The sequence below is a fragment of the Eumetopias jubatus genome, unplaced genomic scaffold (genome assembly GCF_037043125.1).
Source record: "Eumetopias jubatus isolate StellerSeaLion01/CBP00866 unplaced genomic scaffold, mEumJub1_p1.0 scaffold_7, whole genome shotgun sequence".
NCBI classification, from domain to species: domain Eukaryota; kingdom Metazoa; phylum Chordata; class Mammalia; order Carnivora; family Otariidae; genus Eumetopias; species Eumetopias jubatus.
Window position 1 is genome coordinate 26,555,719 of NW_028274813.1, and position 71,120 is coordinate 26,626,838.

A 71,120-nucleotide genomic window follows, 5' to 3' on the forward strand; every position below is an offset into this window, starting at 1 on the left:
AAACTCTGCAGCCACCTTTAGAGACTAGAAGACATTAAATCATTTGCACTATGTGGTAAATAGCAACTATCCACACTGGCAGAGAACAAGATAATTATCATTTTATGGTGACTACTCGGCCCCTTGTAGTTTGCCTGGCACACAAAGGGCAGGCACTCGGTATACTCGTGGAGGGAAGAGACAAAGGAAGTACTGCAGATTTCTTAAACTTCTCTGAGCCTCAACTTCCCCATCTGTAAAATGGGCGCATATAGACACTTACCTGGGAGGGCTGTTGTGAAAACCAACACACCGGGAGGCCCACCGAGCATGCCTTGCACCCCATTCCCTAGGCAGACACCACAAGAGGCAGCCGAGTAAGTAAGAGTAACTTTTACTGAGCAATACAGGACTGAGTACTATGAAGGGTTTACCAGGATGGAAATGCACCCCATGCCCGCCCCGGCCACCCCCAACACCCAGAGACTACTACAGTACTTAGGAGTTACACACAATGGCCATAACTGCTAGATATCTGTTCGTAACAAACAAACCATAGCATATTTATACTATATCACATCGAGTGATTATAGAAATCCATATATATATTGCTTGTATAAAATCTTTTTTTTTGTAAAAAATATTAAAAAAAAAAAAGAAAGTATAAAAAAACATGTGCAGTTGAAAGCCCTGCCAGGACAGCCAGTCTGTAAACATTCGGTGAGTATGTGCTTTGGAAGGGCGCCCGCGCCTCGTGCCCGCAGCAAACTCCAGCGGGGCCGGCGGGGGTGTGCCCCGGCTGCCGCTCCGGCAGGGCCCCCCGCGCTGGACCCCGGGGGTGGGGCAGGGATGGCAGGGCCCCCCTCCCCCCCCACTCCCGACGGCACCCCCTCCGGCCTCGCAGCAGGGTCAGGAGGCAGGGCTGGGGGCAGGCGGGCTGCAGTCTGGCTCTGAGTTCCATCCCCAGCCGAATTTCGTTTGCAACCCCATGGCTTCTCCTGGCTGCTCCGAGGTCCCTCCGTGGGTGCCCTGGCGCAGAGGCCGGAGCGGTGCCCCAGGCCATTCGGTGCGGGTGTCTCTCTGGCCAGAGGTCTCTGTCCTGCCTCCTTCAAGCTGGGCCCCAGGCAGGGCAGCCCCACCCGAGCGTCTACTTTGGTCTCAGCGCTTGGTCCTTCTGGTTTTGTCAGCCGGTTCTTCCCCTTGTGTGGCTGATCGGAGTTTCACAAAAAAAGCCCGGCCAGAGCTGGCTGGGCTGAGCCTCGTTGTAAAGTTTGTCACGCAGCAAGGAAGGGCCCTCTGGGAGCCCTCGTTCTCTCCCCTCTTCCCAAATGCTCCTCCTCGTCCTCCTCATCCTGCTCCCAGCCCATGGTCACTTCTTCTCTAGCTGCTCCAACAGCGGGTTGCCTTCCGACTCGGGGGTCTTGACGCTGTCCGTCCGGACAATGCAGGTGGGGCGATGCCGGTTCAGCATCAGGATGAGCTGCTGTCGCTCCTGCTTCAGCTCCTCGATCTGAGTCTTCAGCTCCGCGTTCATGAGTTCCAGCCGCTCAGATTCCTGGAGCACAGAAACAGAGACGGGGCTGTAAGTTTTCGCTGGGGACGAGCTCTGCCTCTGGAGAGGTACAAGGCATCCCCAGCTGGCCCTTGCCTGTTTTCTGCCTGCCATGTTCCCACTGGAGTAAGTGACTTCCTGCAGCAGTGCCCGTCACACCGGTGACCCGGGCCAGGGTCAAAGTGGGATGAACCCAGGTTATATTCTGGGGGCGGCCCCTCTCGGGTCCCACCTCCCTCCCGTCACTCAAGTCACTCCAGCCACAGTGACTTCTTTGTAATCATGCAAATATGCCAACGCTCTCCTGCCTCCTGGCCCTTGCCCCAGAAACAAAGGGTGGGAGAAGAATCGTGGCTCAGGGGCACCAGAGCAGGTGCATGAAGGGTCCAGAGGGGATGTGGCCCACAGTTGGCAGTGGGTGGCAAAGCGCTTGGATGTGTGATGTGTAAATGTATGTTGGGGATATTTTGGCCTATGGGATCCCCGAGCCCAGTGTGGTCATGTCATTCCTCCTAAAATGTGGGCTTCCTGATTATGAGCCCCCAATTATTTAAACAGCCTCTTCTTTATCCCCTGTTATCTAGAAGCTTTGCTCATTGGGAGGCAATCAACTGTCATCCCTCTGGATCCAAAATAAAGTTTTACATCTCAAGTGAGATTCCCAGTGAACTTCCAGCTCAGTTGGAGAGACTCCAAGGAAAAGAAGCAACAATGGCGATTGGATTTTGCGGGGAGTTCACCTGTTCAGAGGGTGGATAGGTGATGAGCATACCATTTCAAGGCTTGGGGCGGTCAAAACAGTTAAGACAGGAAAGCTCCTGAATGATGTTTATTGGACTGTGTCTGAAAATGGGCAACTAATTCGAGAGTTGGAATTGACTCAAGGGCCAGCAAAGTTTTAGCCCAGTGGTTCTCAACTAGGAGCAATTCTGCCTACTGGGAGACGTTTTTGGTTGTCACAACTGGGGAGGGGGTTGCTGCTGGCATTTAGTGAGTAGGAGGCTGGGGATGCTCCTAAACATCCTGCACAGGATGGCCCCACAACAAGAACTATCTAGACAAAATGTCAACAGCTGAGGTTGTGCAACCTGTATCAGGCAAAGAACAAGCTGTGGTTGCCACTGCGTGTGTGACAACTGAGCGGGGTGATGCTGGCTGGGGTCTAGGGGCCAGCCCCTCTGGCAGGCAGGGCCGGGCTGAGCTCAGCCCCCTTCGGGGGGTCTTTGGGGCCCTTGGTGGGGCCCACACTCATCCCAGGGCTGCTGTCTCCCACCCGCTGGTCTGCCTGAACTGTCCTTGTGCTGGTCTCTGAGGTCACAGCACGAGAGCCCGGGCAGCTCAGACTGCTGAGACTTGTAGTCCTCGTGACCAGATACTGAGGGAGAACAGCCTCAAAAAAAGGAAAAAAAATGCTCAGGGGGGAAAATATTAAAAATCAGCTATGGTGGTTTTGGGTTCAACAGGATGAAGCATGATGGGGAGGCTGGCCCTGTCCCCTGTTCTCAGAATTCCAAGAGACTGCCATCTCTGGAAGCCAGGAGAGAGACGCCACGTGAAACCATGAGTCTATGACCCATCAGTTGGGGGCAGTTAGGTGCTAATCTTAGCTGCCTGCTCACTGGATCTGATGAGCTCATGACGTTGGGGACTTCTCGCAAACCCTCTGACCATCTGGTTCCCCTGAGCCAAGGTGTTAGCTCCAACTTTGAATCCTCTGAGCCTCTGTCTCTAGGAGTCTCTGTTCAATCCACCCACCCGCATTTGCTGAGGACTTGCAGGTACAATGAACGTCTGGGGGAATCAGGGTCCATACAGCAGGGAAGAGTTTACTGTGTGCCCATCAGCAGTGCAGGGGCTAGAAGACCTTCCAAGAGGGCTAAATGGCTAGGTCTAGCCTCGGGTTTAAAAAAATGGTTGGGTTGAGAAGGTCAGCTGGTGTGGAGGAGGTGGGACATCAGGAAGGGAACCCTGAGTGGACACAGACACAGACATGGGAAATAAGCTTAAGATGTGTTTAGGAGATGAAATCTTCCACTGTGACCATAGGTCACTTTAGGACAGAAGGGTAGAGAGCCTTCTGGAAGGCAGACTTAGAGCCACATCAGGCAAAGCTGTAGGGTCTGGAATCAGAGTCTAGAGAAAGTTTCCTAACTACCCTGAGTCTCAGTTATCTAAAGATGATGCTCATGGGGATTAAATGAACTCACACAGGAAAAGCCCCTTGTCCCCTGAAAGGTTAGGGAGGTTTAGGAATTTTTATTTTAGCGTTGAGCAAGGACCTACGAAGAAGGAGAAGGAGAAGCAGCAGAGGAGGAAGATGGTTCAAAGCAGCCTGGCCCGTCCAGGTGACTGGCTGTATCTGGAGAATGAGAGAGGCTGGGGCGCCTGGGTGGCTCAGTCGTTAAGCGTCTGCCTTCGGCTCAGGTCATAATCCCAGGGTCCTGGGATCGAGCCCCGCGCATCGGGCTCCCTGCTCGGCGGGAAGCTTGCTTCTCCCTCTCCCACTCCCCCTGCTCGTGTTCCCTCTCTCGCTGTGTCTCTCTCTGTCAAATAAATACATAAAATCTTAAAAAAAAAAAAAAAGAATGAGAGAGGCTGCCTGTGGACCTTGTTGGGGGGGGCGGGGTCCAAGGCCTGCATTGGGGGAAGGGGCTGCTGTTTGGGGGATGGCAAGGAAGCAGTCGGGTTGCAGGTGAGTAGACGTTAAAAGTGGACGTGCAAGGGCCAGGGTCAGACCCGCAGCATTCAGTACTAGGCGCCAATTTACCTCCTTGAAACGATGCATGTCGAACCAACTTCATGGGTGAACATCTGTGTCACACAAAAACCCAAATAGGCGTGTGGCTTCACACACACATTCATCATTGAAATGGCACTGTGTTCTGTTGTTTTTTTTTTTTTAAATGTTAGAGTATATCATGGAATATCCTAAACTCTGACCGGCCGGCTGTCGGAATGTAACTGACTGCTTTGTAGTTTCATTTCCCTTCTGTTTTATTGGGTGGTGCGATGTCTTTATTTATTGTGTAAGTAGAAGATGAGTTCAGAAGAATCTTTTTTTTAACCATGATTGTAGAAGTCGTCTGTGGTTTTATAACAGCAATTACCTGATCTGTTTTCCTAATTAATTAAGAAACGTGGGCTAGGATCTTCACATGTTAATTACGAAGCAAATAACTCTGCTTGCATTTTTGTTTATCGTTTTGGCTTCTGGTAGATATTTATTGCCCTAGAGAAAATGAAACCATTTGTTGTTTTAGAATAGAGTTAGTGCAAGTGAAAGTACATTGTCTCTACTACTGTGCTCTGCAAAGGCAGGAGAAAAAATACAGGTAAGGGGCTGGGTGTTTTGGCTTTTCATCCTGGCTATGGGACCTTGGCCAAGTCAATTCCCTTCTCAGGGCTTCAGTCTCCTCCCAGAAAATATAATGATTGGCCCAGGGGACTTTAAGCATTAAGATTCTCTGATTTAATCTTTTAAAACATAGTTACCCTAATGCACTTAAAAGAGTTCTACTTCCCAACTTTTTGGGTAAGTATTGGGAAGAAGGCTGGTGTGGCCCCTTCTGAGCCCCAAAGACCGGTCTGAATTAAAATCCCGACTCTGCCACTTGAGCTATGTCACTGTGAACCAGATCCCCAATTTCCCTGAGCCCAGGCAACCCGAACAGCGTGCTGGGCAGGAGAGGAAGCCCTGGGCTCTAGTCCCGCCTCAGCTGCTACGGGGCCTTGAGCAAACTTCCATCCCTCTGAGTCTCAGAATCCTCGTCAGGGGAGTGGGGGCTGCCTTGCCTCCTCCCAGGGTCACCGTCTTCCTGTGACGATCAAGGCTTGGAGAATGGCCATGAAGAGCGCAGAGCACCATGGGAGTGTGAGCTGGGGTTCCTGCTACCGAAGCCCAGGGAATGAAGGTGCAACAGGCGCAGCAGTTCCCGGAGTGCGAAGCGGAGGGGTTGTTGCCCCTCACTGCAGACGGAGGAGGTACCGAGGTCACCCTGGCTGCCTCAAGGACTCGGCTGGTCCAGGCGGGCGAACTTGGAGAGGCTCTAAGAGTCTCCCAGGGCAGCTCTAGGTGTCTGGGGGTCAAGGATGGGAAAGTGACTTTTTACGTTATACATATGTGTGTGGGGCGGGGGGAGGTACGCACACATATCCATATGTACCTCTGAGCCTTATAAATATTTTACCTGTTAAAAAATAGATTACAAGGGGTCCCTGGATGGCTCAGTCAGTTAAGCATTCGACTCTTGATTTTGGCTCAGGTCATGATCTCGGGGTCGTGAGTTGGAGCCCCATGTGGGGCTCTATGCTCAGTGGGGAGTCGGCTTGGGATTCGCTCCCTCTGCTCCTTCTCTCTCTCTCTCTCTCTCAAATAATAAATAAATCTTTAAAAAATAATAAATAAATAAATTACAAGAGAATTCCTCAGGTCTGTGGGCACTGGCTATCAACACAGCCATCGGCATCCATGTCCTAAACCTCACACCCAACTCTGTTTCCAAGGCCAGAGGGAAAGAGGAGCCTGGGAGGAGAGGCGGACTGGGATGGGCCCAGACAGGCCTGCCCAAACCCCCCTCCCAAACCCCAAGGCCACCAGGGACACCACCACAGCCACAGGACTGGTCTTCCCACTGCCCCAATCCTTGCCCCACGCTGCAGCCAGAGGGATCTTTCCAAGGTGCGTCTCTCTCCAACTGAAACCTTCCATTGCTCGCCATGACTACATCATCCATCATCATAATGGGGATACTTGTGAGAGTAAAAGCAGGTGCTATTAATAAATAGGCCAGGACCAGAGGCATAAAGGGGGATTGCCCCAGAGAGCGAAGCACAGAGGATCACCCTACGTAGCAAGGACGGGGCGGGGGGGGCACTGGCTATCAGTGCCCCCCCCCCATTCTCCTCCTTGTACTCTAAATTCCAGCTATACTGACATTCTTTTCAATTCCTTAATCACATCCTTAAGCACCTCTGGCCTCTGGCCTTTGCTTGCACTGTCCCTGCGCACCCCTCCATCCCTGTCCTTCATCTTGTTAGCTCCTACGTCTCGCCTATGTCTCAATAGCAGTCTTTCCTCTGCCGAGGCTAGGATAGGGCCTCACGGTGTGTCCTCACGGCCCACCGGGCTCGCCCAACACGAGGCGCAGCACACATTAACCATTCCCCACTTCTATCTGCTGTCCGATGCAGACATCGCCTGCTTGTCTGCTCTGCAGCAGGTACTCACTACACGCTGACTGGACGGACGGATGGATGGATGGATGGATGGATGGATGGATAACAAAGGGATAAATGAATTCTAGCTCTAACATTTGCTGGCAGTGTGACTCTGGGCAAGTAATCTGACCTCTTCTGAGCTATAGGTCAATCTCTACAATGGGGATAACCAATGTTTATCTCATTGGAATGTTATAAGATTAAATGAGGCATGTGAAATATCTGCATACATACAGGAGGTGCTCAGCAAATGTTCCTGGAATGTGGAGAACACCTAGCACCATTCATTTGGCACCATTCACCGCACCAGTGTGTGTTCACTTGGCATATCTTGCCTGCGAACTGGCTGACAAGCCCTGGAAGGCAGGGATCTGGTGTGAGACTTCTCCGCTCCCTGCTGTGCCTCACCCAGCTCCGCGGGCACTCAGGGCTGGACATGAGGTGCGGGACTCTCCATCCATCTACAAGGCCCATGTGAGACATGTGCCTTGGAAACTTCTTGAAAGCTTCCAGCCCAGAGCTGGTCTGCCTTCTCTTCCAAGAAGGCTCCCAGCTCTCAGAGTCTAACTCCCACCTGTAATGGCCATTCACCTACCCCAGATACTTAGAGCCCAGTGGTGTACACATGGCCCCATGCTGTCTACCCCTGGGACCTTGGATTTTCTCTCTGCTGGTTGCAAGCATGGGAAGAGACCCATATATTCCCCACCATCAGAGAAAACCCGGGCCACGTCAGCCTTGTGTCTCCAGGTCCCACGGGAGAGACTATGTCTGCTCCTTCCTGTGTGTCCCCAGTGCACCTGACACAGTGCTGGGCACTGAGTACATGGATAAAAATGCTTGTCAGCGAATCAACGACTGAGTGAAAGAATGAACACACAGACGAACGAACGAATGAATTAGAGCTAGCAGAGCAGAGTGTTAAGAACAAATGCTTTGAAGTAGCCTCAGGTCTGAATCTCAGTTCTACCACTCAGTTGCTGAGGGGCCTGGGCAAGTAACTTAACCCCACCATGCCTTAGTTTCCCCATCTGTAGAAAGACAATAATGAAGCGCCGACCTCATACAGTTAATATGCCAACGAAGAGATAATATACTTACAGGACTTGGCACTCTGCCCAACTTTACAAATGTGAGCCACCACTGTTACTTGTTGCATCCTATAGAATAGAGCCGGACCCATGGATTATTATTGCAACTATCATTACTTAGTAATGAACAAGTGATCCAGAGTGGGGAGGCTGGAAACTACCAGCCTGGACTGATTAGCTTTCCTGGTCATGTCCCTTCACTGCCATGCATCATTTTTGAGATGCGGCAAAGGCCTAAGAGCTAGAACTCCAGAGGGAAAAAGAACAAACACCCTGCTTGGCACAGTCCAGGTGTAAGGGCAGGGACCCGCTCTGAGGGCTGGGGAGGGAGGTGACCCCCTCTGCTGGCCTTCGAGTGCAGAGCTGACCTCTGGTCCCTGGCAGCAGAGGCTTGGGGGTCACCCTCAGGGAGGCTGAGGGCAGCCAGACGGGATGCAGGGCTGGAAGAGCCTCCTGCAGCTAAGGGAGGAGCTTCTCTCTCTCCTGGTGCTGCATCCACCGCTCACAAGTTGGGAGGTTGTCACCTACACGTCATTAGCATCCACCCTAATAGACAACTTTGGCAGCCACCAGGGTTTCGAAATGAGTAGTAGCAGTCCTAGGCCCTGTGGGTCAATCGGCACCAGGGTCTGACCTCATAGAGGGGACTTGGCTCCTCCCACCTTCTCTGGCCTTCTGGGGATCTGGCTGGGTGGGACCTGAGGCCAGAGACCCTGGGTTGTCTTGGGTCAGGGAAAGGGCACTGGATGGGAGGCAGGGAAGAACAGAGGGGTGGCGGCCCTGTGGGCAGATGCGGGCCCGTCCACCTCGATTCCACAGGCTTTGGTGCCGAGCCCGCTCTGAAGAATGAGACAGGCGTCCCGCCCCGGCCCCTGGCCTGCTCACCCGCTGCAGAAACTCCGTCCGCTCCTTCTTCTTGTTCCGGCATCGGGCCGCCGCGACTTTGTTCTTCTCCCGGCGCCTTTTCCTTCGCTCCTCTTCTTCATCTAGCTGTGAGGGGCACAGAGCCGCCGATGAAACACGGAGGCAGGCCTGGAGGGCAGCTTCCCTCCCGACACACACAGACAGATGGGCAATCCCCCTCCTAACCCCCATCTCGGCGGTGAGCAAGCTGGCCCTGCCTGCCAGCCGGCCTGCTTCCTGGCCGGTGGGATGGCAGCGTCTCCCAGCCGGCCCACGGGTCCTCCTGGAGCAGGTGGGCAAACCTGGGAGGGCTCAGTGGCCCGGGAGGGCAGGGCTGCCTGGGTTCTGCCGAGTCCAGCAGGCTCCGAGCCTAGCAAGTCTCCTCACACAGAGGTGACACTGACACCCAGCGGGCAGTGGCAGTCTGTTCTCTTGCCCAGCCCGAACCTTCTGGGCACTATTTTCCAGGCCAGCAGTCCCCAGGCACTTCCTTTAAAAAATGCCTTGGGCATGAACACAGATTTCACGTTCTACCCCCACATACTTCCACCTCCCCAGGTACCCTCCCTCCTGGTCCTTCCAGAGGCTCCGATCCACCTCCTGGCGCTCCTAACCAGTCTCCCCAGTCTCCTCACCTGGCTTTGATCCTTCTCCCGGCTTCTGCATGCTCTTTCCCCATGACACCCACCTGTATCCCAGGATCCCAGGGTGCCCCAGAGTGCCCTGCGCGGGACACAAGCAGACAGGCTTCCTGAGTCTCCAGCTTTGCTTGCTTCTTCCCCAGGACACTTTAGAAAGTTCACCGTGCATAAGACAGGGCCCATTAAATGGGAAGGAAGAAATTCACTGCCCACCAACCCTGACTTTCAGTGAAAGTTGCAGGTTCTCTTGTTTCCTTAATAATAACAACAATAACTGCTCTTCGATGCCTATTTGTTAAATGCTTTCCACAGAGATCATGTTATCCTCACGGTCAATGAGGAAGGTCCTATTACTGTCCCATTTTACGGTTGGTGGGACCGAAGCTGCAGGGTTCCATTTGCCCAAGGCCATCCGACTAAGAAATGGCAGGGTCGGGATTCTAACTCGGATTTCTCTGACTTCAACCTTCCTGCTCTTGACTGACCACGGGCCCACACAGCCCTAGCCCTGACCCATCAGGGTCACTTCGATGCAGTGCCTCTCGCTGTCCGTTAGCGACCAGGGGGGTCTGGAGGACACACGGGACCAGCTGGGCTGAGGACAGCTTAGAGGCCACGAGAGAAGTCGTTGGACTGCTCTGGGCCTGCCAACTCTCTCACTTCTCGAGCCAGTGGGGGTGAATCTGGCAGCCTGAGGCCTGGAACAAGGTCTCAGCAGAAAGGGCCCCAGGCCAGGAAAATAAACAGCCTCTCTCCATGCTCTCCCAGCATGCTCTAGGAGCTTAGGACCGACAGCCTGGCCGGAGACCAGCACGCATGGCCATCGGCGCAGGCCCTGGTGAGGCGGTCCTTTCTCCTTCCCCGCCACCTCTGAGCTTCTCCCTGACCCACTCCCACCCGTCCTGGGAGGCTGGCTGGAAAGGCACCTTGTCAACAGCGCCACACCCAAGCACCTCCCAGCCCCTTGGCCTCCCTTGAAACAGAACCAGAAGTGACAGCTCCTCTGGCTGACCTGCATCTGGGAAAATAGAAACCGGGACAAAACTGATTCCGCCCAACCTCAACCTCACCCCCAACACAGCCGAGGTAACCGTGACGACAGGCAGAGGGAAGGAACGGGAGGAAGTGGCTGGCGGTGCAATCTCCCCTCGGCCAAGAGGGTTTGCCCACAAACTGCCGAGCTGATGTGTGCAACCCGGGCAGTGCGGGGCTCATGGGGCCGGAGTGAGCCCGGGCTCTGACAGAACAGCCGCTTCCTGGGGGACACAAGCTCCATCCTCCAAGACCCCGCTCCCCACCCCAGCCCTGCACAAAGCCAGGGGCAAACGGAAGCTGCTCCAGCTGCAGATTCAAAAAGGCTCAACGCTGGGCGTTTAAGAGCTCAACTGGGCCAGGCTGATGCCCCCATCGGGGCTGCTCCAGCCTCATCCATCCCCTCCAGCCATCACCCTCCCTCCAGATGTCTCCCCCTTCTCCAAGCCCGCCTGAGACGACCTTCCTTTCCCCATTGGTAAACTCTTACTCAACCTTCAAAAGCAAATGTCACCTCTTCCAGGAAGGCTCTTTTGACTCCCCAGATAGAATTAACTGCTTTGTGCTGCCACAGCCCTGTGAGTACCAGGCTGTAAGAGTCTCTCTCACATCTCATCAGAGTTCTCTGTTAATGTGGGTATCTGTCTTCCCTGCTAGGCTGAAGGATGGGGGACCTGAGCATCCCCAATGCCTGGATAGAACATGGCACTTCATGCGGGCTCAGTAAGTGTTAGTGGAATGAACGAAATAAAAGATTCCAGGGAAAGATGGCATAGGCTTGGATTCTATAATTATAAAAACGATTTACTGCCTATGTTTGCCTCTGATAAGCTTTCCCCCGGTGCTAGTAAGGAGACTTTTCCACCAGGGTTGGCCTCTTCTGTCTGTGCAGGAGGCCAGCAAAGCTTGGGGGTTCGGTCCTGTCTTCCCCAGAAGCACACTGACCACAGACAGAGCCTCGACCCGGAGCAGGCCCCTGATGGCTATGGTAGGTCTGCACAAATCCTGAATAGGCCCGGACACAGTCTGGGCTGGGCAACCCTCTGCTAAAGTTCCACGGGCCCCCAGTAGCCTCCAAACCCATCCCCAGGCCTCTCGTGCACCCATGCTCCACCTCAGCTGACATCTCCCAATAAGGCAAGAAATGGCCCCAAAGCCCCATTACCACACCTTCCCCATTGACACTGTGCGGCATCTTCCCCAAATCCTCCTGCTGCTATGTAAGAGCCGCTGAGGAAATTTGGAAAACAGCAGCTGAAGTCCTGCCAGAAACAAGAGGGGAGCTGGGCAGTGCCCTCAGCCTTCTCATCCCCACGGGCTGACTGTGGCCCAAGCCCCACGGGAGCTCTGTGCCCACCCCCGTACTGCCGCCGCCACCAGCCTCCTCCGGGCCTTCCCTCACCACAGTGAGGCCACTGCCCCTGCTCCCTGATGTTCCCCAGAGTTTCTAAAGCATTTGGCCGCGTGGGGGTGAGACAGGAGAGAGTGTTTTTGCCACACACAGTTCAGCCATCTAAAACTGGAACCCCAAAATGGGGCATGACGATTTTTTTCTGCAGATACAGCTGGAAGAACGAGAATATTTAAGAGGGAGGCAGCCTGACACTCAATACATTGAAAGCCCCACGAGATGGGGGCCTGTTCCCAAACTTAGCTCTGGCTCTGTTTTTCCCAAATTCCCGGGAAGGCCCGGTGCAAAGCTGTCTGTGTTCTGGGGTGAGAAGCGAAGGGGTACCCTTGTGCCACACTTCACACTGGAGGGACAGGCTAGGGGACCCACGGCCGAGAGGGTCCTCATGTTGAGCAGTCCCTCCTCAGACAGCCTGTTTTCAGGTCTCTGCTGGTGGGCTGGGGGACCCCTAACGACAGCTGACGGGACGAGGTGTGAACAGTTGACCAAGCTGGGCTGGAGTCACCTCCTGAAATCTGAAATCAGACCGCTGGACCAGGGGGCAGCCAGCTTCAGCCCTGTGCCCAGAGAAGCAGAAAGATCAGGCTGCTGATGTTCGGAGACGAGCAGAAACCAAACACCATGTGTCAGGAGAGAAACCAACACTCAGCCACAGAGGGGCATCGGGGAGACAAAAAGAGGGAGTGGGTGACAGAGAGGAAAGGAGGGCCTGCCCCAGGATGAGGTGTCCACACTTACTCTCGAGCTCACGCAAGGGCAGGGCCGGCACCCAGGACTGATTGCCTCCCTAAATGCCATCTTGCAGCGCATCCTGTTTGCCTCACACTGTCCAGGCCCTGAGAGAGAGAGGGAGCTCCAGACAGAGAAGGTGAAGACAGAGACTGAGAGGAAAGAGAGGAACACAGAGAGACAAAGGCACAGAGCCATTAGAAAGAGAAAACAGAGGCATGAACAGAGGTTAGTGGTTCAGACGGGCTGAGAGAACATAGAGAAAGCACACACGGAGAATCCTCTGGATTCCACCCCTGGAGGGGCCTGCATTTCCTGCCCCTTAGGTCCATGGTGCATACCCCTGGATCTATCCTGAAACATTCCTCCTCTGGCCTGGAGGGAGTCTGAGAAGGTTTCTGCCTCTGGGACACCAGGGTCCCATCCTTGTAAAGTCAGGGGATGCCAGGTGATAATGAAGGAGCAGAAGGTGTCCTCCAGGGATGCAGGAGGGGAATCACTACCACCCAGGAGCCATGCTTCTAGAACAGCTGGGGAAACGGCAGAGCCTGGATGCAGAAGGGCTTGAGCAACCAGAGGTGGGTCACCTCAGCAAGCATCAAATCCTCGGGCCTTGAAGTCCCAGCAGGCTAAACGGTCTCAGTAACCCATCTAGGACAGCCCTGTTACCCTCCCCACTTTTACAGATGAGAAAACGAAAGCTATCAAGGCTGCCTGGAGGGTCAGGGACGGCTTCCAGTCCAGGCCTTTTGGCCCCAGGGCCCAAGTGCCTCCTGCTCTTTGAAGGGTTGGTGGTCTATGTCACAGGCCCCCTGTCCTTTCCGCTCCATCCTGCTGCCAGGACCGTAAAGCTTCTGGCTCTGAGGGCAATGACTATGTTGTTCTTTTTCTGATTTGGGTCTTTTAAAATAAAAGCAATTCATTGCACAAGGAACACTGGATGTGTCACGTTCAACCTGACCGGTTTTCAGGAGGGCCCCCCCCCACTCCCCTCTCATAGGCCATGTGGCTTTCACATGGTGGCAGCCTTCGCCCAGACTTGATTTTGCGTTCTGATATTTCATAAGCATTTCCAAAAATACATCTGGCAGGGCCCACAAAGAGATAGGATGAGAAAGAGCGATGACGCTTTGTAACCCGAGGCACTGAGCATATGGCTGCTCTCACATGGACGGAGCCATAAAGGTAAGAGCAATCAAGCTGGCGACAAGCAGGAACCAAGGGGGGAGAAGAACCTCGCCAGAATGCCAAAGGCCTGAAAGGCCATATCGTGCGCTAGAACCGCAGCATGGACAGAGAGAAGCAGGCTGAGTGGAGACTCATGGCATCAGGGTTTGTCAGCCTGGCCTTTAGGGTCTCCGAGGCCTGTGTGCTCCTGGGCAAGTCAGTGGCCTCTCCAAGCCTCTGTGTCTCACCTGTACAAGGAAAGCACTGAGCACCGCTGCCCAAGCTCGTAACAAGGACTGAGTTCCAGTCCAGGACCTGGGACACAGGAAACGTTCGCTAAGGGCCCGACTGCAGGCCTGCCTCCCCAGGTGAGGTGAGAAAGCAGCGCTAGTGCGGCTCGGGGCACCCAATCCCCATGCAGCGGAATCTGGCATAGGAGACCTGGTGGGGGGGGGGAGGCAGGATGGGGGGCTGCTTCAAGGCACACAAGCTGTCCATGAGTAGCCCCGGAGTAACAGCCCGGCAGCCTCCACATCTAGCCCCGGCTGGGCCCACTAGGGTGCCCCCCACAAGGAGGAGCCACATTTCAACACCAGGGACCCATGAGCACCCTGGGAAGTAAACACCCAAATACCAAACATACCAGACATTCCCCCACATAAACACGGCTGCACTGAGCCAGGGGCTTCGGTTCCTCGCCACTCCCCTGTCCAGCCACGCATCCTTACACAAAGTAGGGCAGTTCAGGGGCAAGACCTCTGCAAGCCAGCACAGCCAGGCCCACAACCCGCCCCCTGTGCAGGGAGGAATGAGGAAAGCCGGGGGTGGGGGGCCCTCTGTCCGACACCCTGGCTGACCCCCCGCCCCCGACCCCACAGGGGCCAGGCCCTCCCTGTCAGCATCTCCCCCGGGGCCAAGCTGCTGGAACCTTCTGCTCTCCTCTCCTGTCTTCTCCAGCAAGCCTCCCCCTCTCTCAACAGCCAGGGTCTGGACCTCAGCTGTGAAATACCGCGCAGTTTCAGCGAACACTGGGCAGGGCTGTAAGAGAAAATTCAAGCCAAATGGTCAGTCTAAGGCTTGAGCTGCAAACTCAGATCACCTCCAGGGCCCAAGCAAGTAACTGTTAGTGAGGGCGGAGGGCTGGATGGGGCTGTGGTCTGCAGACAGGACACCCCAACTGGCCCCACCACAGCAGCACGGGCTCAGGGTTGACAAATCTTCCAAGTTTTCAGGCCTTGCTGAAAATACAAGTTTTTAAGTAAAACCTTCCACTTTTCAATGTTGGCAACAAATTCCATCTTGAAAAGAATGCTTCGTGGGCCGAACATCCATGGGCGGCTGATTTAGGACCCCCAACAGGTGACAGACCCTGGAGGGGTTGGTCATCAGACACTTGGTTCTAGTCACTGGGATGTCCCCCTCTGTGACCGTGGGCCAATCAACTCATCCCTCCTGTCCTGTGGCTCATCTTTGCTAAACACAATAGCTCCTACTTCTCGCTAACCTTCAAACACCTTTCTTTGCAAGGTGGGTTTTAGGGGCCTCATCTCAGAGGTGAAGAAACAAGGTGAAGTGTCTGCCCGAGGTCGCCAAGCTGGGAGCAGACAGGGGTTGGAATCCATTACGTCGTGCTGCCTTCCCACAGTGGGCTGGAGTAAAAGCTCCCCCAAGTCCCGGCCAGCTCTGATGTCCCTGGGCTTTTACTCACCCAACCTTCAAGGGCAGCATTGGCTTAACTGAGGGGAGACAGAGGAGGGTGTGGGAAGGACACCTTTTACCTTTTAAGAAGTTTCAGAAATAGTCACTTTACAGACTCTTAGAGCCTGAAAGGAGAAGCCCCTAAGCCAGCCCCTGCATTTTATAGACGAGGAAACTGAGTCCCAGGGAAGGAAGTGGACTGCTCCAAGACTCACACTCAACGGTAGGGCCTGGGTCCTCATGGACGAGTCCAAAGGATGCTGCTTGGTCAGCCCCCCGGGGCCTTCTGGCTCCACCTGACTCCCTCTTTATAGAATTCTCTATGCTCTGGATGCACAACACTGACTTCGTCTGTCCCCCTCCTACTTCTCTGGCCTCTCCTTTTCTGTCCCTTGCCCAGGACCCTCTTCCCGTCCCTTTCAGGCTGTCTCCTGGGGCCCCACCCCTGGCCTCACTCCACGTGCACCACCTATGGATCATCGTTTTCATCCCCTCGTGTGGTTTCGACCACCATCTATATACGAACGCCAACCAGATCTTTACGATCAGGCCAAAACATACAACTGCCAATCTGGATGCTCGATCTGGATGTCCTTCGGCGCCTCAAAGTCTTTATCTTCAATTGGCTACTTCCTGTCTACTCTCTACCCCAGGCTAGCACCACGGCCTACCCACTCACTGGACCTAGACATTCAGCCCTCCCCACTCACTCACCTGTCCTTCCCTTTATGTCCAACTTTGGCTACCCAGGCCATCCCATTCCACATCCTGAACCCTCACCCTCCTCTTCCCCACTGCCACTTTCCAGCCTTCCTTCTCCCTCTCTCTCCTGGACCACCTCCTAGGAGGCCTCCTGACCCTGCATGGCCATCCTCCATCCCAGCCACTGGAGGGTATCTTTCTAAAATGCAAATCTGATCCAGTTATTTGTTTTTGGTCCTCATGAACCTCAGGATAGAGCTCCAGCTCCTTAATGTGTCAAGTAAGGGTGCCTGTGACTTGGCCTCACGAGCTCTGGTCTCAGCTCCCATCTATCCTCGCCTCCCCTCCATGTTGCTGCAACCCTGGGCCCGTCTATGCCCCACACTCTCCCGGCCACATGCCTTTGCCGCTGCTGTCTCCCTGGCTTCCTCTCACCCTGTACATTCAGCTCAAGCATCACCACCTACAGGAAGCCCTCCTTAGTTCTCATCCCTTCCAGGCTGGGGAGGTGTCCCTTTGTTCTGGGCTCCCACAGAACTCTGAGCTTATGCTGGCCCCCACCGTGCTGTATTCTGACTTTAGTTTCTGCCCCCTCCATGAACCTGGGAGTGCTTTGAAAGTAGAACCTGTGTCTTGTTGACTTTTTGTGTGCCCTGCACCTTGCTGAGGTTGTGGCCACGTGGAGTGCTCAATAAATGTTTGCTAAAAGGAAGCCTGATCCACAGAGCTGGTGACCTGGGCGGGACTCCTGACTCCCAGTCTGTGCCCTTTCCACTTCACCCTGGATGCCCCCCAGCCAGGCTATAATCAAACACATCCACCTATGAAAAAACCCACATGGTGGACGCCATGCTCACTCAAAGCATCAAACCAGCCTAGCCAACCACCAGGTGAAGGCTGTGAACAAGGGCTGCTAGAGGCAATGGCTCCACCTGCCAAGATGATTCACTCGGCTCCACGGGCCGGGAGCGCAGGTGGGTAGGCAATTGCTCAGCGCCCTCGGCGTCTACAGGAAATGGCGGGGAGTGGTGGGGCTATAAAGTAAGCCCAGTCCTGAGGTTCTGGAACTGAGAAGACCTAGAGATCCTAGCTAGCAGCACCCTGCGGCACCCACAGGCCAGGAAGCTCAAGTTCAAAGAAGGGGGGGGAAGTCTGCCTCCATCCCAGGTCGGACGGTGGCACAACCAACCTGAACACCGCCGCTTCCTAGAACACCTTCTAGAAGCAGGAAACACTTTCTGTACTGAAAGCCTGACGCTGCTGCCATCGTGGGGCATCAGAGCCCCAGGGGGGATGGGGGGAATCTATCCAAACTGAACTGACTTCTCTGTCTCCTCACATCTCAGCAAGACAAAGTGTCCCCCTGACCTTGGCCCTCCCAGCCCCTTGTCCTCAGTAAGAACCTTCTCCTGCGTTAAGAGAACCTGTAAAACAATAGGCTGCTGAGGCTTGGGGCTGGTTTATATGAGCAGAATAGGGAAGGGCCATTCTCTCAGAAAGCAGTGGAGAACAGCCCATTTCCACTGCTAAGAAAAGACAGCATTGTGTTTGGAACAAAGCCTGAACAAGCCAGCTGGGCAGGGTGACACCCATTTGTGGTCCTGCAGAGAGAACAGCAAACGCTGTTCTTGCAAAAGGGAGCTAGAGGCCAGGAGACACAGGAAAAATCATCTTGGCCGGGACAGAAAGCCTAGCATTGAACAGAAAGGAGCTGATGATTGCCGGGAAATCCTTTTGCTGGAGAAGAGCTATTTGAAGAATGATGGCTTTTGTTGAAATATGTCTATCTATTTCAGGCCTGTTTCATATTTATGGTTTGGTGAGGTTTGGTTTCCCACTAGGCAATCAGTCAATTTTCTTGCCCAATTGACATTCAATTCAAAAGATAAGAAAGGGAGAGAAATAGGGGCCCCCACAAGACTTCCCCCCCAACCAAAAGACTGGTAAAAAGCAGAATATATCTGGCAGGGAAAATCAATTTTCTCAAAAAGTTAATAATACAGTTGAAACCAATTTTTAACAACAGCAGTGTAACATGCCTTGATTATACTGGGGCAAAAAAAAAAAAAAAACACAGACAAGAGCTCCTGCAAAATGACTACCTACAATTAAATGAAAATGCAGTTGTTGCAAAGAATATTCATGAACAGGGCTGTTCTGAAAGTCCCGAGTTGGCCATAGTAGAACATTTCAAGTGCCATCATCCTATTTAAGCCTTGGAAGTCATTTGCCTTTCATCATGAAGGTGAAAAACAAGGTCCTTGGCTTAATTATTCTCTACCAATGCAGTTCTGTTTAATCTGTATGCAGGGTGTGCAGCTAAAACACGGATTCCAGCCAATTTCTTTCAGGCATAAGGCACAGATTACAGACAAATCACTAAGCAGAACAGGTGACCTCTATTTTGTGAGTACTGAACTCTGGCTAATAAAAATCCCACCCAGGTGACGCAGCCAGATGAATTCACAACCAGGGATACCTAGCCTGGAGGATGGAAGGGTTTCACCATGAGTGATACATGTAATGAAATGGATGCAATGAAAGTTGAGAGATGGGGAAGGAAGGGCTTTGCAGCACCCAGGCAGGTGGAGGGGAGGTGGGGGAGGAGTGGGGTGGAGGCGGAGAGCTCCTGCAGCCCCAAGTTCTCAGACCAGAGCAGCTGAGAACTCCCGCCAGCTACAGCAATGGATGAACAGCTTATCTGATCCTCCCTTCTAAAACTATAAGAGAGCCGGCCTATTGACAAGCTTGGCAGCTTCATTAATTGCAAAATCCCTTAGGGTGCAAATGCTGGTGCGGTAAGGTTCTCAATACCTGGAAATAACTGGTTGGGAAATGTCTGCAGACTCAAATGGCAACCTTGCCTTACACAGATTCAGGTACCACACACATTAATGGACAGCTGATGGCGTGCAGATCCCTCTAGAAAGTCTGAGATCGCTTTGGAGAAAAACGTGGTCTTAGACAACCTCGTAGGCATTCTCAGAAACATTGCCGGTCAGAGCTGGAAGGGACGTTAGGGTCATCTAAACCTTCAGAGAGGGCTCCTGGGTGGCTCAGTCGGTTAAGCGTCTGCCTTTGGCTCAGGTCATGGTCCTGGGATCAAGCCCCGCATCCGGCTCCCTGCTCTGCGGGGAGTCTGCTTCTCCCTCTGCCCCTTCTCCCACTCGTTCTCTCAATCTCTCTCTCTCAAATAAATAAATAAAATCTTTAAAAAAAAAAAAAAACCCGGCAGAAAGCATCAGAATGACCCGGAGGGCTCGTTTCATCCCAGATTTCTGGACTCCACCCTCTAAAGCAGCTGCTTCAGTAGTCTCGGGGTGAGACCCAAGAACTTTTAACGTGCTCCGCAATTCTGGTCCACTGCTCTGCAGACCCCACTTCGAGTAGCGCCAATGTAAGCCAGTAGATTTCAGACTGGTTTCGGCAGAAGACGCTCGCTCAGATGATACCATTCTTTGCTAAAAAGATACAGGTGGTATTTTATTAGGAGGCTCACATTGTATCATAGTCATTCAGTGAGAACAATAAGGTGTGTTGTGATTGATGTAAAGCCTCTCGCTCAGGTTATGGGGAACAGCTGTGGGTTTCTGACAGCCTCAGGATCCAAATTATTTCCATCTCATGTTTCCCTTGCTCACACAGATCAGTAATTACAAGTGACGTGTGTGTAAATATGGACATAGGTAAATAACATTTTATCAGCTTGCCCTGCACTCTCATCAGTTAAAGAGGAGCAGAAAAAGCTCTGTTCTGAAGTCTACACACAATAGATTAACCTGGCACCAGGCATCGACCTGGCGGTGCTCCCCAAGGTGTTAGATTTGATAACTAATAAGTATGAGCATGTGTGGGGATCTTGCTTTAAAAAATAAAATTATGCTTTAAAAATGACTTAACCTCTCGAAATCTCAGTTCTCTCACAACAAATGGCACTAATAACACCTACTTGCTGTACGGTTGTTAAACAGATCAAAAGAGATAATGGTTACAAAAGCAGTCTACAAACTATAAAGTACATTGCTCACGTGAGCCTTCTATCCTGAACCCAGATGTCCTCACTCCTTCAAAGACCTGGGCCAGTTTATATTGTACCAGAGGTTTCAACCAATGGCCACAGGCTAAAACCACCTGCCAGCCCCACCCAGACCAATTGAATCAGAATCTCTGGGCTCCACGTCAATATTTTTTTTTAAAACACTCTCCAGGGCACTCTAATGAGTAGCCAGGATTACTCCATATTTCCTCCCAAGTTCCATACAAAATGCAGCCAGATTGCTCTCATTGCTTCTGGAGGGCCACTAGCAATAAAAAGGGAAGAGGAGAAAATGCCCCTAAACAGATCCTGGCTTTTTCACTGCTGTTGGCTTAAGAGGGGGTTTTAATCACTATAGCTACTAATTCTGGAGCCCTGATACATGCCAGGTGATTTACCTGATTATGTCTTTGAATACTCCCCACACCTATGTGACATCGATATTATTCTTCCTCATTTTAAAAACAGCTTTACTGCGATAAAATTCACCAATTTGCACTCTTAAAGTACACAACTCAATGGCTTTTAGTATACTCACAAAGCTGTGCAACTCTCACCACAATAAATTTTAGAGCATTTTCATTAACTCCAAAAGAAACCCCATGCCCCTTAGCTGTCACCCCCCACCCCCCCACCTCCCCCAGCCCCAGGCACCAGGGAAGTGGTTCTCCTTCCTGTCTTTATGGATTTGCCTACTCTGGACATGTCCTATCAATGGAATCCTGCAGTATGTGGTTCTTTGTGACTGGCTTCTTTCACTAAACATAATTGTTTTCAAGGCTCATCCATTTTGTAGCAAATATCAGTACTTTATTCCTTTTTATGAACAAGTAATCTACTGTATGGATATATCATATTTTCTTTATCTGTTCATCAATTTATGGACATTTGGGTTGTTCCCAGTTTTGATATTATGAATAATACTGCTATGAACACTCATGTACAAGTTTTTGTGTGGACATGTGTTTTTTTTTTTTTCTGTTGGGTATCTAGGAGTGGAATTAGTCTTCTGAGGACGGTTTTCTGGAGTGGCTGCACCATTTTACATTCCCACCAGCAGTGTATGAGGATTACAACTTCTCCACATCGTCACTAACATTTGTTACAATTTTTTCTTTTTTATTATAGTCATCCCAGCGGATGTGAAGTGGTATTTCAGTGGTTTTGATCTGTATTTCTTTGATGGCCAATGATGTTGAGCATCTTTCCATGTGCTTATTAGCCATTCATATATCTTCCCTGGAGAAATGTCCATTGCCCATTTTTATTATTGAGTTGGAATAGCTCTTTACATATTCCATATACGAGTCCCTCATCAGATCTACAATGTGCAAAAATTTGCTCTCATTCTGTGGGCTTTTTACTTTGCGTCCCTTGAAGCACAAAAGTTTTTAATTTTGATGATGTCAAATGTATCTATTTTTTATTTTGTTGCTTGTGGTTTGGTGTCCTATCTAAGAAATCATTGCCTAATCCAAGCTCACAAAGATTAACGGCTGTTTCCTTCTAAGAGTTTTATAGTTTTAGCTCTTGTATTAAGTCTTGGGGTCCATTTTGAGTCAATTTTTGTATATGGTGTGACAAAGAGGTCTGTCTCCCCCATTTTTACAAGGGCGGAAACTGAAGATGCCTAGTAACCTCTCCAGAGCCAAACTGTTCCAATGTGGCAGTCCTGCTTTGCTACAATGCCTCCAAAGAGCCAAGTTTTTGTATTGGTGGTGGCTGGGGGGAGGGGCAGGAAGAGGAGCTACGGAGGCAAACTGTGCAGGGGCTTGCCATCCCGAACACGCGCAGACACGGTGCTTAGTAAAGGGGAACCCTGCAGTCACAGCCACAGAGCAGAGCACAATGAGCCCCAGCACAGGGCAGGGTATGCACAACCTCAAGGGGACGCTAAACCCAGAGGAAGCCAGCATCTCCGCAGCCTGCCCAAATCTGCCCGTAAGTCCCAAGTCTCAGAGCTCCAACCTCAGGCCGAATGGTCTTGTGCCTTGGGGCACAGTAGAAGGGAAAGCGGCTTGGCTGGCTCCAGAGTTGTTCGGCCAGTGGAGCTCACCAGTGAGATGACCCAGTTTCCCAGCTCTGAGTCCATGCTGCCAGTGGACCCAGGAACACCAAAGAAGGATGGCCAGCATTGACAGAAGAGGCCACTTTGTACGGCTGCTAAAAAACTGATGGTTCACGGGAATTCAGTAGTGACCTTAACACCATAGGAAACAAGCTAAGGAGTCACACAAAGCAGTGTAGGGGAAAACAGAAGGCTGAAGGGCCTTCTCATTTACAGTTTGCGATGGTAACTAAAATCGGTTGCATCAAACCTGCACGAGCAACCAGAAAACAGGAAGGTCTGCTTGCTTCCCTGAAATCCAGGTCAAAGGTGCAACACATTGGTAAGGCCAATGCTGTCACAATGTGTGGTGTGATTCACTGCACATGGGCCACAGCCCTTAAAGAGGCAATTTACAATCAAATTGTGCTGGAGTCAAGGTCATCTTTTTACACAGTGCCTCAATTAATCTTCGTGATGCAACTCGGTAAGTATGAGTTTCCTCCTTTTATAGATGAAGAAACAGTAAGACGGCTGACCTGTCCAAGGTCGTACCAGGAGTGAGTGAAGGAGCCAGACTTCAAACCCAGAAGCTTGAGCCAGAGTCCAGAGCTCTTCCCAGGCCCCAGAAGCAGCCCCTCTGGTTAGGAAGCCAGGAGGGTGCCCTGCACCCATGACACGTGTGACCTCCACACATTCAGGCCACTCACCACGTCCAAGGGCAAAATACCCTCCAGGAAATGAAAGGAACAGTGTTTGAATCAGTAATAAAAACTAACTTGGGGCGCCTGGGTGGCTCAGTCGTTAAGTGTCCGCCTTCGGCTCAGGTCATGATCCCAGGGTCCTGGGATCGAGCCCCGCATCCGGCTCCCTGCTCAGCGGGAAGCCTGCTTCTCCCTCTCCCACTCCTCCTGCTTGTGTTCCCTCTCTCACGGTGTCTCTCTCTGTCAAATCAATAAATAAAATCTTTTTAAAAAATAAAATAAAAACTAACTTGCATAATTAACACATTGGAAAAGTGAAGCACATTCCTATCTTACATTTGTTGTGTATCTTACTGACTGCCAGGCATTAGGTGAGACCTTTGACCTGCATTCATTCATTTGATCATCAGAGCAGCACTAAGGGGTGGGTACTAATATTATCCCCATCTTAAGGTAGAGAATCTAAGAAGGCAGCACAGGACTCCCTGAACTTTGCAGAGTAAGTCTGATTTCTAAGGACACACATATCCAGCCATGTCCCCACCACCATCTTTCCAAGGGATCCTGTCCTCAAACGATAGCACGTGTGACCAACCTATGAGGTGAACAAAGCGTCAGAACCCTTGTGAAGGCTTGGGGTCCTGCATCAAATAGGACTCAGTAACGCAGGGGCCAACTTTAAATATATCCAGAGTGGCCTTTAGCGATCACTCTCTCTCCCCCAAATGAAATTATTAAAGGAAATAAAAAAGCTAACGGCTTTTGACAACGCGCTAACAAAGTGACGGAACTAAAGTGGAAACTCAGGATTTCAACGACGAGCTGGGAGATTCCTGTTCCAAGAAGGGACAGATTGGATCTCTCTGCCAAAGAAGTATGAGACAGAAAAAGTGTGTGAGTCAGGGGGGAAGAAGGCCAATGCTATTTCAAAGAGCCACAAATTAAAAACCAATTATGCAAAGCTTGCTAAAAAATGTCAGTGGGCTTTATGTTTTAAATCACTAAAAACACAAGCGTGCTTACGCCAACATTTACCCAGCACATCAGATGATTTGGGGCAACTCTGTGTGCTCAGGCTAAACATGGGCAAACATTTTGGTGAACAAACTCTGGGATGACCACCTGTGGCTGAGGATGAGCACACCTTTCAAGACCGCCCTGTAATCCATGGACTCAAATTCACACTTCATCGAAGGTGAAAACCCCCTAAGTGGTGTTTGGTGCCCCAGCAGAAGTTGGGAAATGACCATTGTGAAATTCACAAACGGTGAAGTCTCTCCTGCTCTGAAGATGACAAGGACGTGGAGCCAGTCACCACGTGGAATGTGTGCTGGAAAGGCAGCCCATGTTGAAGTGTGCACACTGATGCCTCACGGTGAAGCCCTCAGAATGCTCCCTGCCAAGGATCAGAAGAGCCCGAGGAGAGGTATAAACAGTGAAAAGTCAGGTCCCCAGAGGTAGCTGAGGAACCTCTGAGCCTACTGAATGAATATACAGATTCCCTGGACTCTGCGCTCACAGTTTCTGAGTTCATGGACCTAGGGTTGGGTCTGGAAATATGTATTTATAAAGTTTTCCAAGCGGTTTTGATGATTAGCTAAGTTTTAGAAATAGTTGGTTTGATTTTCATGGTGAGTTTTGTTTTATTTTTCTGCCGAAAGTCACTTAAGTCCAGGAATAGAAAAACAAATGGACAATGCTTGGAGATAAGAACTGAGAGATAGAGAAACCAAGGGACAGAGAGTTTAAGTGACTTGCTAAGTTGACATAGCTAATTAACGTTTAAACCAACAAGCACGTATCAAACATAAAATCTGTGCAAGGCACTGCACACAATCTGTTGGAGATACAAAGAAATATAAGATGTCATCCCTGTCTTTGGGGCCTACACACAGGACGCACACTCAAAAGCTGGCTTTGTGGAAGGCAACAGGGAGTAGTGGGGACTGTGGCAAGCTAAAGGCCGCGTGCTAATACAGTGAGCATTTGCTACTCAGCTCCAGCTTCTTGGTGCTTATAAGGGTGTGGGCTTTTCCACATTTCCCGGCTTTTAAATATAACAACTCATTCAATTAAAAAAAAAAAAAAAAGCAAGAAAGCAAGAAAGCAAACCACACTGTCAGGGCCAAATGAGATTCATCCATAGGCTGACTCCTGCCCATGGATTGACAGTTTGCAGCCTCTTTCCTAAAACGTCATCCAGTCCAAACTCCCTTGAATTCAAATGTCCTCTAGAGCCTTGCAGAGCGGTGCAGAGGGTGAGGGGTCCCATCTAGCAGGTTAAGTGAGTGCCTGGGGTGTGTGTCTGTGCCTTTGTGTGTGTGCGTGCCTTCACACCTGCAAGGGTGGGGCTTCTGGCCGCCCTGCCGTCCCTACTGGAAAGGCATTCCAGGCCCGGAGGCAGGGTGTGGCCCCAGCAGCCCACTTGGAGATGCCCTGCGGAGGGCCAAGATCTTCAGGCCAATAGCGGCTGGTTGGTTGAGGAGTCCAGCTGGAAGGGGCTACAGAATGAAAAGTGAAAGAAGGAAAAGTCTAGAGAAAGTTAGAGAGCACAACTGTCTTGAAAAGGACTATTGGAAAGGCAAGAACAAAGAAGCTAGGAAGAAGCATCGGTTCTAGAAATCCCATCCCCCAGAACATGACATCCCCAGACTCCCCAGCCAGCCAGCCAAATGAGCCCTCTGGCCACTCTCCATCTGCTTGCTCGACTGAATCTGTCTTCACAATACTGACCACTACCTGACCTTTTACATCATACACTACTTTGCGTATTTGTCTTTCTGGATGCCCCCAACTCTGACATACAGCTCCAAGAGAAGGGGGCTTCGTCTACTTTGTTTATGGTTCGGGTCCCAGTGCCTGGCACAGGGCCAAGCACATAGTAGTTGCTTAGCACTATCTGCCGGACCAATGGACTGCCGCCAAGCTCTTGGCACCAAAACAGTTGAAGTGTCAACCACATAATAATAACATCAGCACAGGGCACTCTATCATCTACAAAACCTGTCGTTTAACTTAATTCCTCCAAGGTTCTTTTACCAAATGGCTTCGTGTGTTTGGCCACGGCCCAAGAGACCGCTGGCCTCTGCAAGGTGGCCCGCCCGCCAGCCAGCTCGGACAGGACTGCCTGCACAGCAGCTCGGCCCAGCTTTCTCGCCGGGGCCTGGGAGACGACGAGGCTACAGAAGTGCAGGGCTCAGCACTAACCGGGACATGTCATCAAAATGATCGAGTGTTCTGGGGCCAGGTTCATCCGGCCTCCCCAGCCCAACAGCGGGCTGCTAAGAAGTGTGTAAGGATGTAGAGAGCCGTGGGCGGGGGGTTGCAGCACAGTCTAAGGTTAATGCTCTGGCTCTATAAAGTCCGACCGCTGGGCTGATTTCCCAGCTGCACGACCTCGGACCTCTGTAAGTCTTGTTGACCTCATCCGTAACGTGGGCATAAACCACCACCTCGGTAACCATCACTTCAAAGGGTTCGGCGAGGCACTTGAGGAAGAGTGCCCAGCACTGTGCCCCATGCGGGTCTCCACCCCAGCAGCAGCGGCAGCACCCCCAGACAGCCCCAGCTCTGCCACTCTCCAGTGGTGTGATCCTGAGTGACTTGATCTCTTCCTCCCTGGACCTCAAATTCCTCTTCCCTAAAACGCGGAGAACCCAATCACCAGGACCGGGTAATGAATCAGCAAGATCCTACGTTCAGCACTTAGCACAGGGCCCAGTGCATCTTAAATGCTTAACAGTTGTGAGCTAGTATCTTATTATCCTTCAAGAAACTTCTACCAGGCTAAAAGGCCAATGTGAAAATCCTCCAAAGGCAGTTTGCCATATGCAAAGAAATCTTCAGGACAGAAGGTTCTCAAGCTGCAAGTTTCTCTCCCCACCTCCCTTATTTTTCAGTTGCTCTCAACTGACCCTCCCCCAATCTTCGGTCTGACCTAGGAAGCATTTGGAGGTCAGCTCCCAGTGCAGGGCTGACCTCACTCCACGCCAGGACAGTCTGCACTGCTCCATCTGCCTCTTCGCCCCCACGAAGCTGCAGTCTGACAGCTGGGGAGGGGACATGCAAATACGCCCTAAAAACGGCTCGTTATTTTCACAGCCTGGATGGTGCGTGTTTGTGGGGGCCTGTGAAGACAGTCACTGTCAGGTACAGGGCATATGCCACCAATCCGGGGGAGGCTGTGAAATGTAAAAATACCCAACCCAAATAAAGCCCTTTTCCAAAGAAAAAGAAAGCTCCTTGGCGCCCTTTGCAGAAAGGGAAGGGGTGGTAACTCAGCCCCCCGGGGGCAAATCCCCACTGGGCCAACCCCGGACCAAGGCACCTGGCTCTTCATTGGTCCCACAGCCTCTGTGCCCCAGTGAAACTCCTCAGCTGCTGGGTTTAAATGGCAATTATACTGTGGAACGACCCAGAAACGGATGCTTTCAAGTTATGAGCCTGGGAAAGGGAATAGCAAAAGACCAAAGACAAGGGCCCTCCATAAAGAAAGCAGAGCACTAAAAAAGCCAGGAAGTGCTATTAACAGCACGTTGATTTATCAACTCAGAAGAATATAATTACCATCAACTTTCATCTCCTACTTAACTGTCTTTAATGGGCACCTACAATGCACCTCAGCCAGGTGTCCCCAGTGCAAACGTCTACAGGGGGAGCCACGCAGTTGAGGTAAATGGAGGCAGCTTGTGGTAACAAAAGCAAAACCAACAGTTTAAACAAAACCAAGGACAATAGGGAGGTGTGTGGGCCTGTGGCAAACTGCAGGGAGGAAACAGGTGAGGTGGGGCTCTCTGTTCCATGTAGCTGTGGCCAGGCCACAACGGGGTACAGTGTGACCAGATCTCCCGAGTTTTTAACCAAAGATTAAAATCCAAATTTTCAGGTGAAATGTTGGTTCAGGTTTCTTTTAAAACACTGTGCGGGCCAAACAAAACACATCTGAGAGCCAGATCCAACCCACAAACGGCCAGTTTGCCACCCCTGACCAAGCCCCCAGCAGCCCCTCTTTGCAATTTGGTGGCACTCCTGGGGATTGGGGGTGGGGGGGGCAGAGCAGAAGCTGCATAATAAACCCAGTGCAGTACCCAGACACCTTTCCCCACTCAAGAGTCCCTCTTGCCTGAAGTCCAGCCCTCTGAGCTCCATGCTGCGGGATGGACCCACATCCAGGCGCACCTTTGCCTATGAACGAGCTCCTATGCTCTGCGGTTGCCCCCGTCCTCCCGCATCCCCCCCCTCGGCCTCCCACTGCTGGCCCCTTCTCCCTTCTAGGTCGGCAGCTATCCTGTCAGGCCTTGGAAAAAGGGCCCTGCTGGGAACCTCACTGGGGCAGGTCTTTGGACAAACTGCCACCCCTGGGGAAGTGGCTGGGTGAGTGCACAGCACTGAGGCTCACCCACGCTGAGGACTTCTGCTTCTCACCAGTCCCCAGGGAAATGCTACTCTTCTGCAAGGAAGGCTCATGGGAGCTGCAGCCTCCAGGGACCCGAGGAGGGAGTGCTTCACATGCAGGTCCTCTACAAACATCATTTAAAGCAGATGGTGCTGCGGGACCACCTCCATGCCCGTCTCTGGCAGCTGCCGGGGCAGGGATGCCACACCACCCTTCCCCCAGTGCCTACCTTCAGCTCCAGCCTCGGGCCAAGAGGAGTAGAGGCAATGATGTGCCTCACAATAATAATTTTGAAAGGTAATCCATGATTAGCATTCTCTTGAATAGTTTCCAAAGCATGTGCATGTGTCCACGATCTCCCCTGATCCTCCCAACAGCCCAGAGAGACTGCCAATATATTATTATTCATTATTGTTATTATTAATCACTCTTCCTTTGCCCCTGGAAGAACCAGACACAGGTTCAGCATCCTGCCCTAGCCCAGAGCTTCTGAAACTTTAACATGGCCATGAACCCTCCGGGAGAGATTGTTAAAATGCCAAATCTGATGCAGAAGTTTCTGGAGCGGGGCCCAAGATGCTGCATCTCTAACGAGCTGCACGGTGACATAGATTCTAGTGGTCCTCAGACCCCACGCAGAACAGCAACGCTGAGATCACTCAGTCAATGTGGGGCTAGAGCTGGGGCTGTAACCCAGGCATCCTACCCTTGGAGTCCACCTAGAGGAACAAGGCTTGCTCACCTCACTTTTCACGGGTTGGGGCCTCTTGCCCAGTTTCACCTCCAGGAAGTGCAAGGGGGCGATCATGGCCCCAATGTTGCGGATGTCAGCGTATTTCAGCTCCTCTGCAGTCAGAGCCGAGCTGGGGAGTCCGGTCAGGGGGCCGAGCCCTGGCAGAGAGCCCGCAGTCACGGAAGGGTCTGGAATCTGCCCAGGCATCATAGCAGGAGGAGCAGCAGCCCAGCCTAGAGTGGGTGCAAGAAGATCAGGACACGGGCCATCAGCCAGGTGAGGGGTTCTGTGAGGGGCTTAAGCCCCCATGCCTTACTGGGGCCTCTTCCTTTCTTTCACTAATGTTCCCCTGAACCCCTTCCCCACCCAGTTGCTCCTCTTGCCCTTCCGTCCATTCCATTACAGAGAAGAACTCTGATCAATTAGTGCCCAGCAGTTATTCTTGGCACTGAAGGCAAGGCTTAACCCAAGCGTAGGCCACATTGATTCGGTATTTGCTATGTGTTTGGCACTGCGGTAATCCTTCGAGTAGCCCCACGAGATGGAGTCAGACCCATTACACAGACGAGGAGGCCAAGGCTTAGAAAGAGAACTCGCTCAAGATTGTGCACTGTTAAAATTGGAGTAGCCGGGATTTAAACTGCACCATGCTGCCTCCGAAGAAAGCGGGTCACAATAGTGGCATCTCAGGCACCTTTGCACCTGTCTGAGAGGGAGCTATTTTTGCTCTGGCACGGTGCCTCCCCTCAAATCACACATCCCGTTCTGCATACTTGTTAAGACACCCTGAATACGAAATGAAGCAAATCGAAGTTCAAGGTAAGCGTGTGTGTGAGTGTGTGCATCTGGCGTCTATGGGGAAGACACAGAGGCAAAGATGAAATGCATTAGCATGTGCCTTCCCAGGGGAGCAAGAGACCAGAAAAGTCCTCCCTGTCTCTTCATTCTCAAAGCAAACACATATTCTGGCTCTGCCAGACCCAGAAGGTGTGCAAAGGAAGACAGATTCAGGCATGAAAGACAGAATTTAGACAGGTCAACACCAGAGAACTCTTGTTCCTTCTCCCTGCGGGGAGAAACTTGTGGATAAGAAATGGTCACTTCAAGACACAGATGGCAGGGAAGAAAGCATGTCTGCCAAGAAAGCCAGACTCATCGGGTCCCTTAGAGGACTCGTATCTATACATCCATCCATTCACCCTTCCAATTGTTGACCACCTATGAGCCAGGAGTCACTGAGAATGTGGAGGTCAGATGTGTATAGCCTCGTAAGTCACATTTGAGTACAGAGCTGCTCCTGGATTCCAGTCCTGCAAAAGGGAACTTCTCTCCCTTCCTATCTCTCTGCACAGGGCCATAAAATCAAAACCTCGACTGTCCTGGAAATCCTGGGGGAGCTCTGTCCTACCCTTCCACCTCTATCAGTCTCTTCCATGGAGAGGGATGTATTTGGTGAGATAGGGGAGATGTGACATCCATTGGACCGCACTTCCCTGCCGGGCAGAATTCATGTTCTCCTGTGGCTGTGCTGTCTTGGGCTCACTGCCTCCCATAAGAGTGGCCCTGGGGGGTAATCCACAACTCTCTGTCCCCATCCAGGCTGCCAGGTCTAGACTGCAGGACAGGGGCCCACTAGGGAGGCCCTGTCGGCCGCAAGCACACACCATGTTCTCCATCTCTCTTCTCTTTTAAAGGTGAAATTTGCTTCCCCGTCCAACCCTAGATCCCTTTCTCAACAGGTTCTGCACTCTGAGGGGAAAAGCATGTGAGGGATTTGCACCCTTGAACCACAAAGACTTCCCCTGGACATCACTTTCCTTAAAGAAAGGTACATGTGAGTGGACAATGGACCTGCCATTTTGCCCTCAGCACCCCAGCGCACCTGCCTATGAAGCCGTTTGCACAGAGCTCCTTGCCGGGCACCCAAGTTCACATTTGGTACCCCGGGCCCTAAGTTTGTGCTCCACCTGCTCTGCCCCCCCCACACACCCAGCCCCTTGCCCCTCCTTAGCACCTAGTGTCCCCCGGGCCATCTCAGAAAAGGATCTGAGACTCACTCACATCAAGTCATCGTCTTAGAGCTGGAGGAGGCCCTGTGCTTATCTAAACCACATCCTCATTTTGCACATGAGGAAATTAAAGCTCAGAGGGGTGAAATGACTTGCCCAAGGTCACACAGAGGAAAAGCCAGGGCTGGACTCCCGGTCCCTGGATTTTAGAGCCAGAGCTTTCTCACCTTGTCCTTTTCGTTTCCCCTCCTGGGGTTCAAGAGATATATATGCAGATATTAATGACCTTTTAATGGTGGACTTTGAGACACCAGCCCCTAGCAGAGGATCACTCTCTTGCACCAAGGACCCTCTACTCTGCCTTCCATGCAGATCCAGGTTTAGGAAGTTCCCTAACAACCCATGGTAGCCTGGGTGGGAGCCCAGACATGGACGTGGCCCCTGAGACATCTCGTGTGCGGTGGGTCAAGGTGTTGTGACCCTCCCTAAGCCTGAACTGGACTGAAGGCACCCTGCCACTCTCCAGAGCCAGGCCTGCAATGCAGAGAGGGCTGCAGGTTTTCACACCAGAAGGCGGCTCTGGGGCCGAGTGGATGAGCTGCATATATCCCGGGGCCTCCCCCAGGGAGAATGAGAAAGGGGCCAATGGAAGGACTCATTCCTAGGTGGCAAAATGATGCCTGGGCCCAGCTATAGGTACACCTGGCAGGCAGAGGGGAGTGATTTCAGGCTGCCTGGGCCAAACTGACATCTCCTTTCCAGGAGAGGAGAAAAACTTATAAAATCCCCTCTGCCAGACCTGAACTCATGCCACGAGGAGTCAGTGACCCCCCCACCCCCCCCACCAAAAGGATGCTTGAGCTAGTCAAAACAGATGGGTAATGGGAGGCGGGGAAATGCTCTGTGCCTGGTGTTTCAGCTGGACACAAACCCCTAACGGGATGGAGGCACCACACCTCTGCTATGCAGCCAAGCAAAAATACTGAGCAAAGTCTCCTCCTTCGCCAGAAGCCCCCGAACCTTCCTGTACTGTAAGGGCCAATTCCTATAGGGCAAAAGGTGCCATGTGGGCACTCAGCAAGCATATGGGTGATTTCAAGGGGGAAGCAGCAGTCATGGCTAGTTGCTGCCCCATGGAACCCAAGTGCCTAGTGTCATTTCTGGCACAGAAAGGGTAATCAACAAATACTTGTTGAATTAATAAATAAAAATGAATGAATGAACAAGTGATAAAAAAAAAAAACACCTCATGGTGGAGCAAAATTCAGAGAGTGGGGTAAGGATCTGTCTCTGGGAGTTTAGATGCTTGTTATCCACCTCCAGATTATTTGTTCCCACAGTAGACCCCAAGAAAAATACTCCAGAGGCTTCTGTATGTTTCCCTGCCTAAGCCATCTCAGAAAGATGGAAGCCAGACCCCGCTCTATTCTGGGAATGATAGGCTCTGCTTGCAGCTTCTGTTTATTTTCATACAGATGGTATAAATGAGACACTAACAAATGATCCCAAAATATAATGGATTCTTTGCTACTGTGGAACCCCCTCAGAGGGGTAACCACCCCCTGGGACAGCAGCCCCATAAATTCTTGCCATTCCTGCTCCCCTGTGAACCCAACCCAATGGCAAGGCTCACTTGGAGGATCAGACACCAGGCTTTCCTCTGCAGAAGCAAAAATCCCCCTCTCTTTCCTCCCCGTCCCCCCCCAAGGGTGCCCCTAACTGCTCAGATACAAACCACAAAGTCCTTAACACATGCCATTCCTAGGAGACAATCCCAACAGCTGACATTCACCAGCGCGAAGTCATCCTAAACGGCTCTGGGGGGGGGCAGGGGGGGCGGGAGGGGCAGAAGATGGAGGGGCTAGAGCGGCTGCCTTTCATAACTGGGTCCTCATTAACTGGAAAGAGCTGGCTGACAAGCCAAGGTTGAAAGGCAACTTTGGTGATTTGAAAAATAAAACCATTTGATGTGATTTAGGGATCTATAAAAATGGGGGAGGGGGGCAGTGGCAGGGAACCTATAACAGCCAAGAGGAATTTACCCACTTCAAGGAAGACATAGGAGAGATAACAAGAGATGAAATCATCTCCCAAACTGCTTCTTCCATACGGAAACAATTTAGGAGGAAAAGGAGAGCTATGCACTAAAAGCTTTAGGGGAAGAACCCAGAGATTTTTCCCTTCAGGGCCCAGAAGGTCAGAAAGGAAGATAAACACCCTCCATGTCTCCATTAGTAACTGGGATGCATAAATAAAGAACAAGCTGTATATGTTGGCAGAAGACCAAAACTGGCAAATGGGGCTTGACCTCAAAAGACAGGCCCAGAATCCAAGAAGATTTGGGCATTTTGGGACATTGACCAGGAACAACTTGGAAACTAGCCAATGAAGAAAAACTGGGTAATGCACAGATCCGAGATGAGACTGACAAGTAAGGCATGAATAAGACAGAAAGCATTTGGGAGGTCACAGCAGACCCTAAGCTGCTCTGGAGCCTAAGATTTTGGGAGGCTTAATGCAGCTCCCTAAAAGCGGGCTCGGAAAAGATAGGGACCAGATGGGTCCAGGAGGCAAGAACCTAAAACAAAGACCCAACAGCTTATATCTCCCTGTTCTGACTTCCTCGGGGGCTTGTGGGTACACATTTTGGGGCACTGCCTGATACAAGCAGAAGAAAAGCCACAATACACTTCAATTCCAGATACTGGGTCCCGTTGGAAGATACTAAGATGAAGAACCATTTCAGCCAAAAGAAGGAAAGGTAGAGTTTCCCCCTCTTATTTTCTTCTCTTGTGTACTGTATGTAATTCTGTAAGATATAATTTTTAATGGAAATATCTACAATTAAATAACAGTCTTGCTGTGATAGGTCAAGCCTGTACAGGGCTATTCTTGTTAGAAAGTGCCCAATAATCGTCTTCTTCATCTAGAATGGCAAAGACAGATTAAAAGGGGGGGGGAGGTTAAGAGAAAGTTAGGATCTGCATCATGAACTCTCTGTCCATAGAAATAAAAGTTTAAGAGAGGCTCTAACATCCTTGGGCCTCTTTGGGAAGGCCAGCCCCCCTCCAGGCAAACAGCTGGCCTGGCCTGGCAGCCGAAGCCAGGAATGGTGTGTAAAGAGCGCAAAAGGCCTGAGGCTGCAAGGCTCAGCACTAAGAGAAAGTGGAGGTGAGTAGGGGCAGGTCAAGGAGCAAGGCTGCTCACGGTCAGGGCCCAGGAACACTAGTGGGGTTATAGAGCAGGTAGCCAGCGACTGAGAATCAGCATGACGGGGTGGGAGGTCTTGGGAGCCACAGCCTAGAGGAAAATGGAAGGGGGTGGGGGGGACAGAAGTCCATGGGCAGGAAGGGGTGAAGGGTGGCAGACAGAAAGGTGCCAGGCCAGTGATCACAAAACAGAGTATTAACTATCGTGAATCTCAGTGACTTAACTACCAAACCTGTTCTTGGAGCTAAGGAATCATCTGGAATGATCTCGCTCCTGGAATCTGAAATGAGGTGGGTAAAACAACTTCCAAAAGATAAGACGATCCAGAAGGCAAGGGGCAAAGCAATGGAGAAATCTCTAAGACTGAGAACGGGGGCTCGGCCCCAGTGTCTCCGATGGTGGGCGGTCTTAGCTCTGCAGGCAGGAGAGAGAGGCAGGTACAGAGTAGGAACTTTGGAGCCCAATCATCTATCTGAAGGTGAATCCAAGTTCTGCCCCTTCCTAGCTGTGTGACACTGGGCAAATTCCCTAACCTCTCCACAGCTCACTTTCCTCAGCTGTAAAGTGGGAATAATAAATAATGTTATTTGCCCTGTAAGGCTGAGAAGAGGATTAAATTAGTTAATACTTGGAAAGTGCCTGGAACAGCGCCTGCACCCGGTGAGCCTGAAGTCAGAGTAGCCACGAAGGCCTTCCTTCCGGGAGGGACACTGGTGCTGGATGACCCCTCGACCTCCCTTCCGCACGGTTCCCACCTAGCCCTGATCTCCCTTTCCTAGGACTGTGAAGTGGATTCTTCCCCAGAGGGTTCTCTGCTGTCCCACTTTCCAGCTGTGAACCCTAAGGGGGCAAGACCATCCTGCATCCAGGCCGTTACTGCAGAAGAGAAACAAAGGATGCTAGATCAGGGCCGCCTGGGTGGCTCAGTGGGTTAAGCATCTGCCTTCGGCTCAGGCCATGATCCTGCGGTCCTGGGATGGAGCTCCGTGTCGGGCTCCCTGCTCAGTGGGGAGTCTGCTTCTCTTTCTCCCTCTGCCACTCCCCCTGCTTGTGCTCTCTCCTGGGTTCTCTCTCTCAAGTAAATAAATAAAATCTTAAAAAAAAAAAAAAAGGATGCCAGATCAGTGCTGAGTACAAAGGTGCAGAAATGAGGCCCAGCACCTGTCCTTTGCCTTGGTTTCTCCTAAGGTTTCCTCCAGCTGCCAGAACACAGCTGCATAGATCACCGGCAACAAGACACCACCAGGATCTTCCACGCTGAAGCAGCGGGCCAGCATCTCCTATATCCCTGCACTGCTTAGAAGGGGTCAGTCCTTACCTCCTCCCAAGAAGAGAATGAGGGGTGGCAGGTTCAGGAGAAGGCACCCGCGTGACACACTGGCATGCAAGATCCTTGCATGGCCATCCCAGCCACAGAAGAAACTGGAACCTCCCCCCCCCCCCGCCGAAAGATTCTTCCTTGGAGACCAGAAAAATGTTTTTGATAAGGCCCTGCCTGTAAATACAGTTTTCTCCCCTGCCTAACATAGGTGCTCAATAAATACACATTAAGGCATTTCTGCCAAGATCCTTATCCTGAACAGCGAAGAGCTGGGAAGGTACTACCATTGGACGGGCTTTCCCTCTTCCCACCTCACCCTATCTCCGCTCATTGGTGTTTGTAGTTCATTGTAGGGTACATAACACAGACATGCACCTAGTGTGTAACAAATTCTTGGCCCTTTTTAAAAAATGCCATTGGCCAGCTCTAGCTTTGGAAATCGAGCTCCACAAATGGAATCCCATGGGCTGCAACATGAAAACAGACTAAAAAATAATAATAATACAAAAAAAAAAAAAAACCCACCCCAGAACGGTGGGCTCTGGCCGGGCCTCCTACAGCCAGCAATGAGTGTAAAGAAACAGACTGAAAATTCCAACCTTGTGTCGCTAAGGCATTTGTCTCTGCTGAGCTTCGAGAGGCCAAACCACACACATGCACAAGAGTGCACACACACACACACAGGCACACAGAGCTTGGCAGCCCGTGAGTTCCAGAGCTGGTAACACAAGCCACGGAACCGACTGCCAAGACAAGCAACAGAACGAGCCAGGCCCAGTTTCATTGGCCACCATACGCTGCATATGGCCCGGGACGCAGCCAAAACAGTGTTCTCACCCTCCTCAAAGGCATAGGAGACCCTCTGTTTTCAAACACACCTCCACAGAGCCTTAATTAAAGGAAAATGGAAAAATAATGTGTCTGCTGCCCCCCCCACCTATATAGGTATGCACACACACATACCCATACACACTCACTCTATTTTTCTCTTCCTCCCATTTCAGTTTCAAACATAATTCATTCACATGGGAAAAAAGCAAACTGCATCCTGCAGCAGAAAAGCAGAAAAGAATGCAGCTTGCCCTCAACCCTGGCTCTGGTTGCTCAAGTTGAGCTGGGGCAGAATGAATACAGAGCAGGCCAACCTGGAATTGCACGGGCCCCTCTCTTCCAGAGCCGGGCTGGAAACAGAGACACTGGTGTGAGAGGTGGCCCACTGCAACACCAGCAGCCCCATGACAGACAGGGCCCGGAGAGCCTAGCCCTTCCCATCCTACCAAGGATTCTGTGGGTTGGAAAAGATGCCTACAGGTCCTGCAAACAGGTGGGGGAGACAGCAGACCCTGGTGGCTGCAAAAGTTAGGCACTAAGTGAGTAGAGAGATCCTCACCCAAATCCTTCCTTGGGGGACACTGAGCACTCACCAACACATCTCCTTGGAGGTGGCTGCAACCAACCTAGGAGGAAAGTCAGAGGCCTCAACGCCCATGCCTTCCAACAGCCCTTCAAATCTCACAGCACCCAGCTCTTCAGGAAGATTCTGGAGTGCTGGCAGCTCTGAACCAAAGCCAAAGAAGAAGAGGAACAGAAGAGTCTTTGAGAAATCTGTCCTCCCTATTCTAAACAAGGCAAAACCTTCACCAGCCAGAGGCACGAGAATAGATCTTGCTTCTCTTCTCCGGTCCTCAGGTTTATATAAAAACCAGAGCCATGCTCACACCTGATACCTGGTTAAACTCTCCCCTAGAAACCTGCAAAGGAAGATAAGGCGTCCATCCAAGCTGCAGCCAGATTTGCTGGAAAGATGAAAGCAATGGGAGGTGTTTTTAAAAACCCTCAGGGGAGGGAGGTGGAGGGGGGGGAAGGGAGATGATCTGGGAACACAGTTGGTAGCAAGGGCTTAAAGGACAAGCAGGCACCCCATCGTGGTTCAAAGCTTCAGATCAGATGCTCCTCAAAGTTAAGACCCTGAGGGGAGTCCACGAAGATTTAGACCTGGATACACACGCCCACACAGTCTGCAAGCCCTTTTTTGAGAGACAGACCTGAGCACATCTGCCCTGAGCACATGTGGTCAGGTCACAGCCGGCCGCCCTGGACTTAGACTGTAGGGAGAGCCTTACACTGAGCAAGGGTCAGGCAACGTTGCAGCTGGAGCTGACCCAAGGGGTCAGTTGAGTTCCTCTTCCACCAGCCTCTCCAGCCGCAAGGATGGCCCATCCATCCCTGACTAAGAGCCAAGGCCTCCCATCTTCCCAGCTCCTCCCACTGACCCAGGCAAAGCCTGGGTCTGCCACCCCAGGGTCCTGCGATCCAGGCCCCGTGGCCCAATCCCTCAACCTCCTTTGAGGGGCGGGGCAGAAGAGAGTCTCCTAAACTGGGCTGGGCAGGAGAGGAGGAGCAGGTTACCTAGAGGAGCAGGCTTGCCTCCTTATGTAACTTGGCTTGGGAGCCAGGGGGAGCCCACAGGGGACCCGGGCCGCCGCCACCCCCCCCCCACGCCCGTTCCCAGCCCAGTACCCTGGGGCAATGGCCCTGAGAGAAGCCCTCTCCATTGGATCGAGAGCCCCAGCGCTTCTCCAGGTCCTCTGAGAGCCGAGAGCCGCGCTTCCTCCCAGCGAGGGGGGTGGGGGCCGGTACGATTTGCCAGCAGGTCCCTGTCATCCCTCCGCCACCAGCACCCTGCACCTCCCTGGCCTTTCTGCCTCCATCTCCACCGCCCGTCCCCGCCCCCCCCCCCCCGCTCCGGGGGCAGTTTTCTCCCCACTCACCCGCGTTCCCTGCAGCCCGAGGGGAGCACCTCCCTGCAAACGGACGGGGGAGGAGAGCGCGGGAGGGAGGCGGAGGGAGCGCCCCGGCTGCCCCGAGAGGGGACGGAGCCTACCGTCCCAGGGCGGGAACCAAAGGGCAAGCCCCCCGCTCCCCGGCGCCGGGCCGGAGGGGCCCCGGGCTGCAGCGCCGCCCCCGCCCGGACAGGCTCGCGGGCCCCGGGGGCTGCGGGAGCCTCCCCGCCTCGGCCCGCGCGGGGGCGGCCGTCCCAGGTGCCGGCGGCCGGCGCGCCCCTCCCGCCCCGCCCCTCCCCTCCCCGCCCCGCCCGGCGCCCCCCGGCGCGCGCCCTCGCACCCACCGTGCACAAGCCGCGGGCGGAGGCGGCGCCCCCGGGGCCGGGGCCCGGCTGCGGGCGCCGTGCCCACGCAGCGCCGCTGCCGCCCGGCCGCCGAGCTCCGCCCGGTGCCCAGGCCCGTCCCGGCCCGGGAGCCGCCGCGGCGCCAGCCCCGCCGCCGCTGCAGCGTCCGCCGCCGCCAGCGCCCCCCGTCGCGGCCGCCGAGCGTCCCTCCCGCAGGCTGTGGCGGGCGGCGGGACGGGTTGCATCAGCCCCGGCTATATAGCGGCCCCTGGGCGGCGGGGAGGGGTCGGGAATGCGGAACCCGCCGAGCTGCCAGCTCCAGACGTCAGAGGGGGACGGGAGAGGAAGGGAAGGAGGGGACAGGGAGGAGGGGGTGTGGATCCGGCGCCTCACACCCACTGACCTTCACCTCCCCCCGCCGCCCCGGGCGCCCTCCTCCCGCCGCTCTTCGCGCTCCTCTCCCCGCAGGGGCAGCGGCGGCCCCGGCTCCCGCGCGTCCCCCGGCGCCCACCCCGCGGGGAAGCAGGACGCGGCGGGCAGTTATGTAAGGGCATCCCCGCGCACAGCCGCTTCCACCCCGAGACCCAAGCCGCCGCTCGGGAGCGGGAAGGGAGAAGGCGCGGCGGGACGAGCCCCAAAGCTCCCGGAGGCATCCGCAGCCTGCGTGGAACCATCTTCTTCAGGCCTTAGAGCTTTCCCCCAGACCGAGAGGGGATTTCAGCACGTTTTCATCCATGGACACTGCATGCCTGAGGGAGTGAGGGAAGGATCTCGCGAGCCGCTTTTATTTTTCCGTGGAGAAAGGATGGGCGGAGGATTGCCCCCCCCCCCCACCTACTAGCCCACCTGGCCACCGCAGGCGCCCTTCGGCCCGGGGTGGCTCGCTGCAGGGGGCTGCCCTCCTCTGGGGCTGCGGCCAGAGCCCACCGCTTTCTCTGGAGCTCCACAGGCTGACCCCTGGGCTTTCTGTCCGACTCCAGCAGGCTTCTTTCGGCTCAGGGACACTCCCGTGAGCAGACCCAGCCCTCAGCCGACCCCAAATGGCCTCTTCCTCCCCATTAGGACTTCCACTGCCAACATACTCCCACCATTCATCCTCTTCCAGTGGCAGATGGTTAATGGCGACTCCAGAGGAAAAGTGCCCTCCAGTAGGTAAAGGCACAGAGGCACAGAGCCCTCCTGCACACATGTGGCTCCCGAGGCCTTGTCACCCTGGTTGGCATCTCCTACCTCCAGACCCCCTGGATGCCCAGCCTACCTTTCTGCCTAAGCCAGATAGGAGTGACAGTGTTTATATTCGGCAACCTTCAGCCTCCTTCCCAGAGTGATGTCAGGTCATCACCCAGAGAAGAAAGGAAGTGAAAGAAAAAGTTCATGCCTTCTTGGAGCGCAGATGCTCAGAGTGAAAGAAACAACAAGACGAGACAGATGGGAGAAGATGAGCAAAACCGAATGAGCCTGTTTCTTCAGCGTGAGTACAGTCAGATTTTATTCTTACTTCCCAGTACGGTGGAATCTTTCTGGATGACAGGACTGGTCTTACCAGGGAACGACGGATCAAGCACCCGTGACACTGACTGCCCGGGTTCACCTTCACCATCAGCTCTCTCCCTCAAAACATTGAAGTGAGCAAGTAAAAACAAAGTAAGATCCTCAAGGAATATACAATGGAAAATGAGTAGTAATCTGATAGTCTTGTGGAAGAACATGACTCTGAGCCCCAGAAAGGCCAACTACACCTTTACTACAGCATAAAGATCAAAGCTGCCTTATGATGTTTCCCCCATGAGACTGAGGTTTGGACATTTATATGGAAGAAAACATTGAACAGGGGCAATGTTACTTTATGTGTCTTCATCTGGGACTTTGAAAAAACTAAACTGATCTATGTGTGGGGACTAATAAGTAGTGTGTGTGGTTAGAGCGAGTCCTGTCCGGGGCCTGCTTTGGACGTGGCTGGGCCACCGGCAGTCCTACTGGGCCTTTGCTTCCCCCACAAATTAAATATGCTACAAGGGTGGCACCGAGGGGTAAGTAGGGGGTCATCGGCCCCCTCCATCTCCCTACACTGTCCATTAGGTCTTTTCCGTTATTTGATATGGATGTTTTTCAGCCATATATGGAATGCCATGTAAATACAGCTTCAAGCCCTCCCTTCCAGCCACACGGCCCCCTCCCAGATCTCTACATAGTCATTGCCCCTGGAAGTAGCTGGAGGGAGAGGTCACACGCTGGCTCCTCTATGTTGGCCTGCTTCTTCCTACCCTGCTGATGGAGCTGACCTACCACTGACTCTTAGGGACAGGCAAGAGACACAGCATAAGACAGTTCGAATTTAGCTTTCCTATCACTTGCAACTAAAAGAGGCCCGATTACTACACCCACCCCTGGCTAATGGCCTGAGTGAGAGATTGTCACATATCCTAAGTGGGTCTGATGAAGCTAGGAGTTTTGTTTTTTTTTTTTAAGATTTTTATTTATTTATTTCAGAGAAAGAGAGAATGAGAGATAGAGAGCACGAGAGGGAAGAGGGTCAGAGGGAGAAGCAGACTCCCCGCTGAGCAGGGAGCCCGATGTGGGACTCGATCCCAGGACTCCAGGATCATGACCTGAGCCGAAGGCAGTCGCTTAACCGACTGAGCCACCCAGGCACCCGAAGCTAGGAGTTTTGAGGGTCTGCTGGGAAGAGAAGCTGCCAGAAGCTTGACCTGAAACTGCCAGAGGGGGGACTACTGAGAGTGAAGCTAATGCAAAGAAGAGTAGAATATAGCCAAGCAAGGGAGGGCAAGACAGATCAAGTTCAGATGGCACTGCCAGCCATGCCTGATGTTATCCCTCCCTCTGGAGTTTTTAGCTGTAGGAATCAGTAAATTATATCCTACCTAAGGCAGTCTGAATTTAGATTTCCTATTACAACAGCCCTTAACGATGGTTAGACTTATGATTTTTCAGTGTTACAATGGTGCAAAATCCATATGCATTCATTAGAAAGCATAGTTTGGATTTTGATCTTTTCTGGGGCTAGTGACATGTGCACGATACTCTCTCCTGATGCTGGGCAGCGACCGCCAGCCGCAGCTCCCGGTCAGCCTCGCTATCATGAGGGTAAACAACCACTACACTGACCACCATTCTGTACCCATACAACCATTCTGCTTTTCACTCTCAGTACAGTGCTCAACAAACTACATGAGCTATATCCAATGCTTTCGTATTACACAGGCTTTATTAGGTAACTTTGCCCAGCTGTATGCTAATGTAAGTATTTGAGCACATTTAAGGGAGGCTAGGCTAAGCCATGCTGTTCAGTAGGTTAGGTGTATTAGATGCATTTAGACTTTTGATAATTTCAATTTATGATGGGTTTATTGGGATGTAACCCCACCGTAAGTCAAGGAAGATCTGTAGTGCAACGAGAAAAGTCCTGATTAACACGGTGAGTTTTGCATCTCCGACTTATTTAGACGATTGCATTTGAAAGCTTAATGGACAACCATGACTCCCAAGCTCTTTGCAGACAGGAAGAAAGTGAAATGGCAAGCTGAAATAATTAATTCCCCAGACCTGTTTCTCCAATATTAAAGAAGAAAATGATAGTCCCGAATAATCAACCAATCCACGAGTCTTGGTACTAGTATTTGTTGGTACTGTATCGTGTGCCTGTGAGGTCCACAGAGTTTTAGACATGATTCCTCATTGTCCCCACCTCCTATCTAGTTAGGAACACGGTCTTGAACACTAACGAACAGCAAGACCGGGAGTAACAGAGAGCTGGTGTGTGACACAGATGATGAGCACTGCAGGAGTTCCGATAGGATTGCTGCGCCATAGGAAAGGCAGTCATCAGTTGTTCCATTCAAACCATGTAGGCCAAAAATAGCAAACTGGCAGGTTGAATTTGGTTTTGCTGACTCAACCTTACTTTTTTTTTTAACATATCAAAGATGTCACACAAAAATCTAGATTTCTAACTTTTCTTGAAAAAGATGAGTCAGGCAACATTTAATAGGATGAAATAGGTTATGCAGCAGTACGAAACATCCTCCAAAACTCAGCAGCTCGACACAAGAAAGGCTTATTTTTTTACCCACCCAGACAAATGTGGGTCCAGGTGATTGTCCAGGGCAGAAGTCCCACAAGGGATGGCTCAGTACTGCACCGCCGTATCAACGAGTGTATCCATGGCCACAGTGGCAGAGAAAGAGAGAGAGAGGTTGGAGAGGGCCAGGAACCAGCAGTTATAGGTTTCCTCCTGGAGTGAAATATGTCACTCTAGGATGCCCGGGTGGCTCAGATGGTTGAGCGTCTGCCTTCAACTCAGGTCATGGTCCCGGGGTCCTGGGATCGAGTCCCGCATCGGGCTCCCTGCTAGGCGGGGAGCCTGCTTCTCCCTCCGCCTCTGCCTCTCTCTCTCTCTCTGACTCTTATGAATAAATAAATTTAAAAAAATTTAAAAAAAGAAGTATGTCACTCTAGCTTATATTAGCCAAAGCAAGTCACATGACCATTTTTAATCTCAAAGAGGTAAGGAAGCTCAGTCATCCCAGGTACCACGGAGGAGAAGGGAACCATGTATTAGTAAATAATTAATATCTGCCACAGCATGTACTCCTTAATGTCAGTAGTGGGTTGCAACCCACTAGAAGCTGCCCCTTGAGAAGGGACTTAAACACCCCAGTTTGACACAGTTTCCACCCAGCCTGCCAGGTCCTTTATACGACCGGCTGGGCTCCGGGGTGGGTGGGGGGCATTTGATTTTGCAGCTCCTGGTACAGACAAAGCCAATTTCAATATTAATTTTTCTGTGTCCCTGGTGATTCATGGAATTATCACAAACTTTTCAAAAGCAGGGATTTTTTTTTTAATTTGCTAATTTTAAAGAAAATGCTATAAAGAATTCTTTGGTCCAGGGCAGGATGGTGTTACGAAATCAAACAAAAAGTTGAAAGTAACTGTTATATATTCTACAAATTACAGAGACCTATTCATGATGGTTTCTTCCTCCTGCTCTTCCCTTGCTCAAGCAAACACCTACCAGAAGAGACCAGGAGAAATGAACCTCCCACTCTCTTTCTTCAGGTGGGAGAAGAAATTACATGGTAGTGATCTTGGGGAGTGGTTTGGCTTAAAGTTTTAAAAGATATACATATTTGATATATTAAAAATATGTATGATATATGATAAAATATAATAAAATATACATTTGCATATTATATATTATTAAAATATATATCCTATATAATAAAATATATATGATAACATATATCATGTATATGATAAAATATATCATATTAAAATATATATGATATTTTTTTTTCACAGCTGAAGTATTTGAGAAGAAAATTTGTGAGCTGAGACTGAGAATGCTTTTCTTCCAATAACCACTGATGAGAGTTTTATAAAACAACAGGTATGTCTAAAGGTTTTTTTTTTAAAAGATTTTATTTGAGAGAGAGAGAGAGAGAGAGAGAGTGCACAAGCATGAGCAGGGGGAGGGGCAGAGGGACAAGCAGACTCCCAACACAGGGCTCAATCCCAAGACCCTGAAATCATGACCTGAGCCGAAGTCAGCTGCTTGACTGACTGAGCCACCCAGGTGCCCCTGTCTAAAGGTTTAATAATAAATTGGCACCCATAGAAATGCAGCCGTTTCCGGGGAAAGCCCAACACTTTCTCTTTAATCTAACACAATAAGTCTTTAGAGGGTGAAGAGATAGTAAATTCCCTGGTTAAAATTCTGGGCCAGGTGGAATTAGGGAGAGGAGTGTTGTGGGTGTATATTGTTCTCTTCAGCATTCCGTTTTTTGGAGAAAGACTACTCTCCCTCTCTTTGTGGCCCTGGAGGAGGCTCAGTCCTCGTGCCCTCTTATCCCCCCACCAAATGTGGGTGTGTGACTGGAGTTGGCCAATTAGAGTAGTCTATTTTCAAAGCTGTGGTGATTGGTTCAGGGGTGGGCACATGATCCAAACGGGGCTAATCAGAGTCTTCCCTGAGATTTGCTATGTGAATGTTAAGGAAGAGGGGCACTCCCTTCCTTTAAAACACCGGTGTGAGAATGTAGTTTGTGGCTGTCGGTGGCCATTTCTCCTGTCATGTGACAAGAACCTGACTGAGAATAGAATCAACACACCAAAGAAAAGAGAGCCGACTCATACAAAGAGAGGAACAGCTATGAGGTCATCATTTGAGTCCCTGAACCTAACATACCACAAAAACACGCTGAATTAGTCTTTGGACTTCACAGTGATGGCATAAATACATCCCCTTTCTCTTCCTTGCTAAGATAGTTCAAGTTGGATTTTCTGACACTTGCCACCAAAAAAAAAAAAAAAAAAGAAAGAAACCACTGAAGAATACATGAATAAAATGGCCCAAAGTCAAGCTTATAAAGGACAGCTGAACTGACACTGGGGAATTTTATCTGCTTACTATTCCTGCCTCATCCATCATATGCCACTCAACCATCTGAGACTAAATACAGAACTGCACCGAGCTGCCTTCTTACAGCTCAGGGTTCAGTTAGTCATTTAAATAATTTAGTCAGACAACCTTGTTTGAATATTTGCTATGAGCAGCACACCATTTGCCATTCTGTTTGAGGATGCAAAGCAAAAAGAAGGTATCATCCCTGCCTAGAAAGGATGACAGACCAGGAAGATGAATGATGTTCATAGAAATGGGGGAAATGAGGACCTGAGGGATCTGGGGGAAATGTGATACATTCTACACCCATAATATTGTGTTTCGAAATTGTCCTGAAGACACCCAGGGAGAAGATGAAAGATCATGTTGGGGATAGCATTGTGTAAGTCCTTCATACATAGGTGCTCCCTGAAGTTAACACCAGGATTGTTAGATAGAATCACCAAACTCCCTCAGATCAAAGATGATTTTTAGAAATATTAAATTTCAAATAATAGGTGGTTGACAAATTTTGAGTTAATGAATAAGCAGAGGCTGGTCTATGACTCAGTCTTAGGAGAGGCTAATAATGAACAAACTGGAGAAATAAGAGGAAGCAAAGAAGTTAGCAGAAAAAGGGTGCCGCAGAAGATAGAAGAAAGGAAGGCACAGACACAGAATCACAAAACCTCAAAGTTCCTCAAATCCTCTCTCTCCCTCGACGACAGGAGTGGGCTTCCCACTGCCAGGAAAGCCAAAATGGGTTGTCAGTATGGTCACATATAACAGAGAAATCAGATTTGAGATGAATCGGTTGCATCTGTTCAGACCAGAAAGGTACATTATAACCTTAGGGATGTATATTCAAGAAGCGTCAAGCCATTTTTAAAAGAGGAAGTTTAGTCTAAAAATGTAGACATTATGCTACAAAGATGTCTCCACCTAGCACCCACATTAATACTGCTCCTAGAGAGATTGAAGACCCTTCTCCATTCTTTCCTTCCTTCTCAATCCCGGTCTGCTTTGCTTCCAGAAGGTGTTACTATGGGTTGGTCAGATTCCTCGATAAAATATTTGGACCTCAGTTCCGTCATCTGTTAAATGGGGATAATACTGGTGCCTACTTTAGAGGGTTGGTGTGAGGATTAAATGTGATGCTTATAAAGCACCATATCAATACCTGCCACATGCTGAGAGTTCAATAAATGTGGCTATATTCATCATTACCATTATCATCATCATCACCATCAACATCATATTTGAGCCAACCCAAGCCCTACTTCTATGGAGTCTTCTTAGATCTGTCAAACCCACAGTGATCTCTCCATCCTCCAAACTTAAGGAGAACCTCCCTGCCCATCTAACATTAACCATATGCAATTTAGCAGACAGCTCCTCCTTTGCTGTCCTGCCTGCTGCTCCCTGCAGTGTAGTCAATAAACTTCTATCTCCTTTAAATTATTCTATTTCATACACGTATTGTCATTCCGGTGGGCTTGAAGTTCCCTTACAGATAGCGACAACACCTTATAATTTTAAAACTTCAATAGCACCTACCATAGACTGAGCTTACCGTTGGCACTCTAATAAATGAGAGGCGGGGGCTAGGAAATAACAAATAACTTCTTTCGTACCTCCAATAATGCCGAAAGCAGGCTGGGCTCTTGGCACTTGAAAATTCACCGAACCAGGTGCTGGGCACAATGTGATGACCAGTCACTCCCGGTGCAGCACTCGCTGGTAGGATATTAAATGAGAATGGGGCCATATTTTATAGTTGAGGAAATTGAGGCCCACACTGATGACACAGATCTAGCCGAACAAAAGTTATGATGGGAATAATTCTCAGGATGCTTTTTATGCTGTGTGTTTTAAAACAACCACCAATAAAAAGTTATTTCAGCAAATGTTTATTCAAAGGGAAAAAAAAGTCCCCTAGGTTTTCTGTGGGAGGTGGCGTTTCCTCTTACACTCAACAATTTGGTGGTGGTGTGGTAGAGAGAGGTGTGGGAAGGAGCCAAGGGGGCCCAATGACTGGGCTGTTGTGTGGGCCGGGTGTGTGGGGCAGGGGTGGGATTTTTCACTTCTAGGAAAGCTCTTCCAACTCCAGGTAGTCCAGGCCAGGTTTTGACGCCTGCTTTTCTAAGCACGGCCCTACGTTGGCCCAAATGGGCTTTCCAGAGAGCACCACTTACCCAGCTGGTACCTGGGCTGGGGGAGTCCCCAGGCCAGACTCACGGAAACTCAGCCAGGGACCAAAAGAGGTTCCCACACCAGGAACCGAGGGGGAATCTGCTGTCCTTGGGTAATTGAGGATAAGACAGTTACAATTAGAACTCACTTCTGTACCAGGAGAAATCTCTGGGCTGGTCTCAGGACGAGGCTCTGAGGCTCTGAGGGAGGCCTCACGTCCTGCCCAGGGAGGCCTCTGGACAAGGGCTTCTTTGGTAGCCCTGGCCAGGCTCACAGGCTCCCTTTCAGGTTTTATGCCCACGTTTCCCTACCCTCGCCTCCACCAGTGTTTCTCTATCTCTTAAATACACCTCCCTAATCCTCTCCTTCCTCTTTTTTAAAGCCTGCCTTTCCTTTCAAATACTTCCTCAAATGCCAACTTGTTTTTGCGCCCTCCCCTCCAAGAGCCTTCCCCAAGAGCTCTGGCTGAAAGTACACTTCGGACCACAGGGCTGGACTTTCACTCACTCATTCATTCATTCACTCATTCATTTATTCATTCAACAAATACTGGATTATCTACATGTGCAGGGCTGTAGCAATACAGTTAAGAGTAAGACTGGCCCAGTTCTTCAGTGAATGAATAATTAGCTAATTAACTATATGATCTCAAGTGTGCAAAGGAGAATTAAGGGCTATTATGAGACAAAGAGAGAAACCATCAGACTCAACCTTCCTCAACTTGTCAGAAACTTATCAAAATCAGCTTGGTGCCCCAGGCCTATTCCACTCCCTGGCACAGGGGCAAGTGTCCTTTAAAAAGCCTTTCTGGAGGGGCACCTGGGTGTCTCAGTTGGTTAAGCAACCAGCTCTTGATTTCAGCTCAGGTCCTGATCTCAGGGTCCTGAGTTCAAGCCCTGTGTTGGGCTCCATGCTGGGTGTGGAGCCTGCTTTAAAAAAACAAAAAAACAAAAAAAAAAACTCCTTTTTGGAGACTTGCTCCTTCTTCTGGTAGGTCAAAGAGTCAGTGCTCCAGGGGATCTCCACTGCCCAGCCCTAGCTCTCTCAGACTTGTTCACTCTCTTGGTGTCTCAGGTTGTCACCCATGGCCATAGGTGTGGTTTTCAGCTAGTTACCTGGTCTTTTAAGGTTAATGCAGCATGCAAGGCCATAAAGCCTAGTGGTAAAGAGTGTGGACTCCAGAACCAGACTGTCCCTGTTTGCATCTTGTTCTTCAATGCACATTAGCTGTGTGACCTTGGGCAAATTACTTAACCTCTCTGTGTTCAATTTCATCATTATTAAAATGGGGTGAGTGTGATAATATCGGATTCAGAGAGGTATTATAAAGATTTAAATATATAAATATACAAAGGGTTACTGCCTGGAAAGCTCTTGGAACAGTGCTTAAAACAAGTAAGGGCTCAGGAAGGGAGCTCTTTTTATATATACTTTTTTTTTTTTATTTTATTTTAAGTAGGTTCCACATCCAACGTGGGGCTCAAACTCACAACCCCGAGATCAAGAGTCTCATGCTCCACTGACTGAGGTGCCCCAGGAAGGGGGCTCTTGAATGCTAGAGTTTGGATCTCCCCTGACAAGGTGTCCAGTCTTGGCTCCTGGAACCCAGCCTGGGTCAGTCTCAGGCTGCTGCTTCCCTGGGAGGAGAAGCTGGAGCTTTTTTAAAGAGACAAGGCATTGGCAGCAGTGAAGACTGCCCAGAAGCTAAATAGACAAGGACACTGAAGCCAGCTGGATGTGCAACAAGTTGATCTCAGTTCCCTAATACCAGGAACCACTCCAGCTATTCATTGCTCGAGCAAAGAGAAGGGAGACCAAAGATCTGGTTTCGAGGAGGGCTCACTTACCCATCTAGCTTCTTATGTGGTGCTAGGCAAAGGTCATTTCTATACTTCAATTCCATTTTTTATGGCAGAGGAGAATATTCATAGAATCATGGAGTTTGAAGTAAAACTGACCTTCGAGAGTCCATGTTAAAAACCCCTTATTTCCAGTCAGTCAGAGAAAGACATATATCATATGACCTCAGTGATATGAGGAATTCTTAATCTCAGGAAACAAACTGAGGGTTGCTGGAGTGGTGGGGGCTGGGAGGGATGGGGTGGCTGGGTGATAGACATTGGGGAGGGTATGTGATATGGTGAGCGCTGTGAATTGTGCAAGACTGTTGGATCACAGATCTGTACTTCTGAAACAAATAATGCAATATATGTTAAGAAAAAAAAAGAAGAAGAAGAAGAGAGCAGGAGGGGAAGAATGAAGGGGAGTAAGTCGGAGGAGGAGACGAACCATGAGAGACGATGGACACTGAAAAACAAACTGAGGGTTCTAGAGGGGAGGGGGGTGGGGGGATGGGTTAGCCTGGTGATGGGTATTAAAGAGGGCACATTCTGCGTGGAGCACTGGGTGTTATGCACAAACAATGCATCATGGAACACTGCATCAAAAACTAATGATGTAATGTATGGTGATTAACATAACAATAAAAATTTTTTAAAAAAACCTTATTTCCCATCTCAGGAAATTGAGACCCAGAAATGTCATGTGACATGGGCAGCAGAGGCTAGATTGGAATCCCAGCCCCAAGACTTGGTCTCTTCTCTGAGGTTCATTATACTCTTAGGTAAAGTGAAGGTAGGAATTCCTACTAAGTAGGGTCGCCATGAAGACTAACGGGGCCACATACGATGCGCCTCACCCACAGTCTGCGGTTGGTTGTGTATGTACTCATAAGGGCATTTCCCAGTGTCACATGACTTGTTGGTAATTCCTTCCTTACCTTCTTTATTGGGTTGACAAAAGAATAAATTGAACCAATAGAAGACTCACTCTAGAAATAGAAATTCCATGCAATCATTCTGTGTTGCTAATGTTATCCTCCAGTTAAGATTACTAAACCCATTTGAGAAGCTGGCCAGGGTACTAGGAACAAAGGGGTTGATGTCCATGTGTAAAAACTTAGTTTCTGATTATTGGAGGTTTCTTATTTGGGACAGAGCCTCTCAAAGAAGAAAGGGTTTTTCCAAGCCACAGTGCTTAGTAAGCATGGTCTCACAGAGAAAACTCACTTAAAGAGGGTATCCTTCCTTCCCTGTCACCCCTCCTCCCGCTGTTACTGAAGCATCAGAGTAAAGTGCCTGCTTGGTCTGGGGCTTGGCTGTCCACCTCTTCTGAGAGCAACCGGGGGCCCTGAGTCCACAATGCTTCCCTTGGGCCAGCCACTCAGGCACATCCTGAGCCTGGACAGCCGCACCCTCTCCCAGGGGTGGCGAGGCTCCCTGCCTCTGGCCTGGGTGTAACTGGTGCCAAGTGCCATCAGACCATAGACCCAGCCTCGGTGCCATCCAGAGATGAGCCAAGGCCCACGGGCCCAGACTCAGAGGAAGTTAGCCAGGTGCTCTTCAAAAAAGGACCACATAAAGTAGGAATCAAAATAAAGCAAGTCCAGTGGAAATATAGAGTTCTGCCCATCAGAGAAAGAAGACGGTTTCTTTTCCCTACTCAATTTATAAGGTGACAAACCTCTTTCTTAGGCCTCCCCTCGCATCACATTGGCCAGACTAAGTCACATGTCCACCTCTAGGCCCGCCCGTCTCTGGCCAGGATGCTGGGATGATGGTGATTGGCTTAATCATTTGGAGGAGGCATAGGTACCTGAACAAAATAAACTGGGGCTCTGCCCCTGCTAGGGAAGAAGGAAGTGGGCTCTTAGAAGTACAACCAGTGATCCCTACTCCAGCCACCAGGTCACATAGAGCAAAGAGAGAAAGTGTTAAAACTTAGAGATCAAGGGATGCCTGGGTGGCTCAGTCGGTTAAGAGTCTGCCTTTGGCTCAGGTCATGATCCCGGGGTCCTGGGACTGAGCCCCACATCGGGCTCCCTGCTCAGCAGGGAGCCTGCTTCTCTCTCTCCCTTTGCCGCTCCCCCAGCTTGAGCTCTCTCGCTGTCTCTCTGCCAAATAAATAAATAAAATCTTAAAAAAAAAAAAAAAACTACTTAAAAGGATCGAGTATGGCTTTGAAGCCAAGGAGCTGAGTCCAAATTAAGCTGCTTACCAACTGAAAAACCTTGAGTGGGACTCAGCCTCTGAGAGCCTCAGATTCATCTAACAAGGCTGCTGTGACATTCAAATGATGTAGCTTAATGTTCATGTGAGCCCTTGGTAGACTTTCACATCTAGCACTGTAGGATGTCCTTTATCACAGCGATCATTATCAGTGAAAGTGGGGTGACATGGATAAATCTTCTTGGGAGGGGAAAGTGTAGTTGCCTATTGAGGCCACTCACTCCTTGGTCTTTAGAGGCTGTGACCAAGTGACCCTTTTTGGCCAAGGTCAACTACAGTGCCTACAGTTCTTTATTACAGTAATACCTGGCTCATTCTTTATCTGTAAGCAATACATATCATTTCAGATTCTTAGGGCCTAAAAAGAATATGTCCTTTAAAAAAAAAATCCTAGGGCAACCCTCTCGGGCCCCCTCCCTCTTTGGGAGCTTTGTACTATCACTCAATAAACCTGCTTTGCTGCCCACCCAAAAAATAAAAAATAAATAAAATAAAAATCCTAAATCGAAATGCAAACTACTTGTTTTGATGTATATGTGCATAAATTCCAAACACAATAATGCCATTAGAACTATTTGGGAGAATGTCCAATAAGTATTAAGTGCATTTTAAGTATGCAACACAATGTCCAAGTTCCTCTAACAGCCCATGACACTCAAGGCTGGTTGCTATGGTCAAAAGATAGTAAGATCACCTTAAGCTTGAACACAAACCTTAGTTTAATAGAACACAGAGCTTTCTTCCCCAGAGTGACATCAGAAACACAACATGCTTGGTTGGTGAAAGAAAGAATGGGGACTGAGGGACCTGCCAGGTCACTCAGGCAAACGAGACACAGATACAGCACTGCTTTTTCTGCCTGATTCATTGGCATGGTCCCATCACGAGGCATTTTCTCTGGGCCTCAGAACATGTATAGGCTTGGAAGCTCTGGCTCTGAAAAAGATCTTCTACCCCAACATACAGCACAGAGAAGTCATCCCATCAGGCATCTGATTGTTTATCCTAAGTGCAAGGGATTGCTATGGTCAAAACATAGCAGCAACCGATTGATTGGAATCAGCTCTTTCAAAGGTTCACATTTTAACAGTAGCTGATATTGGTTGAGCACTTACCAAATGCCAAACACTTGGCTAAATGCTGTAGATTTATTAATTCGCTTAATCCGTGCAAAAGCCCATGAAGCAGGCGCTATTATTATCCCCATCTTACAGATGAGAAAACCAAAGCACAGAATGTTTAGCTAATTTGCTGTTGGTCACAGCTAGTTAAGCAGAGTCAGGCCTCAAACTCAAACAGTTGAACTCCAAACCTTGTGCTCTTAACCATGCACTATTTGGCGTTTTATTTGTTTTTGGTCTTGATTTTTATAGACTTTATTTTTTAAGACTGTTTTAGGTCCACAGCAAAATTGAGCAGAAGGTACAAAGATTTCCCACTTACAGTTGACCCTCAACAATTCAAGGGTCAGGGGCACTGACCCCCATGCCATTGAAAATCTGTGTATAACTTTGGACTCTCCAAAAACTTTACTAATAGCCTACTGTTGACCGGAAGCCTTATCGATAACATAAACAGTCAATTAACACCTATTTTATATGTTATATGTATTATATACAGTATTCTTACAATAAAGTAAGCTAGAGAAAAGAAAATGTTATTAAGAAAATCATAAGGAAGAGAAAATATATTTACAGTACTGTACTGTATTTATTGAAAAAAATCCACGTATAGGGGTGCCTGGGTGGCTCAGTCGGTTGGGCATCTGCCTTCAGCTCAGGTCATGATCCTGCAGTCCTGGAATCGAGCCTCACATTGGGCTCTCTGCTCAGTGGGGAGACTGCTTCTCCCTCTCCCTGCCGCTCCCCCTGCTTTTACTCTCTCTCTCTCTCTGTCAAATAAATGAATAAAATCTTTAAAAAGAAGAAGAAAAAATCCATGTATAAGTGGACCCATGTAGTTTCAACCTGTGTTGTTCAAGGTCCCCTATACTCTCTGCCCCCCCTCCACAGTCTCCCCCATTACCAACACCCCTACCAAAGAGGGACATGTATTACACTGATGAACCTACAGTGACACATCATTATCACCCAAAGTCCATATTTTACATTAAGGTTTACTCTTGGCATTGTATAGTTTATGAATTTGGACAAACATATGACATATATCCACCCATATATCATCTGGAGTAGTTTCACTGCCCTAAAAATTCCCAGTGCCTTCTTCCCTGCTAACTCCTGGCAACCATGGATCCTTTTACTGCCTTCATAATTTTGCCTTTTCCAGAATATCATATAGTTGGAATCATATAGTATATAACCTTCTCAGATTGGTTTCTTTCACTTAGCAATATTCATTTAAATTTCCTCCAGTGTCATGGTTTGTTAGCTCATTTCTTTTTAATTCTGAAAATATTCCATTATCTGGGTATACCACAATTTATCCATTCACCTATGGAAAGACAACTTGGTTGCTTCCGATTTTTGTAACAAAATTGCTATAAACATTTCTCATGCAGGCTTTTGTGTGGACATCATTTTCCAACCCATGTGGGCAAATGCCAAGGACTGCAGTTGCTGGGTTGTATGGTTAGACTATGTTTCCCTTTGTAAGAAACAGATGGACTGTCTTCCAAAGTGGAGGTACCATTTTTGCATTCCCATCAGCTTCTAATGAGAGTTCCTTTTGCTCCGCATCCTGCACGACACCTGCATTTGGTGTCATTGGTGTTTTGGATTTTGACCAATCTAATAGGTGTGTAGTGGTATCTTATTGTTGTTTTAATCTGCAATCTGTAATCATCTGTGATGTGGAGCATCTTTTCGTATACTTTTTTATCATTTGTGTATCTTCCTCAGTCAGGTGCCTATTCAGGTCTTTTGCCCATTTTTATTTGAGTTGATGTTTTCTTTGCGCTGAGTTTCACAATACAGCATTTTTAGGGATGCACTTATGGATTCATAGAATTTCTCCAGGGATGGAAGGGTCTCAAAAAGCATGCAGTCTATCCCCCTCATTTTCCAGATGTAAAAATGACAGCCAGAGAAGCTCAAATGGGGCAAAACTGGAAGCAGAGCCCAGGGGCTCAGTGTTCTTCCCCACAGTGCCTGCCGTTGAGCAGTTTCCTTTGTGAGCATTTAGCTCCCGGAAGGACAGGAGTCCCACCTGACCATCTGTCTGTCCTTCCCCCCCACGGTGCTTGGCACACATTCAGTGAATGTTTGTGGGAGGAAGGAAGGAATGACTCTCCTTTGGCATCCATGCCCCCTCCCCAAAGTGAAGACCTCTGCTCTAATCTGGGAGAGAGGGAGAGAAGAGAATTAGCATTGTAGATCTTCCATGGGCCATGGTGGGGGCAGAGGCCAGGTCGGAGTGTAATCCCAACCTTGGCTGTGTGTCAGCCTCACCTACAGAGCTTGTTAAGGACTGGATGCCTGAGCCGCATTCCCAGGGATGCTGATTCCATACATTATTCTTGGTTGGTGTTGACTGTGTACCAGATCCTGAGCTAAACCCTTTATGTGAATTATCCTACTTAATCCTTCTTTTTGCAATTCTCTTATGTAGGCCCTATTACCATCCTCACTCTGCAAATGAGGAAACTATGTTTCAGAAAGGTTAAGGAGCTCACTGAGGGTCACACAGCTAGCATGTACTGGAGCTGCCCTGCAAATAAAAACAATCTAACTGCTTTCAGAATTGCTGGCCAGCCTCTCTGTCTTGCACACTTGTGTGCACATGCACACATGCACTGAGGTCTTTACACTCAACTCTATGTTTGGAGCCCCTGAAAGCTACAAGGCAGGGACACGGGGCCCCAACAGGCTGCCATGAGAAAAGTCTTCACAAGGGCGTGCCTGTAAGACAAGCCTTAGGGGGCCCTGAGAGCTGCAGGTGAGACCCAGAATTCCAGCATCAGCTCCACCAAAAACTGAGATCCTAGATGCCTATACCCTCATTCTAATTTGCACACCATTCAGAAAGGGCCCCACTCTTTTCTTTTTCTATACTTTAAGTGCATTTTTTTTATTGAAGTGTAACATACAAACATAGAAGTTCACAGATCCTAAGTGTGCAACTCAATCAGTGTTCACAGGGTGGACACGCTTAGTAATCTGCTCCACTTAGTTTAGGTAATAGCAGCTTTAGGCATCTCCAGTTATCTTAAGGGGTTTCACTGAAGATTTCAAAGCAAACTCTTTTCTTAAAGATTTATTTATTTATTTTAGAGAGAGAGTATGAGCGTGTGAGTCGGGGGAGGACGGGGGTGGGGGTGGAGATTCTCAAGCAGATTCTGCGCTGAGCGCCAAGCTCCATCTCACAACCCTGAGTTCATGACCTGAGCCAAAATCAGAAGTCAGATGCTTAACTGACTGGGCCACCCAGGCACCCCAAAGCAAACATTTTTTTATTGAATTTCATATCACAGATAGATGTCCTTTTACAAAAGGGATATTTACAAAATCGAAAGAAAGAAAGACAAAGAAACAAGCAAAAGCACCTGAGCATTACAACTCTAAAAAGACTGAAAATCACTGTGTGGCTATTTTAAACCAAATTTGAACTTCTGAGGAGGCGAGTTGATATTTATTCCAGATAATTAAATCCTGGGGGGGTGCCTCTTACACATTCTCTCCACAGGGCATGCAATGCAGAATGGCAGCGAAAGGGAAGGCCCCTCTAACCTGGGCTTGCCTTTGTATTTCCTCCGGTTCTGTTTATCCATCTCCCCGTATATACATGCTTGCTCCCCTGCGGGTCTGCTCACAGGACTCAGACTGAGAGGCAGTGTGCTGGTGATACCAGCACGGGCTCGACAGTCAGGCAACCTGGGCTCAATTCCAGGTTCCTACCACCGCCTGGCTCTGTGACCCCAGGCAAGCCACTTAGCCTCCCTTAACATGGAACATCGGTGCCCTCCCCTGCAGCCTGAGCTCCCCTCTGTATGCTATGTGGCTGTAGTAGGGGTAAATGAGGCATGTGAGTGCTTATCACAATGCCTGGCATGTGGATAAACTATTGCTTAGTCCTTACGAGGATAACCTGCATCGGACGTTTGTCGCCTGCCTTCAGGCCGTGACTCAGAATGTGGAGGGGCAGTCAGCAAAGGGACTTCCGTGCCAAGCCCAAAATACAAATATTGATTCTTACGGTTGAGTTCTGGAAGCCCAAGTTGTCAAAGCCAGAAATGTGATGGTCCCTTTATCTAGAGGGTCTCTCGGTCCAGCCTAAATCAACACTGTCAGCCAGGAAGTTAACAGCTTGCCTTCAGAAACATCCACACCATCTGAGATCAGCTCAAGGAGAGGTTGCCGTAACAACCCAGAGGGCTAGGTCAGCTGGTAGGGTTGAGCCCCTCGCCCACCAACACACAAGTGCACACACCACATGCTCAGACCCACCTCGGAAGGACCTGGCTCTCCGAGCTGCATCAGTTGGGTCCCAAGGTCAGGAGAGAGCAAGTGGCTCAGCTGCCTCCTGTCCACGGAGCACTCCAGACTCCCTTCCCCAGGCCTTATTAGACTGTACTTGACTGGGATGAAGGTGCTTTCAGAATCATTGCCCACACGGAGGAGTAGCTCCCTGAAACTGACCAGCCTTAAGGCCTCTGGGAATCAGGTAGAGAGCTAACCTTGGGCTCATCAAGGCCCCAGGGGATAGGGGCCCAGGGCCAGTTAAACACTTTTATTCTGCCCGTCTCCTCCCTGCCCTCAGGCCTCACTTGTGGCCAACCCCCCCATCCCCCACCCCCACTGGTTCATTAAACTCTCCCTACTCTGGTATTACAAAGGCTTAGGGGATGATACTTCCTTGGGGCTTTTGCATTTTAACAGAGACTCTTGAAAATCAAAATGCTTTCAGCCTCAAGGAATAAGTCTTTTAATGGGGAATTTGGGGGCTCCCTGGGAATGGTGGTGGGGAGTAGGAAGTAAGATGGAGATGGCGGCAGAACCAGGGGAGAAACACCCTGGCCAAAAAGGCTACAGTTCGGGTTTGAAGTCCCACAAGTTTGGCTTTAAGTTCTCCCTGTGTGGACCTTGGGTAAGAGCCTCAGTTCTCATTCCTGTAAAATGGGCTCATGATACTTACGTCATGGTTGTTAGCACCGAAGCCTGGCACAGAGCCTGCACAATGTCTCGAGGTCTCAAAGCAGGAAGGGCCAAGAAGATTGTTGTCCACCCCCAGCCAAGGACAAGGATTGTTCTGACAGTCTGGGCTTGGGCTGGGTGCTTACCAGTAGCATCACATCCAGCTCTCAGGGATGGAAAACGGTGGGGGAGGGACCTGAGAGAAGGAACACATTAAACAACCAACACTCTGATGCAATTGTGTTTATAAATTTGGTTTTTCCTCTCAGTAAGGGAAACTGAGAAAACCTGCCAGTACTAGGCACTTAGAGCCAGAAAGAGAGAGAACGCGCCAAAGCGGCCAGAGAAAGGGAAGCTGTGAGGACCACCTGCCCCGTCACTGCTTAGCTCAGGGACCCCCAAGACACAAGCACTGCTGAGCAAAATGCTTGAGCTGTGGGCAGAGGACTTGTTTCTCTGCAGGGTGTTTCCACCAGTGACAGGGGCCGGTGTTAATGTTGGCCATGCATGACCATCTGTCCCACAAAGCCATCGGCTGCTGCTGTAACTGCAACGGGGTGACATTTATGAAGCTAGTGTAGCTGCGGGACACAAAGGATGCTGAGCTAGAAGGATCCTAGTCAACTGGGGAGAGATCTCGATTAAAGACAAACCCCCAGTGCGCCCACCCCAGTAACACTTGGCAAACTCTGTTAAGAGCCTGCCACCCTTCTCTCCGGGCAGCAGTGGGATGAAGCAGAGCAAGCCGTGCCCCGCACCATACCAGCTCTGCCACGTCAGCTCCGTGCCGGGGGCGAGTCCCGCAGGTCTTGAGCCTTTGTTGTCTCATCTGTGTAATGCCAAAATAACTCTATTTTTGTAGAGATTAAATGTCATATACATGAAGCAACTAGGGTAATAGCCTAGGACGTAAACATGCTCGAGAAATGTTAATTTCCTTCTTTGACAAGCCAAAGAGTGGACTCTATTCTCTCCTTCTCCCAGCACCCTTGCTGGCAGCCACTGAGACACATCTCATCAGGCACGCTACCAGCAGCAAATAACAGAAAAATCTATCAACCGTGGACTAAATAGGCATTCGCTCTCCTTAGATGAGGAGAAGTCCAGAGATGAGTAGCCACTGGATCTGGTTCTGCGGCTCAGCAACATCCGTACTGTTGTCTCTTTGTTTCTGTTGGCCTTTCTCTTATGGTTAAAACATGGCTACTACAGCTCCAAGCAACACAGCACAAAAAAAAAAAAAAAAAAGGGCAGAGAGAAAGCCAACTGGTCAACCCACAGTGTCAGCCACAGCTGTGCTTCTGGTTAAATAAAATGTTTCATGTTTTGTATTCAGCAACTGAGTATTGAACATCTATTGCACCCTGAGCTGGGTGCCAGGAGGATTGAGGAGGAAAATAAGACTTGGTGCTAAGGGGTGATGCGCCTTTCGCCTGACTACGTGCGGGGGTTGTGGGAGCACAAGATCTGGGGGGACGGGATAAAGAGATCTTCCTGCACAGGTGCTGCCAATGCCTAGGAGTAAGGCGGGTATTTGGAATGGAGAGAGGCGGGCAGGCTGTCCGTACGGCATTCCAGGCAGAGGGACCAGCACATGCAAAGTCCTACCAGCAAGAGAGATCCTCATGGGCATTCAGGGAATGAATGAAAGAAGGCCACCAAAGTTTACTCAAACAAGAAAGATCAAAAGCAGGGCCCACAGATGTGAAGTGACTAAATCTGACTACAGGACCATTAAACCATGGTCGGCCAGTCCCTTCCCATGGGGGAGAGAAAGCCCTGGCAGCCTTTTTAAACACAGAGGCTGCAGGAAAAGCAGAAAGCGTGGGGAGCCACCGAGGACAAACCCGGCTACCTCTCTGGTAGTCCTCTGAGAGAGGAGAGAGGCAGCCCAGGCCAGCTGGGTCCTGCACTTAGGGCGGGGTCTCTGCCTTCCCTAGAATCAATGGCAGGAGACCTTAGCACCTGCTGTGCTCTCTGCCTGGAACCCCTCACTCCCGTGCCATCCTCATCTGTGAGATTTTAGCTCTGGCCACAGCCGTTCCCCCCCCCCCCGCCGCCCCCAGCTCTGAAACATGTCACTCGTGGGCCAGCCATGCACCAGGGACCTCTACCTTGTAGCAATTACCATACTGTGATATTACATTATTTGTGTGGATTTTTAAAAAAGTAATGGCTGTCTCTCCTGGTAGACTGTGAGGTCTAAGAAGACAGTCACCAAGGCTGGCTTGGCCCACTGCTCTGTCCCCAACACTCCCGTTATGCCTGGCCATAAGAGGAGCTCAATAAATATTCAGAGCTAGACCCTATCAACCTGACAATATTCAACAATTTTTGACCTAGAGAATGGCAATTTCATCCTAATATTAATTGAATGAATGCATGCATTCAAATTTTTCTGTGTACTATTTACTGCAGCATGGAGTTCAGTACTAAGAGTGTCCACCGTGGGCCTGTTTAAAGGGTGGGTTTTCCTGAAAGTGTAAAGAGCTGGATGTCTGGTCCCTGGTCATGGTCTAGGCTGGAGTGGGGCTTTTCACACTTGTGCATTCAAAGTAGAGTCCGATCCAGTAGCTTTGGGGTAGGACCTGAGATTCTGCATTTATAACCAGCTTCCAGGTGATGCCTGTGGAGGCAGCCAGAGGGAAGGAAAGAGGCCAAAATGCAGACTTGGAGCTGACTGGTGAAAAGTGCTCTGTGCCATCTCCGAGGAGCCCCAACTAAGGCTCCTCTGTCTTTTCTGTTTTAGCCAATGCAAAATTCAGAAATTCACTGGAAAACAGATGGGACCCCAGGTCACTACCTATAATCTCCATTGGATGGAGAGAAGAAGCTGAGCAGGTATCATATATAAATGAACTTTCCAGACCACCAAAACTTAGCCCTCCACGTGCCTGAACTCTTTCCCTTTTAAGTGTTATTTGTGGAAATGTTTCTAATGTCCTTAAATGCTATCTTGCCTTCTTCAACAGAGCAAAATGGCCAAAAACCCGACTCTTGCTTTTTTTCTTCCTTCTTTAAAAAAAAATGGTTGGTGGGATATATTATATATATGAGTAAAACATGCATATACAGTTTAAAGAATATAAATCAAGTAGATACCAATAGACCCACCACCTGGATAAGAAAAAGAATATCACTATAGTACCTCAGGTACTGCACTCAGCCCCCTCTTTCCACATCGGAGGTAACCAGGACACCAATTTTTATACATTAATCCTATTCTTGCTTTTCTTTATTGTTTTACCGCATGTGAATGTAGCACCAAACAGTAGAATTCATTTTGCCTATTCTTGAGCCTTATATAACTCGAATCTTACTTGGTTATTTTGTTGTGAGTAGCTCCTTTTGTTGCATGTTGTGGTTTTTAGTTTCATGAATGCTGCTCTGTGTGGCTGTAATTTGTTGATTTTCTCTGCTGTATAATATTCCATTGCAGACCATACCACAGTGCATCTGTTCATTCTACCGTTGGGTGGTTGCCTGAGGGATGTTGAATACTATTTCAAACAGCACTGCCATGAACTTTCTGGCTCATGTCTTCCATGACCATGGGCAAGGGTTCTTTCCACACAGATCTTCCTCAACTTACGATGGGGTTGTAAACCCCATCGTAAGTTGAAAATATCATGAATTGAAAATGCATTTAATACACCTAACCTACCCAATATCATGGCTTAGCCCAGTCTGAAATTTACTGAATCCTGTCCTGAAAGTGAAAAAAACTGAACAGTAAGTGTTTTGGTCTTTTATCCTTGCGAATGCGTGGCTTACGGAGACCTGCTACTTGCAGCTGCTGCCTAGCATCAGGAGAGAGTATCGTGCCACATGGGCCAGTCCAGGAAAAGATCACAATTCAAAATTCAAAGTACGATTTCTACTGAATGCACATGGCTTTCAAACCATCATAAGTCAAACTATCATAAGTCGCACTCTTGTAAGGCGGGACCATCTGTATGTAGTAGGAGAGGAACTGCTGGGTCGAGGATTCTGCACGTGCTGGGCTTTACAAGGTGCTGCCAAACCAGTTTCCTAAGTGGTTATTCTCCCACCAGCAGCGGGGGAATCCACCCACAGTGCTCCACATGTTCACCGACACTGGATACGGGCCCACTTTTGGGAATTTTTCCTAACTTTCCGCAGTGCTCAGGGTTTTCCTGAGTAACACCGTCTGGGGGCTGTTTGGGCTGCCATAACAAAATACCACAGCCTGGGCGGTGTATAAAAACAGAAACTTACTTCTCACCACTCTGGAGTCTGGAAGTCCGACGTCAGGGTGCTGGCATGGTTGGGGAGAGGGTCCTCATCCAGGTTGCAGACTCATTATATCCTCACATGGTGGCAGGATGAGGAATCTTTCTGGGGCCTCTTTTGTAAGGGTGTTCATCTCATTTTTGAGGACTCCACCCTCATGACCTAATCACCTCGCCAAGACCCCACCTCCTAATACCCTCACCTTGGGGATTAGGAGTTAGCGTATGAATTTGGGGGGACACAAACATTCAGACCACAGTGCACACCACCCCAATCTTGGATGGACTGTAACACAGGGTGGTTCCGGTCGGACTGAATGGCCCCAGAGGCTGTGTGGTATTCTCCTGCCTTTGTTTCTGCCTTTAACACAAACTAACAAACAGCTTCTCATTCCTATCAGAATGTCAACCTCCGGCAGCCTCCCCCTCCACACCTCCAATGTGCTTTTTCAAATCTGCTCTGGAATGGGAAGTTCTTCACCCATATTTTCTCTGGAATTGTGTCTACACAAAGAGTAAAACTGAACGAGGGTCTAAATGGTTTGCCTCTGGGTAAATGCATAAACTGTGAGGGATGAGTCCTGGGACATTTATTTTGGCTGTGAGCGCTCTTTTTTGTTTTGTTTTGAAGGTGGTTGTTTGTTTCCTCATCAGTTTTTGGGTTTTGTTGATTTTTGCTCCTTTTCTGTTTCCTGTTCCAAATAATTGAGGTTGCTGTATAAATCACCTCTGGATAAGTGAAATGCTACTGCCCTTGGAATATGTTTCTAACATAATCTTGTATTAAATTTAATTAAATTCATATTTAATTTTGGTTGCTGGTATCCTCCCAAAATACCATGGCTTTAACTAGCAGATGGCACATATCCTTGTGACAAGAGACACCAAATATTCAAAGGAACTTAATTCTGCCCCCATCAGAAGCATCTTTAGAAACAAGTGTGTTGGAAAATTCTGACTTTTAAATGAAATTCATGCCTCATGTTGAGTCTTGAATTAACAGATTACAGACTCATTGGTGGATTCATTTGATGGCAAAACCCAACATTCTTGGTGAAATCTTACTGCTAAAAAGTATTTTGACAGGGGCTGACTGTGGGTTACTGACCGACTCTGACAGATGTGAATAGAAAGGGAATTTATTAACAGGAGATTGGATAATTTGCTGGAAGACCCAGCTTGAAACCATGCAGCCAAGAATAGGCCGGTTTTGCCTAGTGAGGACATGCTGCCCTCACCAAGCACTGGGCCCTTCATTTTGTCTGACCCACACCACTAGCACTAGACACTGGATGCAACCACTACTCTAGGAACTCAAGCTCCCTGCTGAGGATGCGTTGACCAGAGAGCCTTTCTTAGGTAGAGTCTGGTCACATGCTGTGCCCTAGCTGCAAGAGAGGCTGGGAAGACAAATACAACATTTGTGAACACTTGGGTTCCACGCCACATAATGGAAAACCCAAAATAGTTGTGGTGTAAGCAAAATAGATGTTTATTTCACTCTGTGTAAAAAATTGGAAGGCAAAGAGTGCAAGATTGCTATGGAAGCTTCTTTGACTGCCTTTGCATGCATGCTTCCTTATGGACCAAAGTGGCTGCTTGAGCACCTGCCATCAAGTCCACATTTCAGCTATCAGGAAAGAGAAAGAAGGAGATCCCCTTCCTTTACAACCACTTCCTGGAAATCACACACTTTGCTTACATTTCAGTGGTTGAAACTTGATTTGGCCACATCTAGCATGATCCAGATAGCCATGTCCCCAGCTAAAAATTGGGGGTTCTCTTACTAAAGAAGAGAATAGATATCACAGGAGATGACGGTGGCATCTGCCATAGCAAGTTCCTAGCATTTTTGTCCTCTGTACTGGGATGTGAGCTCTGTTCCCTACCAAGGCTCATAAAAGTGTGTGTGTGTGTGTGTGTGTGTGTGTGTGTGCGCGCACACACAAACTTGCACACAGGATAGAGATATTTTCCCAAACACAGGAAAGGGGTTCAGAAGCGAGGCAACCAGAAAGAATAGACAGAGAACACAAAATGGAACTACTCCATTACTGCTACCCTTACTATAACTATGGGAAGCTAAGTAACCGAGTTGCATAGCATTGGAGCCTTGGAATGTAGTCATTTGCTAGAGGAAGACTGGGACAGGGAGAAAAAGACATTTGGAGGCACAGCTGGAACTAAAGGTATCCATGCTGGGCAAATCTTTTATTTTCCCATAGGCTTGCGGGATCAAGGCAAGAATTCAAATCAAGACCCACATACCATCTCGCTAAATATTTAAATGCTATTAGTCAAGCTAACAAGTTGTTAAATAAAATATGTCTTGGGGCACCTGGATGGCCCAGTCTATTAAGCATCTGACTCTTGATTTCGGCTCAGGTCATGATCTCAGGGTTGTGAGATCAAGCCCTTTGTCAGGCTCCGTGCTCAGTGCGGGGTCTGCCTGGCATTCTCTCTCTCCCTCTCCTTCTGTCCTACGCCCCCTCCCAGCTTGTGTGTGCATGCACACTCTCTCTTTTAAAAAAAATTATAAAATAAAGTAAAATACGTCTTATCCTTCTACCCTCACAAACATACCTTCCTCAACTTCTGGAAGGCCAAGAGTGAATTTAGAATTCTCAGGCTCCTCACACCAGAATGTGAGAGCATAGGGACAGGCCATCCCAGGTCAGGGCTAGTTTCCCTTTATTCCTACCCTCAGTGAGGGGCCTGGCTCCCATGTGTGTGCCTAACACCAGCCTGCACCTCCACATTCTGTCCAAGTGCCCCAAGCAGCCACCTCCAGGCTACTGGCTGCACAAGCCACCCTTGGGAGGGAGGACCTTGGTAACAGGCCCACGTGGGCCCTGGAAGCAGACTTGGGCCTTGTGGGCAGAGATTCTAGGGTCCTGAGTACCAGGAACGAGGACTGAGTACCAGGGGCAGACCTGGGGGGCAGGGGGGTGGGGGTATGGGCCTGGGCCTTGGCTCTGGTTGGGCATCTCCCTTGGTCCTGAGGTTGTCTCACTTCAGGGATGCCAAGGAATCAGGGCAGGAATCTCCGAAGGTCAAGACCTGGGTCTTGGGGTTGTACTGAGTCACATAGTCACACTGACCCAGCAGGCCTGTCCATAAAGTGAATTAAGAATAACTAAAAGTTATTTTGAGAGTTTTTCCTGTTTGATCTGGGGACTGGAGATTGCTGCTGGATTATGGACTATGGGAGAGGATTTCTTTAGCTGCGACTCTGCATCGGAGACAGGATTCAGCACTAAATGTATGTCTCCTCATCTCCGGAAACAAACCCAAACTCAAACACCAAAACCAAAATAGAACAAAACAGGAATCCCTCTTCCGCCCTTGACATGCTCAGCCTATTTCTCTCGGCTTCCTCCTGCTCTGACACCCTCCAATCAGGCTCTCTCCCATCAGCCTCCTGCTTTTCCCTGCTCACTTTCTTCCCTCCGCCCTCCTTCCCTGGCTGGAGTCTTAATCCCTGCCATAGCGACAGGGAAAACAACATAACAGTGGGGCAGATGAGAGCTGAATTTCAGAGCCCTGCTAAGAAGTGCGGGCTAGCAGGACCAGGAATTTCCATCATGATGCAGACCAGGGGAAGGGCTGGAATCTTGGAGAGACGATGAGGAAAACTTGAGGGTTGGCAGAAGAGGGCACATCTCAAGAACCCAGTGCAGGTCGATATAAAAGGGGTAAGGAGGGGTGCCCCGCAAAGTTGTGAAAGGTTAATATTGTTCCCTCAAAGGCTGTACAGCCCATGACCATCCCCAAAGACAGTCAACACTCTATGGGATGAATTATTGGCAGAGCGAGGAATGGTGGGGGGCAGACAGTTCTCAGGAAACCTAAGATCCCTCTTCAGAAAAGAGCTAAAGTGTTAATATTTTGTGAAGTGGAACCCCAGCATTGGAGGCCTGGTGGGATGGTAAGGGGTTAACACTCCCAGGGAGCAAAACGGATAGCCTGGGAGAGTATGGTCATGAAATTGATTTATTTTAGAAACATGGAAATCCAATGAGTGTGCTTCTGGCGACGAGACAGGACAGGTGAGAAAAGAGAAAGGAAGGAGGCCTGGCCTCTGCTTCCTGGAAAGGGGATGTTGTTACAGATCTCCCAGGGAGCACACACACTCCTCTTGTAAATGTATATAAGGCCTGATTCCTTGGCTCACTCTCTGCGGCCCAGCGTGTTCCTAGTGGCTGCGTCCCTGGTGTTCTGGCACTCGGGCTGCCAACACGGGCCAACAACAAGGAAGCTGGGTATCGTGGCTGCAGCTTTGGGAGGCTACTTATGAAAGAGATGACTCAGCCCTGGGGGCAGGAGGAGGGTGCAGCTAACACCTAGCTCAGCAAGAACCGGTATGCTCTCGACTCAATCCAACTAGCACGAACCAAGTGCCAACCATGTGCCACAACCTGGAGATGGGGGAGATGATGAGGCATGGTGGGAAGAGCACAGGTGTGCCCATAAGAAACCGTAATCAGAGGCATGAATCCTACAAGAGAGGAGAATAAAGAGTCTGGCGGTGGAAGTGATTTCATGGGGGTACGTTGATGGAGGCAGAAGGAGGAAGGAGAGTGTCTCCCTTCCTGTAGTCAGGTGATGAGTCCGAGTCTTCCTGAAGCACACCCTGGTCCTCGTGGCCCGTGATCCAGTCAGCCTGTCTTCTGTCACCGGAGTAGCCCTCAAACTCGCCCCTCTGCTGCGGTCTCAGCTCAGGTCCTCATTTCTGGCCTTGATCCAGGCTCTGCACTCAGCACCCCAAGGCAACGTCCTCCCACGTGGGTCAGTCACACCCTGCTTGAAGGCCTTCCATGCGAAGAGAGGCAGCCAGTGAGGCCGTAGGAGGACCAGAAACTGAAGTGCAGTGCATTTACGGTCATGGGGACAGGCAGATTTCTGCGGTTGGCAGGTGGAAGAAAGGAAAACAGAGGCTACAAAGCAGAAGGAGATTAGCACCTGAAAGGAATGACCAAATGGTGGTGTAAAAGAAACAAAACAAGGTACCAAAAAAAACCTATTTTCTTTCCCCTTACAAATAAATATATGGAATAAAGTTCTCAGGGACCATGTAAGAATTCCTTACTAACAGAATTTTCTTTGGGGTAATACCTGCCCATGTAAGTCTTTAATAAGCATGCAATGTCAAAGAAAGAAAGAAAGAGAGAGGAAGGAAGGAAGGAAGGAAGGAAGGAAGGAAGGAAGGAAGCAAGGAAGGAAGGATGGGAGGGAGAGAGGGAGGAAGGAAGGGAGAAAGAAAAGAGAAAAGGAAAGAAAAAAGAAAATTTTCTATGGTCTTCTCTGGCCCCCAGAATAAAGGCTCACCCCAAGGTCTCTCACACTGTGTCCTAAATCTGCTAAAGCCCTAGGGGTAGAATGGGCTTCAGGGTAAGTTTGGCTCAATGGCTCAACAATGTCATCAAAGTCCCTGCTTCTCAGGATATTCCCTCTGCCCTCCATGGTGTTGTCTTCATCCTTTGGCAGGCTTCTTTCATGGTGACAAAATGGCTGCAACATTTCCTGGCCTCATACCCACCCTCCAGACCATGTAGAAGGAGAAAGAGAACGAGCTTCTTTCCCTGAAGCTGCCAGCAAAGGCTTCTCCAGTCTCTTGAGTTAGAATTGGGTCACTTGCTTATCCTTAAGCAAGAAGGGATTTTGCTGATGAGTCTATACTGGGACCATTCACCTCACCCCTAGGGCTAGGGTGGAGTCAACTTCCTCAGAAGTGTGTGGGAAGTGTAGGGAGGGTGCATACCCAAAGGAAGATGGAGTAATTACCAAGAGGGGATGGGTATGGAGGAGACCACCCCCCAGTGCCCCCTGCAGCACCCTTCCGGCCCCTCCTCCCCTCAAATCCCACCCAGCTATGCCCTCCTCCCAAATATGTCATGTTCTTCGATGTCTCTAACCTTTGCACATGCTGTCCCTTCCACCCAGGGTGCCTTTTCACTCTTGCTCAGTGAACACCTACTCATTTTTTAACCCTGCCCATCATCACCTTCCCTATTGTTTAGATAGTACAATCACCTTAAGGATGGAAGCCAGGTTCTTATTCACTCTCAGCATAATATAATACCTGGCACACAACATGTGCTCAGTAAATTCGAGTGAATGAGCGCTGCTGTTGAGACAGTAGTATTTCCCAAGTCTATAACAAGGGGCTGGTATGTCTTCAAAATCTTGCCCTCTCAAAGTCTAAAATGTAACAAATGTAAGCAGAGTTGTACTGTGAAAAGCTATGATGAGGAAAGGATGGAGCCCCCCAGAAGCTCAGAGAAAGGACTGTTGAGGCCAGGAGTTTGTCCAAGGGTCTCCAGTGCCATCCCAGAGAGAGGGCTCCCTCACGGTTGGCAGGAATGTTTCAGGTCTCTTGGCAGGGCGATATGTCTTTAAATGGAAAGGGGTCCATCAGGCCATGATAGCCTGATCCATTAATCTTCCAACCATTTAGATTATCCTACTGAGAAGAGTTTGCAACAGTCAGCAGACCCAGGCACTCCCATCTGGCTGGCAATTACAGTCCCATTAACTCTTAATAAATTGGCATTCTGGTTTACCATTCTAATCTGCATTTCTTTCATGTGAATTGGTCTGAGACCAACACTACCAGTTGATTCTCAATATATGCTCTCTTTTTCTTCCTTAGTCACAGAACCCTCAAATTTTAGCTGGTCACATGGTTACTTAAAATCTAGACTACATTTCTCAGGCTCCCTAGCAGCTAGGCAGGGTCATCTGACTAAATCCTGGCCAAAGGCATGGAAGTAAAAGTAATGTGTGTGTAACTGCTTAGAGCAACATTAATAGAGGGTTTCTTCTCTTTCCTTTTTCCCTTCCTGCTGGCTGGAATGTGGGTGCTCTGGCTGGAGCTGAAGCATTCATCTTGGACTGTTGAGGAATTTGGAAATGAAGCCGTGCCTGGTGGGACAACAAGATATAAGACAGAAGCAACAAGAAAGGAGCCTGGGTTGAATACTACCACAAAGTGCCTCATCACATAACCCTTCATGCCTACCTGAACACTTAAATAAGATAAATGTATTTCTGTGTTGTTTAAGTCACTGTTGTCATTAGCAGCCAAAACTAACTCCAGCCTCATACAACTCCCCGGAGCTGTTCTGGCCTGTACATGTGGCTACTGAGCACTTGAAATGTGGGCAGTACCAACTGAGAAGTCCACGCTGCATTTTGACTTCATACCAAAAAAAAGAATGTAAGGTATTGCATTAATACTTTTTATATTGAGTACCTGTTGAAATGAGAACATTTTAAATACATTGGGTTAATCTATTCTTTTTTTTAAGATATTACCTCTAGAAAATTTTAAATTACGTGTATATGGCTCCGGCATATTTCTATGGAACGGTGCTTCCCTGGTGCTGGTCACCTATGTCCGAACTGATAATATCAAACTATTGAACCATCGAAAGCTGAGAGGTGATCAGAAACTGGGCCCCTACTTACTCGCCAGGGTCCAGACTCGAGCTTTGCGTCTAGCTTTGTCCGTCTGCCTGTCTGTCTGTTTGCTGCTCCCTGCCACCCATCACCCCATTTGCTAAACTACCTTACCTGCAGTACAAATAGATACAAAGCTTGGCACAGAGCATGGTTAAGCCTGGAAAGAATGAGAAGAGAAAACAGGAAGTGATCAGAAAGTTTTTAAAAGACGTGACTCTGGGGTCCAGGCTGATGACTCTAGCAACATCTGCTTCAGGTAAGCCGATGCCAGCCGTGAGCCCCCATCTTCACCAATCTCTCCAGATTTCAGTGTGTTGATTTGCTCTGCAACCCCCATTCTCTGAGGAGTTCAAGAAAAGTCATTGATTTTTCAGTTTTTGCTTCTTACTGTTATAAGGACAGGAATGACAGCATCTAAGCTTTTTATATGCCAGAGCTGAATCTAGAATTCCATTGTGTGGTGGGTTTTTTTTTTTTTTCAATAAAATTCAAAATACATAGTAGTCTGGGCCTGCTTAGTATGGCCTCAAGCCATCCTGTATACGAGATCATAAGGGCAGCAGAGTCCTACGGTAGGCACCCCAAGTCATGTTCCAGATATTCTATTAAACAAAGCAAAGAAGCTTGCATACATTTTTTAAACCCATCAAAATGATTTAAATTTTAGATTGGGCACCCAAGTTTTAAGCCTTCAGAACAACTTATCCCTCTGGGGTTCCAAATAATTGAGGTCTTGTTACACAGGCTCAAAATAACTGAGTGAAGAGATTCTAAATCAGGTTGAAGTCTTCCTTTCTTTTTCTTAGTTATTGTTTAAGAAACCTTAATTTAGAAATTTATGCATAAGTCATGTTCCATGTGAATGATCCCTGAGCCATACTCTTCCTGGTGCCAGGAGGCTGGGCCCCAGTCTGCTACCGGAGGGATAGGCACCCAGCTCTACTCTGACCTGGAAATCTCTGCTCAGCTCCTCCTCTCTCTGACAGGTGAAGCAGCTGGCCTCTCAGAACTCCCCCACATGCCCTGGGAGCTGGGATTGCTAAAACAGAGTTGCCATTGCTGATGTGCTAATGAATTCATGAAGCCACCTAGTGGAATGAGGTTACAGGGAGGTGGAGGAAACGTTCCTTTCTGTCTTTTCTTAAAAAAAAAAAAAAAAAAAATTGGCTTTTCTTTTTGTGAGTGTGTACACACACACACACACACACACACACACACACACACACACACACACACACACACACACCAGGCCTCTAACCTGAAAAAACTTTCCTTTCCAACTGCCCCAAATTACTCAAGGTGAATTTCCCATCTCTGAGAGCTCAGAGTGTTCAGGTTCTGGCCTGATTCTGCTCCTCTCCTTCTGGGATCCAATCCCCTCTCTCAAAACGCGGGTTTATTCGTTGCTCTCACTTGCATGCCATGCCTCCCTTTTCATGTCAGTATCTTCTCTCTTCTTGTAGACCAAAAGCACATCAAGAGCGGGGCCCAAGTCTTATTCTTCTTATTAACTCTTGTATCTTCCAAAGCTCCTGGCATCCACAAACCTCACTCAAACAGTCAACCAATGTTTATTGTGTTGACTTATTCCTCCAATAATAATAATAATAATAATAACAACTACCATGTATAGAGCATTTACTATGTGCCACACAGTGTTCTAGGTACTTCTCACGGATGAATTCATTTAGCCTTCCCAACCAACCCTAATATTATCCCCATTTTATAGATGGGGAAACTGGTAGACAAGTTGATTAAGTAACTGTCCACAGGTCACAGGACCCATAAACCATGGCAGAGGCGAGATTTGAACCCAGGTCTTTATCTGGTTGCATTGACTATCTTCTAAACTATTTGGCTATGTTGCCTCATCCAATGTGCATAAAGACCTTGACATGATTTACCAGTTTAGTGTCCCAAAAGCTATTGTCACTGTCCTAGCCACAG

The 71,120-nt window shown here is 49.6% G+C and overlaps 1 protein-coding gene and 1 long non-coding RNA gene across 2 annotated transcripts; one reads left to right on the top strand and one right to left on the bottom strand.

Annotated features, from left to right (window-relative positions):
- Positions 1 to 357: 357 nt before the first annotated feature.
- On the bottom strand, positions 358 to 38,806 carry JDP2 (Jun dimerization protein 2). Its single transcript, XM_088024512.1, has 4 exons — positions 38,705 to 38,806; positions 29,047 to 29,270; positions 8,725 to 8,829; positions 358 to 1,534 (listed from the first exon to the last, which is right to left on the bottom strand). Exons 2-4 carry the CDS (start codon positions 29,245 to 29,247, stop codon positions 1,349 to 1,351), a joined length of 492 nt encoding a protein of 163 aa, XP_087880638.1. The 5' UTR covers positions 29,248 to 29,270; positions 38,705 to 38,806; the 3' UTR covers positions 358 to 1,348.
- Positions 38,807 to 43,693: 4,887 nt separating this feature from the next.
- LOC148163860 (uncharacterized) lies at positions 43,694 to 49,369 on the top strand. Its single transcript, XR_015768481.1, has 3 exons — positions 43,694 to 43,783; positions 44,027 to 44,114; positions 48,760 to 49,369. It is a non-coding gene; the product is annotated as an uncharacterized LOC148163860 (long non-coding RNA).
- The last annotated feature ends 21,751 nt before the right edge of the window (positions 49,370 to 71,120 follow it).

Coding starts and splice junctions, on each gene's coding strand:
- JDP2 (XM_088024512.1), bottom strand. CDS start 29,247: ATGATGCCTGGGCAGATTCCAGACCCTTCCGTGACTGCGGGCTCTCTG. Junction 8,830..29,046: donor CCCAACCCGTGAAAAGTGAG/GTGAGCAAGCCT, acceptor TGCCCCTCACAG/CTAGATGAAGAAGAGGAGCG. Junction 1,535..8,724: donor GGACGGAGTTTCTGCAGCGG/GTGAGCAGGCCA, acceptor TCTGTGCTCCAG/GAATCTGAGCGGCTGGAACT.